This window comes from Coloeus monedula (assembly GCF_965178545.1).
Source record: "Coloeus monedula genome assembly, chromosome: 7".
Taxonomy (NCBI): Eukaryota; Metazoa; Chordata; class Aves; order Passeriformes; family Corvidae; genus Coloeus; species Coloeus monedula.
Genome location: NC_138787.1, coordinates 18,130,621 through 18,191,568, shown reverse-complemented (window position 1 = coordinate 18,191,568; position 60,948 = coordinate 18,130,621). Strand labels below are relative to the sequence as shown.

Genomic DNA, 60,948 nt, shown 5'->3' with positions numbered 1-60,948 from the left:
GTACTCTGCTGAAACAGTCCTTTTAGTGGGAGCAGGGAGGAGGACAGGGAATGCAGAGACAAAACTACTGCCCCAATCTCCTGTCCCAGAGACAGAAGCCTGAGCATCGGTGTTCTGCCACTTGTTGGAGGCATGGTCTGAGCATCACTCAGTTTTCCTCCTGTTTTGGCTAACTGTTTGGATTTGGCAGCAGATTTCTGTTGATATTTATTTGTTCATACTTGCTAGATTACTTCCTGATTTTTGTTCCCTAATTTAGTTTGCATCATCCACCTCCATTACTGCATATGACTTCTTTGTATCAAACTGAGCTCTACAGAGAAACATTCTTTTTTAATTGGGTGCTAATATATGGATTTGACCTAGCTTATCCCTAGTTTAAGCTCAGCCTTTTGCCCCATGGCTTGTGTTTTTAGCCTTCTAAGTACTGCTGGTGATGAAAGGACTCAAAGAGCACAAACCAGCTTAATTTAGACTCTTGCAATCTCTTAATACAAAGCCACTCATCTTCTCAAGACTGCTCAGAGTTTCTGTAATTTCAATGCTATTCAACTTACAGCTGTAATTAGAAATGGAGCTTTCATCAGCATTTAAAAATAAGTTCAGTTCTCTTCCACATCACTGTTTTAAGTCCTCAGTCCATTGTTCCAATGCATTTACTGGCTCTTCTGCTTTTGCTACTGCTCAAATAGCATGCTTCCACTATCATGGGAAAAAGATATTCAATGTATTCATATGAAGAATGATTCAGTAGTAAGTGTCACCAGAGGAGCTTCACATACTTTACAAACATTAATACATTTATACATCCCACGTCTTCTGTACGTAAAATATTTAAGATTTTACAGGACTGAAATTTTGTGCTATCTGTCCTTCACAGTAGAGTAAGTCATACTTGATAAAATGAGATTCTAATTCTTACTAAAGTGTGGCTAAAGAAATGAGGATCAAGAGGCACTGCAGGATAACGGAACAAGTAATTCACATATCCTTTACCTTCTCTGCAATCAACATACTGGGTATGTAATTTTATAGCATTTTCCAACACCTAAATAGTCTTTATGTGATAGAATTAAGACCAAGAAATTAATGGTTGCTTAAAGGCAAGGTGTACGTTCCAAAAAGCAGAATTTGTCTTCTGGAATTAAGACTCCCAACTAGGGATGAAGAAAAAGGCAGCTGTACCCTTTAGTTCTAACCTATTGCCCCAGACGCTTCGGGAAGCATTTCGTTGTTCTGTTTCCTTGTGTCCCTGTGCCCAAGCTAAGGGCGCAGAGGCTGAGCAGGCAGTGCCGCGCTGGGAGTTCCCGGGGGTTTGCCCTCAGGCTGGGATAACGGAGGGGACTGTCGCTCCCAGGCCGGGCTGCTCGGAGATTCCCGGCCCCGCACAGCACCGCCCGGCAGCCCCGGTGCAGCCGCGGGGCCCCGCCCCGGCCCCGGATGCAGTCGCTGGCCCGCCGGGGGCGCGGCGCCCAGTTCCTGTGCGTGCCCTCGGTCCGCCCGCCCTCCCTCCGCGACATGTCGCTGGTGGCCGAGGCCTTCGTGACTCAGCTGGCCGGTGAGGGGCGGGGGCGGGCGGGCCGCGGGGCCGCGCTCCGGGCCGCGGGGTGAGGGCGGCGGCGGCGCCGAACTGCCGCGGCCTCAGACGCTGGGGTGACCCCTCGGGATGGGGCGGGGGCGCCGCGGGGAGGGGGCTGTGGTTGGCTGAGGGCGGGCGGCGGTGCCGTACGGAGGCCGGCCCCGGAGGACAGGGACAGGTCACCCCGCACGGCTTCGCACCGAGCACAGCCGTGCGCGGCCGCCAGGTCCGCTCCGCTATGGGCTCCCTAACCCCGGCTGTGCCGGGGCGCATCGTTACTTTGATTTAATAACTTTTCTTTCTTTGAAACCACTTAACGTTCTTCAGTGATCCAAAAAACCACGTCACGTTTATAATTCTCGTAGCTGGCGTTGAGCCCCGCTGTGTGGGAGAGCTCGGTGCGGCGTGCTGCCCTGCCCGTGCCCACGGGCGCGTGCCGTGTCCTCGCGGGGAGCCTCCGAAGCGTGGCGGGACCTTTGCCTCCTGTTAGTGCTCCTGTGAGCCGCTGCAGCTGCGCCGTCTAAACCGGACGTGACCTTGAGATAGAACAGAAGTGTGCGTCACTGTGGAGTTATTTAGCAAAAAATCATAATAATATGCTCCTGAGGAAAAAGCCAAAACATGAGCCTTAGATAATGCCTGGCTAGGAAGTTCAAAACACAGTGTGTTGCATGCTTAAAATAAGTGCTTTGGTCAATTTCTCCTTTCTTCTTACTCCCTGTTCTTGAGTTTTTGCTGCTACGCAAGCTCCCAAACAATAAATACTGCAAGGGAACAGCATGTTGATTAATACTGACCTGTTGAGGAGGAAGCTGGAGTTTTGTGCCAGGAGGTGTGTCTTCTTCCAGTCAGTAGAGGCCTCAACATAAGAATTTGGTTTGGATTCTCTATTATGAATGTACCCTGACTTGTCGGTCATGTGAAGGTAGTGGATCTTTAATCTAGGTCTGTAGAGGTACCCATAGACAAGCTTGAAAGTTGTGCTGGCCTCTTGAGTTGGCAGTTGCTAATACATAGATGTTAGCACAAGCCATGCTTATGTTCTGAGGGCCAGAACCCTGCATCCTTGGGATATGGAGAATACTGTCATGATCAACATTGCTTCATGCTATTTACTTGCCTTTATGATCTCTTTAGTATATTTTATTGATGTTGTGAAAGACAAGGATAATCACATACATGAGTAGATCTTGATCTGTGCTCTGTAAACTTGTTGAATATTTTAGAGAGACAGCTTGCTAATACTCATTTTTTCTGGAATTAAAAATACAAACTCTATACTATATGTATATATGTACATTGCTCTCTTATTCAAAAAGCTGTTGTTTCACAGCTTCTTGCTAAACAAGCATATTGTTGTGGAATACAATGAGAGATCCAAATTAAGTATAGAATAAAGAAAATACATATTTGAAGAATGGAAAATAAGACGACAAAGTTTTGCAACAACTGGCTTTTCCCTTCTGTGCTGAAGTGTTCTTGTGTTCCTGGAGAAATTCTTACCTGCTCTTTGGGGTTGTTGCATCATGCTGCTTATACTAGTCTCAGACTCATGTGTTAACAATTTTACTGTTAAGGTGGTGCTTTGAGGGCATCAGAGCTGCTCAAGTACTTCTGGATCCTCCTCTGGTTTAGTAAGCTTAAAAGCAGTAGTACTTGGACTTTTACCTGTCAGTCACAGGTTAAATAATGCTCACTTTGTTTTTATAGGTAAAGTAATATGTAAGCATCTAACATAAAAATACCATCAGTACTCCTCCATTTCTGCAGAATGGAAATGGTTGGTGCTTATTTTATTAATCTTGTACTTCTTCAGGATATGCAGCTACTTACTGTTGCTCAAGGTACAGTACAAATAGTTTAAGACCTGTCCATTGAAACATTCTATAAAACAAAATTATTACTTTGTCTTTGCTTTCCCAAAAGTGAATCAGTTTCAAAAGAAGTTATCTGCCTTAAAAATAAAAGATACCTTTTCCAGTGGGTCATGACATTTCTAGCTTGTCTGTATTAAGCACCAGGTCTAGACTGGAAGTAAGTAATGGTAAAATCACTCAATTTGTTCATATGAAAGGTTTTTCAAATTAAAAGAAAGTTAACCAGGATCTTGGCAAATACCCACCACACATCTGGATTTCCTGAGATGTTAACACAGACAGAGGGAGTGTTCATTCTGGTACTAAGAAGATGTAAATATCCCCCAAATCTAGGAATATTTGTGAGGAAGAAAAATGTTGTATCTGCAAGGAAAAAATACAGTGACTATTGACTAAGATGCTATTGTTTTAATATCATCTTATCCCATATCTGTGGTTGTGAATGAGAATTTTTTCCAAGTTCCTAAAAATGAAATTTCATTGGCTTTTTGTTGGGGGTCCTATTCATGAAGATGTCACTTTGTTGTAGCAGTTGCAACAAGCTGCTGCTGTTCTTAACATGTAACAGCTATAATGCATGAGTCCTTACATACAAGTGTTTAAGACAATCAAGTCAACATAATTTGTTTTCTAGAAATGTTCTAAAAGCTGAGGGGAGGCTTTTAGTAGAGAAGGGGATCGTAATTTTCTTTTACACACCAACTTTTCGTGTATGTATTTGAATATTCCTTTTAGAGTACTACCTGTCTTCACCCTGCCTGTGTCTTGTACATTCACTTCTGATGTGCCTGTTCACTGTCTCAGCACAAACTGAAACACAGAAAACACCATCTGAATGTAAGAAAAACTTTTTTCAGTGTGAGGATGATTTAACATTGGAGCAGGTTGCTCAGTGCAGTTGTGGAGTCTCCACCCTTGGAGGAGAGTGGAGATGGGCAATCTGCTGCAGCTTACCCTGGACATCCCAGAAGTGACTTCCAACTTCTGTGCCCATCAGTTCTCACCCTACTTGCAGTGCTGCAGTAATTCAGCAGCCTCTCTGAGCAACATGCATTCACCTGAACGTGCTGGGCACAGCCTGCTGCTCTAATGCATTAATGATTAAATACAGAGTGATGACTGAATCACCTGCATGGAGTGTAGTGCTTGCACTAGTGGCATTCAGCCATTCAGAAATATAAAGAGGTTGATACTATGTCTCAAGGAATAATAAATATTTCCATAGCTTCATGAATTGCAAGCATTCATGAAAAAGAAGCATCACGGTTTAAATCATCCATTTCTAAACTGTAGAAAATATTAATTGAATAATATGGTAGAGGATTTATTTAGAGTCGCTCAGCATCAATCACATATTAACAGGATAGGAAATGAGTGTTTATACTGTAAGAAGAATTAGAGTGCCAGCTTTCAAGTGGTCTACAACATTAATCTTTCTAACTAGTAGTTTGGAGAAGCTGACTGCTCAAATAATCTCTAAAAGATTATTGAAAATATATTTAATTGATCACTAAATTACTCAATATGCTTTATTTTTTTTTTCCCCAAAATACATTAGTTTTAGGTCAGTGATCAAAGGAGAGAAAATAATATTGTTGTTTGTCCTGTGATCTCTGGAAAACAACTTCTGTGTATTGCTGTGATGTCCAAGGGTCTTAGGCTGTTTTTAATACTAAGGGAAATAAATCCAGTGTAAAAAGCAGATACCCTTCTGCCTTTAGGTATTTTACGTTCATAGTGAGTCTGCCTCCAGTGTGACATGCCAGAGGCCAAATAAATCTTTGACATGCATGTTTTATGTATTGACACAAGATTCAATTTGGCTGAGAACAAATTCATAGGGAACAAAACCTGACCACCTAAATTGTTCCCACACATAAAGACATGGTATTTAAACTGAGTACGCATTTGGTACATCAGATTGCGCATAGGTAAGTGGTAGTGCTTCCTCCATGTGTAAGATGAAAAAAATAGTTATTCTTGCTTAAAATAGGTTGTTGGCAGCAGAGACTGTTTAATCCTGCTGCAGAGGTTCTTGTAATGAAAAATTTTAGTTGATTTGAAAATACCAAATTTGTCAGGCTACATGATTTTATCTTATAGTGGTTTTAACATGTGTGCTTTTCGTTTGGTAATCAAGCTGGAAGGAATCCCTTTTAACTCTTGTTCAGTTTCAGTAAGGAAGTTTCTTATGTTTCTCCTGCCAGTTTATGCTCAGACATGTTTCATGGCTTGAGGTGGACCAATCCTTTGAGTGGATTGCTTATCCAATCTTTTTTTTAGGTCAGGGAAAACATTACTTTCACAATTATGGTAGTAGAGTACATATTTCATTTTGAAATATTGTTATTTTTTATTTTTAAGCAGCAGCATAATTACAGTTTATAATAGAGCATGCTTCTATAATTGTTTCTGTCTCTGTTAAGACTAAGCAGTCTTTCTCTAATCATAATTTTATTGTTACATGTTTTCTGCTAAAGTGATGTCTTCTCTTCTCATTCCAGAAATGAGATTGCTCTAGAAATAGTGGTAACAAAATTGGTAAACCAAAAGTAGCACCTATTTTGATATTGTCCAGTTTGAATTTCAAGTAAACTTTCATTGGCTGATGAAACCACGACAAGTGGTTTGAATGAGAGTGCTCTTTAGGAGCCTCAGCTCAATAGGTCATAGAAAAAAATAGCAAATAATTAGAATGACTTTGGAGAGGAACCAGATTTTTCTTCTCTTTCTCACTCTTTTTTTCTCTCTGGTCCTCGGATGCTCTGTTCTCTGACTGTCCTCAGGAATTAACCTGGTCTGTTCCTGTAGGTTTGGACCAGGTGAGTCACTTTTTTTTTGAAACAAGAATAAATGAAAGTGCTTGGTTGCTGTTCTTTGCTCTAGTTGAACAGGCATCACATGTTGCTACACTGCTGGGTGTTTTCAGCTGTCTGTTTTGAAAGTGAGTGAGAAACTGCAGCTGCATGCAAGCCATGGCAAGGACAGAGAGAAAGTACACACCATGCTCTCAAATTCGTTATTACCTTTAAATTCTAGTCTTCAGTTATTGAGAAGATGACATAGATATCACATGAACATGGACGTTCTAGTACAGGCTGGAAGAAGTTATATGTAGTAATAAAACCCATGAAATGCTCAGGAAGAATTGGAAACATCAAAGGAAAAAATTCCAATGATGCTGCAAAGAATGCAGGAAAAGTCTCATTGGGTAGGATGATAGCTCAACCAAAAAAATTGGTTTGTACATACTGAATTGGAAAGTAGACATGCTGAGAGATGGGACTTTTTAACAGTTCTGCCTTTTAGCTGTGGTATGATGACAGTGAAGGCAATGCAATGTTTGTAGTCCTAGCAAGAACTTTCAAAGTTCAATTGCATGTGTGTTTCTTTTTGCATTTGATTGCCATGTTGGAGAAACTTTAGATGCATCAGAGTGTTCTCACTGAAAGCCTTGGAAAAGAAATGAGGAAGACTGTGAGGGTATGATTAAGAGAACAGGGTGAATGTTTTCAGGTTTTGAAGCAGGGAGTCTGCAGTGTTTCCCAGAAGTGAGGGAGAGCATAAGAGGTGCTACGGCAAATACCATGATCTGGTTTGGGGTGACTTAAAGGCTCTGAGCCCTAAAGCAGCATCTTCCCACTTGCTAGCAGCACTTGGCTGCCTGACTGCAGCAGTGCTAACTGTCTGCATTTCTACCCTGCAGAGCTCTCCTGCCTAGACATCTCAGCTCATCTTGCACCTTTGCAAGACTGGTGCTGCTGTGCTTAGGGCTGTGGGCAGGATAGGGAATGAGACAGTGAAGGGGAGCCTTAATGAAAAGCCAGAGGGGCCGGGGCTGGGTGAGCAGGAATTGTGTGTGTGGGAAGCAGCTTTTGGAGCAGGTATGGGATAGTGATGTCCTGTCTGGTGAGACAGATGTGTTGGATCTTTGTTATGGATCAGAGCAGGGGTGCTGTGGATGAGAAAGCAGGGAACTCCTTGGGGCACTTCACAGAAGTGGTGGTCAGACTGCCTGCCAAACATCCTTAGGGGGGAGGAGGAGTTCAGACTATCACAGAAAAGAGGGGTCCTAATCTAGGAGAGCTTTCAAAGGGCTGATTTAAAGTATACAAATATAGATATCATGGCTAAGAAATGTCCCAGTTCAGTAAGGCATTAATTAATATCATGCCTCCACTGTCCTCTTCACAGCTCCTGTGCTTGAAGTTTGATTTCTTGGGTCAGGGCCAAAGAGAAGCAAGGGAGTTAAGTAGCACAAAGGGAGGGGATTGATTTAGAGATCTATAAAAAGCTAATTTTAAGATTACAGTGCTTCTTTGAGATGGAGCATTTATGCTGAATATCGGAAATAAGTAAAATAACTCCAGCTTGTCAGGACTTTATAAATAAATCTTTTGAGATCATTTAGCTGGCACACTCTCTGATTTTTCTGAAGAAATCCAGATGTTGATTTAGGAACAACTTTTATTTATGGATTTGATTTTGTTGAGATTTTTTTGGCCTCGTCTCCTGACAGGATCTCCCTCCTGTGGCCTGCCCAAGCAGCAAGAGTGCTAAGCACCCTAGAGGGTTGAGCCACAGATGCGTACACTCTTGAAAGTCAACTCAAAGACAGTAACAGAATTATGCTTAAATACATGCAATTAATAGCTCTCTTGGAGGGTGAAGAAGTAGATTATGTCATGGTAAATGGCTGCTGCAGTAATGTCACATCCTGACTCTCATAGTGGTACAGCTACAGGAAACTCCAGTTTCAGAATTGCTGCTGAGATTGAGTCTTTACATTGACTGTCTGCTCAATCGATAATTACTGAATGGTCATGTTTTATCTGGATTGTAATAGCTCTGCAGAGGAGGCCAGGGACAGATTTAAGCAAATGATGTAATTATTTGATACATGATTTAATGCATAGTGTTTAAAGAGTGTGAAAGTTGGTTTTCATTTGGCAAGGCACTATGAAACATGTTTTGGTCTTTTGTCAGCAGAGCCAGGGAGTTGCTGATGCTTTCATTTTTTCTTGGCCCTTGTTAGTTTACAGGATCAGGCAATTACATGAAATTGATGTGTACTCCGTGTGGGTAGGTTGAACTGGTGGGTCTTAAGGAAGCTAATTCACAACTTTCTCATACTTCCTTTATTGATCACTCTTAATGTATGAGATGTAGACATTTAACTGCTTTGGTTCCAAAGTGGCTGCAGCTTCACTGTATTAGTCAAAATGTACCCCTCCACTTATTTCCTGCATACAAGAAGCACATCAGTTCCTGGCATTTTCTTTTTAAACAATGTATTCCTACTTGAAAGTACCGATTTGTATTAAAAAGAGTATGAACTGCTTCTTTTTTGATGCATTTTAACATCAAGTGTCTTGTAATCCTCCTTCCTTCTGCAGTTCTGGGGAATAGCTTTCCATGTGCTTTTCTTTTGGTTGCTACATTTAGGACATTGTGGTCCCTTCCAACTCAGAATATTCTGTGATTCTTTGATATTGAGCAGCAGGTCCCCACCATATCACCAGTCTTAGGAAACCAAAAAGGGTACTTTCCCTGCTGATTGTTGTGATGTTTGCTTCATGGCATTTAGAGACTAGTAAGTAATATTGTTGGATATGGATGTTACCTGGATGTACGACTGAATTTCTTTTTAGTGTTTACTCTTGTGAAAAAGCAGTTTTGAGAATCCTCATTATATTTTAATCAAATTTGTACCTAGGGAGATGCTAAAGGAAACTATGTGAAAATAATGCGTAAATTAATCTCTCCAGCTGTAATACTGCAATACTGCAATACAGTGATTCAGATTAATGCCAAGTATTTTTGTTTGCTTGTTTTTAATAGATGATATCTTGCCTCTTGTAGTAGGCCTTTAATGCTGTGTGAACCAGACTGGTAAATACAGATGTTTTTAGCTTTCCTCTTTTTTTTATGTAAGTTTAATATCAAAGTGTTTAAGAAGATTATAACAAAAAGGAAGCTGATCCATGCAAATGTGGTGATTTTGGAGAAGGAGTGGTCTTTATTTTTATATGATCCATAAAAGCTTCATAACATTTTGTGAAATGGCTCTATCAAAGAAGGTCAAATATTCCCAGGCCAGGTCCTAGCCTCACCTACACAACAGCACACAGTGAACTGCATGGACAAGATTGTTAGTCTGCTGAGTACTGCATTTACAAAAACAGAAGATATCAAACAAAAAATTGATGGCAAACTGAGAATTTAATAAATTTCAGTTTAGAGGAGATTAGGGGCAGACATTATCTTGATTTACTTCTCACTGTATAGTAAGTGTGAAATAATCAATGAGATAATAACATTTGGTATTAATTCTTTAGCCTTGATTCTTATTAGGCATAGGCTAGTTCTATAACAGAATATTATTTCTATCTTCATTGCCTTCCAAAAATATTCTTGTCCCAGCAGAATTCTATGGTATTGCTGAGAGCTGGGAACAGCCTAATTTCAAGTTGAGTGTTTTCCTACAAAAACTTTTAACTTGTTGATGACTTAATTTCCCATGCAGGAGGGAACATCTTGATGCCTGGATCTGGAGGTCTCTGGCTTTTGTCTGTGGCTGGTATTTGAGAATGCTACAGCTTGCCAGCAAGCTAAATTAGTGGCAGACTATGGGGCAAATCGCACTGCCTACCCTACTGCTGAAACTGGCTATTCATACTAGACCAACTGAAGTGGCTAAATTGTTGTTTAGCATATTCCACAATTTAATATGCAAAGTATTTTGTGTCTTCTCATTTTCACAGTCAGAGTCTTATTTTTTAAGTAAGAGGATTAAAGGCATAACTGTAAACCATTTATTTTGTTACATCTCTTTCATCATCATCAAGCTGCTTGGGGAAGGTGGATAAAAATGTCTGTTTCCCCCATACATCCCGGCAGCACTGAGACAGGATGAAGTTTCCCAGTAATTTGGAGTGTAGAAGTTGTAATCAAATTTTATGCACTCATAAATAGATTCTGAACAGCCCAGGCAAAGAGTTGGTGGGGCTGAGGCACTGCAGAGCATCTTGGAAATGTGGTGCTTCTTCTTGAAAAGACTTCACTGGGGGAATGTTAGTGTAGCCTCTCATTCTTTGAATTAAAATTCACCAATGTGCAAGTGTAGTATATCCTGTTTTGAGAGCTTTAGTTGGAGCTGAGATGTGTAGGCCTCAGGTGAGCTGCTGATCCCCTGCTGATAGTGGAGTCCAGTGCTCTTGAGTATGTCTTCTTACAGCATGTATGCATTCTTTTCTCTTACTGTCCCAAAAGTATTTGGGTTGATAAAGTCTTATTGAAATGTCAGTCAGAAACATCTGGAAACATTGGAATCAAATTGCTGTTTGAATGTCAATCTCTGGTCTTAATGTTGCTCAAGTAAAACATTTCACCACAAAATCTGAAAAGTGCACCTAATGCTATACAGTTTTAGTGGCAAAGAATTTGATGTGACTGTCATGATTCATTCTGTTTTGGAAGTTTTTTTAAAGAGCAAAACTTATGTTTTTTCTAAGTCATTTTCTGATATGACAGGTGAAGAGTTAGGAATCTGTTTCAATAGTTACAAACCTGAGTACTTAAAACTCCACTGGGAACATGCAACATACCAGTTCACAGAATTTTCTTCTAATTTGACACCTAAGAACCCTATTACCACTTTGAAATCTTCAGCATTTTCTATGCTAAACTGTTAATAAGTAAAACAATTAGACTAACAAATACATTGAGCTTAGTGAAATTTTCATGCATTTTTAGTTATCCACAAAACCAAAGAAGATTTGGTGTAGGTTTGGTTGCTGTGTAACTTCCCCAGTTGTTGGGGTGCTGTGTCTGCTGAGTTCTCATCACCCAGGATAACAAGGCTTGTGTAGTGATGCTTTCTGTGTCCATGTCCTTTTAATTCTCATTTCCCTCTTACTTTTGAACTCATGCCCTTTTCAGACAATGTTAATGGGTGGGGGGAGGGAGGGTGCGGGGAGGGAATAATCCCACAGATTGTTTCCCATAGGCTGTTTCTTATAACTGGCATTATTGTTTTAATCAACAAGTAGTGTGGTAGAGGAGAAGTAGGGAAAGACAATAGTATGAGATTTGATTGTCGTGAACAGCAGACAATCCACATGAAAGACTAAATATTTGAATTTGTTAACCATGGGAAAAGTTTTGGTAGGGTGGGAAAACAATTTTTACTAAAGACTGCAAGCCTGAGAGACAGACCCATTGAAAATCACACAATAGTAATTCCTCTGATTATGGGGGCAGAAGGAAGAACCAAATAGTTCCTTATTCTTAAGAAATATAGAGAAGCTGTTCCTGTAAGGCATGCTTCCAGGCAGTTATTTCATCCTGTGAGCAACTAACGATAAAAATGTCTGTTGCGTAGGATCTAACACATAAATGTTGAAAGCTTCTGAAGCTGAATTGACATCACATTTGTTAATTTTCTCTTTATATACTGAGTGCCACAGTAGCCGTGGTTAGCAGAGAAATGAACATCTACAGACCAGAAGATTATAGTTGCCAAAGGATAAACTGGATTTGACTTCATTAGTGCACAAATGATAAGTTTGTGAGGAGTTATTATAGCATTAATCAACTTGATGGATTGGAAATATGACAGAACTGAAGCAGCGTGTAATATTAGTGCCTATTATTCTACAAATTATGTCTTCACCTACATTCATAAGGCAAGAGTCATTGCCGCACATTAAAGATGTTACACACTTTCTCCTCTTGTGGAGGCATGTGACAACTCCTCAGTGATTCCTCCTCCTCTCTTCCCCAGCAGCTCTCTGGTCTCCCTTAGCTGCGTGTTTTCACCTTGTAACTAATCAGAGGCAGTATGGGAGCTCATTCTTGAATTTAGCTTGTACCTTACGAACCTGGACCTCCTATGCAGCAGTGTATATTTGAACTTCTTTCTTCATCAGAAAAAAATGTTTCACACTCTAGACATCTTGGAAGAGAGAGAATGAGTAGAAATTGTAAGGTATGGGACAGATAGTGAATGGGTACTTAATTATTTGATTTCCAGAGTATTGCACAGGTATTTGTACCTCTGGTATTGCTGAACACGATCTGCATGCGATTCTGAATTCATACTGCAGAGTTTGTTTACTTTCTATGGCTATGGATAATAACATGTGAATCTTAATGTGAAACTGATAATTTAAAAATCCAGTCTGTATAGCAATAATGAAATCATTTACCTTTGATCTGCTTTGCATGCAAAGAACTGAAGCCTTTGGTTCAAGGCTTGTGAGCATGTGTCTACCTCATCCAAGCATGGGCAGAATTGTGACCTCTCTCTGGGACTGTCAGGTGCCAGGTGCAGGGTGTATTCATTAATTTTTTTACAACTGCTCAAGTTTGGCATTTAAGGTGTACACATAATGAAGGAGATTTTAATTTGGCTGTTTGTCCTTGTTTCATTTACTTGTCAAAACCACGTATTATTACACAACTCAACTATGAATGAGTGAACACAAAGGCTTTAAACTACCCTTGTCCTTTCCTTCCCTCAAGTTGGGTGCCTGCTCTTGTGTACTAGGACTGTGGGATAAAGACTTAGTATAATGACTAATAAAATTAGGGTCAGCAGATACGGTTCATGAAAATATGTATGTGATCAGTAGATTGTGGAAGTAAGATTTAAGCTGAAAAGGGCAAACAAGATACAAACAATATTCTACTTGTATTTTAGTTTGTAGCATGGATATGGCATGCCTTAGCAGCAGTGTAGTTTTGGATTCTGTGTGGCAAGAAGCTGTGTGTGTGTGTGTGTGTGTGTGTGTGTGTATTATATCTCTATATCTCCATGGCTGCATATAGCCTAGAGCCAAAATCAGACTGGAATTAGAATCTGAATTTCTTGAAAAGTACCTAGTTCTTTTGTTGGAAAATGAAAAGTTTGCTTGATTTTTGTGGTCCAGAAGTATTTCAGCCATGTTCTTGTGTAAAAAATAGGCAACTTCCAGTTTGGGCTGAAATCCAAGAATTAGTTATGAATCTGACATTTCAGTCAGAAGAGGATCAGGCAAAAAGTTTCAGTAGGAATGGGCCCATGCAATTGAAGCTCTCTGTCCCATTTTGGGCCTGTAAGAAGGATGTTTTCACTGTTTGGCTGGAGCATTTACAAGATCATTGTAACTTTGTCACTTACTTACTTCTACAAGTATCTCAGAGTCCAGAACTGATAAGTTTGCTAAAATATAGTAGTAACATTCTTAATTTCCTCATTCCATTTGCTCCTGCAAGACTTCAGAGGACTTGAAGAAATGTATATTAGATAAATTATTTTAAATGGTTAAGGTTTGTCTTGGGGTGACTTTATGATGTGTATCCCATATTGCTGCCCTATGCCCAGAAATTAATTCTTGTGCCTTTCTATGCCTATAAACTGAGACTGAGAGGGGGAAGGAAAAACTGAGCAAAACTTTTTCGAAGCAGTTTGCATCTTGTTCAAGGTCACACGGAGGTAGCGGCTCTTTTTTTTCCCAGCTGTGGCAGGGGAGGGAGGAAGCACCCATCTTGTTGCCCCCAGGTCAGTTTTTGGCCAGTTGTTCAGTTTCTTTTTCTCCGGAGAGAGACTGAGAGCTGAAGTTTTTTCCTTCCCTGGAATTTCAGATTTTCTCCCTTTTCCACTGGACTGCTTCAATATCAGAGCACATTGGGAGGACTTTCCACTGGGCACAGAGGGCCTGGCCCTGGGCCAAGCCCCAGCTCCAAGGAGACCAAAGGGAGGACTCTGACACTTTCCCAGTTTTTTTTCTCCGCAGTGAGAGATTTTATTATTTAGCATTATTTTCCTTTTCCAGTGTGTTTGGTAAATAAATAGTTTTTATCTCTTTCACTTTCCTTTGGGGAAAATTTCTTTTTCCCTGAACCTGGTGGGGGAGGGGTGGTGACCTGCCTCCTCTCAGAGGATATATTTCTAAATTTGGCCAAACCAGCACAAGGTTGTAGTACTGCAGACACTATCTTGGTCTCTTTTTATTTAAAGATGTAAATGTACTTCCACCTCAAGAATTTTCACTCCAGGGCAAAACTTTAGTGGAGGGATGTAAAACCAATAGCTGCTATGATAAAACATCAAACATTTTTTCATGGCACTTAAATGTGATTAGTTGCTTTCTCATGCCCATACTAGTATAACTCTGATAGGCTCTGTGCCTTAATGTTAGAGGCAGTGACCTTCACAAAACTGTGTACAGTGTTTTAAGCTTTACGTTCTGTGTGACTTCCATAAAAGTTAATACTTCATGAATATGCAAAAGGAATGATAGTTAGAAAACTGTGCATTTTTTTAGTTCGGGTTCTAAAGGCAAAGATGCAAAGCCTTACTTAAGTGACATATTTATGCTTGATCCACACATAGCTATTTATAGACATAATTGCTTTAAAAAAATAATTTACATGATTAGAGCATAAATTTTGCATACAAATAGCTATTTTGGGTAGAATGCAAGTTCGAACTGATATTTAAAAATAGATTTTTAATCAGACATTAACAAGGAATGTAATGAATACAAAACAATGTGATGAACTGTTACCTTAATGCTACCATTAACAGTAAATTGGTACTGATTATTATTTTTGCCTTCTCTTATATTCGAATGGTGTTATGATTGATTACATGCAATGGTTCTCAACTGGAGGATGTGATCTTTTATTTCCTTGCCACATTTTTTTTAACAACTGCTCAACTGTTTTGAACTGATGATTCAGTTTTTTGAATGCATATTGACATTCCCATTTTAGGGTTGAGCAGTACATAACTTACAGCAATAGGCAGCTCTAGTCATCCTGGTGGGCAGAGTTCCGACATGCCCTTTTATCTCTTCTTGCAACATTACATTCTAGGACTTTCATCTCTGTTATGTCCCTCTGTAAGCAGGAGAGAAGTACAGGAGAAGAGAGTGACAGTGGGACATTTTTAGGGCAGGTTAAATATTGCACCAGCATCTTTGCAGTCTAAATTCTTGCTCTGGGTAACATTTGTGTTCAGTTAGCATTTGCAAGTACATTGGCATTCAGCTTGCTTAATTAATTTCTTCTCTTTCCACAGCCGCAGAGCCTTGGCCTGAAAATGCTGCGTTGTATCAGCAACTGAAGGGTAGGTACACTGGTTTTGGCAATTAAGAATTACTTTATTTTTAGAAAACACATTAAATATGCACTAAGATAATTAACTGCAAGGAAGCACAGAAACTGTTAAAATAGTCCTTTGTGTTTTTTGTTTGGTCAGAGGTTTTAGTTATGCTTGCATCTGCCAGTATAAACTAGCTATTCATGGCCTATAAGGTCCTTGGTTTATTATTGACTCATTATATTGGCTGCTGTAGCCAGTGTAAAATGATGTGGTTGCAGGCACAGTTGGCAGATTTACTGCACCAATAGCTGAGGCAGCAGATTTTTGAAGTCTTGTGGTAAAGTGGGCTCTCAGTAAAAAGGAACTGTTAAAATGTATAGGCTAGGATGGTTCACTCTCCCTTTAGCAGCTCTTCATATATCATCAGATCACATTATGGCCCCCATTTGGGGCTCAGCAGCCTGCTACAGTTGTCAGAAGACTGCAAAGTAATGAAGACTAATAGGTAGCAGCTCTAGTCTTCTAAGCATGGAATTTTTATTGCAGTGAACTTGTCATCTTTCTTTTGTGTGACAGACCTAGACACAGTGTGCAATATTAGCTGCAAGCTGCTTTTATAGGTTTCTGAATACTTTTTAGCCAGAAGAAGTATGAAGATGCAGTTTTATTTAACTTTGATTAGAAGGAGAGTAATTGGCATAAAAGTCAGGCATTTATTTTTTTTTCTTGTAGTGTTTTTTATTGAACATTGGTGGTAATATATGATAAGTGCAATTGCATTTGCAGGAGAAAAATTCTGGTATTTTTTTTTCCTGTGTTTTAATATTCGTATCATAGATTTTCTAGTCCAGCTGCATAATAATTATATATGTGCTCCTTGTTTTATGCATAAGAAATGCAACCCAGAATGGTTTACAGTTACAGGTCAGTAGCTAAATGGGCACTGTTTTTTTGTAATTGTGTGGTTTATTTTTTTCTTCTTTTTTTTTCTTTCAACAGAGGAACAGATTTTGCTTTCTGATAATGCATCTTCCCTTGCTGTTCAGGTAAAATATAATATTTTCTAAACTAAAGATGTTAGTTCAAGTTTATTTTTTAAATTATTACCTATCTAAAGTAACTATATTTAGCTAAAATATTAATTTAAGAATTATTTCTGCCAAAATCAATTACTTACTTCCTCCATCTGATTTGCTTTACATTGTCTTTGAAGTGCCAGAGCCTAAAGGATTTGAGGATTTTGAAAGTCCTATGTGGAGTGCTGCTCCTTGTGTTCCTATTTATATTGGTCTGTGTTCAGTATCTGCTTGCCTACATACTCTGGGGACTGTGCATGGTTCATACCATTTGTCACTTGTTATGCATGTTTGTCTTGTAACATCTTGCATGATGTTTGCCAGTTATTTAATTCTCATAGCTAATACTGTCCCAGACTCCAGGCATATTTGCTTCATGCTGTGAGAATCACCTCTTTCTATGTTTCTGGTAGCTTTTTTTCAATTTCATCATGTGTACAGGCTCCAATGTGGTTTTTAGAAATAGTCCATATAATTGACAAACTTGCACCTCTAATTGACTTAATAGCACCTCTGTGGCTGTGAAGTCCATGTAATCTCCATTAACCTGTTAGGTTCAGTAACCCCAAATCTCAAGGGGATGTTTTCCCCATTAGTAGTGACGGCCTGGCTGTCAGAGTGGTGGGGAGCCGGATGTCTATAAGGTTCTTGATCTTCAAAGCAAGTTTGTGGCTGCTTTCCTTAGCAGGGAGTTGCACTTTCTCCTGCTTCTTGCTTTTTGTGTGTGGTCTAGCTCAGAGAAGCTTGAGCAGTCTTCGAGGGCTGTCCAAAGAGGTCACATCTCATTTACCAAAAATGGGACACTTGGAGATTGTAACTGATGTCACTGGTAAAAAGGTAGGGATCCTTTGATCATGGTAGTTCCAGGATCTCAACTTTTTTCCTTCCAGTCTGGCACTCTAGGAGATACCTCTAAGAGTAAATTTGATCACAGCAAGAAGATAGCTTTATCCTTTGTTGGAAAGAGGAATCATCTCTGATATGCCTAATAAATGGGGCAGTGTTTATTTGTTTGAGTAGTATGTTTTATGTTGTGCTTCCCATAATGCAAATAATTTTGTCTGTTGCTTACTTGATCTCAGTGTTCCTTTTTACCCCAGCAACTGTATTTTTGGGGGTGCTCATGAATTTTCTTCTCGTCTAACTATACATGTATGTGTGGCTTGTATTTAAAACACAACCCCCCCCCCCCAACTCACCAACAAAATAACCCTAAAATTTCCTTTTCTAATGCATCATTTTTCTTTACTGTTTGTAGTACATTGTTATCCTACACATGTCACTTAGATGATAAATTAACTATAATATATTAAAAATGCTTGTTTTTCTTCAATATTCTCTAGCTGGACAGCTGATAGTAGCCATGACTATAAATATGGCTCTGGTAGATATCTGATCTTAAACTTTATAGAACAATTCTGTATTGGGGATTTGTACTGATTTTTAAGAATCTGTGTAACATGGTTGTGACTGTGAAAGAATAACTATTCTTGGTATCTGTATCCATTTTGAAATGGTACTCGGATATGTAGTGGTCAGAGGGGTTTAAATACATCAGCGTGTTTTGCATAAGGAAATCGCCAAGTTCCTCTCTTTCAGAATTTGCTTTTTATTTTGATGAGAGCCTGTCTGTTTATTGGATTTTTTTTTTTTTTAAGGGGGTGGTGAGAGTTGGGGGATGTGTGTCTTTCTCAAAGGAAAGTTTGGGAATGAGGGATAGGAGGAGAAACAGGAGCTGGTACCTGGGACTTTTTTCCTACTACTATTACTCTTTTTCCCCCTGTTACTGATTTGGCACATGAATTTTGCCAGAGCAGGTACATAGCTTGTTTGTCCTTGTTGAACTTTCATGTGGTAAAAACATCAGAAATTTGAGTCAAAAGAACTTGTGGAATCAGCCACCATCAAATCTTTAAGAGACACGGGTAACAGCAAGGCTTGGAATGTGCTGCAGCCAGTCTTTCAGGTATTTTATAAAATCTCCTTGTAGCCCCTCTTTGTAAAGCTGCTCTCAGATAGGTCTCAGAGGGAGGTACATGCTGGTATCTACACATAAAATAATGGATACAATCCAATGCCACAGTAAGTAATTAGTCAGAGTAAAACTCCGCTGTTTTCAAGTTGCCAACCCTGCAACATGGAAAGCATTTCACGTACTTCTTGTCAATGGAGCAGATGAAGCAGACAGCAGAGCAAGATACTCTTACTGCAGATGTAATTAATGAGTAGAGAGGGCTGCAGGTTGAATATAGGAAGCTGGTTGAGTCTTGCTGTTTTAATAATGATTGGGCTTACAACTTCTCATTGTGCAATAAAATCTACATGTAATAGCTACACGTCAGATGAGAGAAGGGGTGACAGTCTTCTGGGAATTGCTAAGTAACTGTGCTGGTGCCTTCAGTAGTTAAAAACCAACCAAACACAAAAATCCTTCTCATCTTGTGGAACTTCTCTGTTGATTCTGGTAGGGTTGTTTATTTTTGTTTGTTTGTTTGTTTTTTAATTCATTTTCTGCTCATTGTTTATTTTGGAAACAGACTAATTTAGCAATTTCTTTGTCTTTTACTGGGTTCAGATTCTTTGTATTTTCTGAAAATACAACATCAAGTGAGCAAGTGCATTATCTCTGGTACATCTTGGTATTTGCACTCCTTGTTTGTTAACTTGAAGTAGTGTGTTATAGAGCCAAGTCCACTTGATCTCGGGCTGCAAAGCCTTGATATTGAAAGAAATTTTATTTTCACTGCAAATGAATTAAAATCAAGGGAAAATAATCAGTAATGATTATCCAGCTATTGGAAAGAGATTGTAACAGAATGAAGGCTCTGTTCTTGTGAGACACTCATCCCTCTTCCCATCAAGGTTAATGAAAACACACCTCCTGGGTAACATGACTCATGGTTGAAACCATTGTCCATGTATTTATTGTGCAGCTACCATTATACGGCATTCCTGCTAATCAGGCTTAGCTCAGGAAAAAAAGCCACCAAACCCAATACACAAATACATCTCAATAATAAAACAACACCACAACTTCAAGGAGGGAAAAATGGAGTTTAAAGTAGATTAAAACTGAACTACTGTATGAGAGTGTATTTCAGTCTGAAGCAGAGGGCCTGTCCAGGCTCTGTCTCCTTATTGATGCCTGGTGCAGGTAAAGCCATTTTGTTTAGCGCCTGGGTGCAAGTAGTGTGGCTGAGTAGAAGGGAGGGGGTTAATACAGCTGCACTCTGCCAGGCCTCTTGCCTCAAATGGCAGCTCAAAGCATCTCTTGCACTGTTCCAACTTGTCAGGAAGAGGAATGTGGATGTTGAGACTGCCTCTTTTATTACAGGTTCTTCTGGAATCTTTATGCAGGTAGTCTCATAGTCTTGCTCAAAATTGGCTGTCTAAAATACTCAAAATTCTGGAAATTCTGACAGCTGTCCTGAGATTAGAGAGCCTGCAGCACATTTTGTTAAGATATGTATTAATTGCTTGTGCAGTTGATGTCCTTGTAAGTGGTCTTAATATATTCCAGGCAAATGCTTTTAGAATTGTCTGTTTTTAGTCCTGAATGACAGAATGAAGTTTGGGCAATTTAAAATTGCGTTACACAGACCAATTGGTTATTTACTTCAACAAGTAATCAAATGAATGTGTAAATCATACATGATTAATTGCCCTTGACAGATTTGTGATTTTTTTGTCTGTGTGTGTGTGTGTGTGTATGAATTGTGGTTTGGTTTTTCTCTAGACAAAACATTAGCAGAAATTTGAACTTGTTGCTGAGTCTTAAACAAAGGCTTGGTACTGAAATGAAAATCTGCCAATCCCTTTTTTTTAAAGAAATAAAAGCTGGAATTCTTCATGATGAGAAATGCAGTATCAACATAATCAATCTAGCAGCATAGTGTTGTTGCTGAAAACATGCTTAAATCCCAAGCTGTACAGGTACTGTTTGTGAGTGAAACATCTTTCATGTAGTTCTAAGATGAAATTACCTCTGAATGAATAGAATCTTCATTTATCTTCAAAACCTCTGTGCTACCAGTGAATCCACTCTTTCCACATTCTACAACAAGAATTACATTATATCATTAGAGCAGTGCCATGATGCAGTATAAAATAGATTGTTTTGGAGAATGAACGTGGCTTTGCTATAAATTACATTCACAGGTACAGAGGAATTTGTTATTTTGTTTAAAATAGTCACAAATATAATTAAGATCTTAATTTATGTTAAACTACACATGTGGCCATTACCATAACTGGATTAGGAATTTAATCTGTCACTCAAGCAATGATACCGAACAGTTTTCATTTATAACCTTAGACACACTATTTCAGTTAAAGGGACTGCAGCTGTTTGATATGAAAACTGAATTATTCTGTAGATTTGTTCATGGGTTTTAATTTTAAAATGTGTTCCTGCAATAAAGTAGAGGGTAACTCTTCAGTTGTCATCACATGCTGTCCATTGTATGCTCATGAAATAACATGAAAATGAAAACAGAAAACGCATTTCACTCTTCCTCCTAACAGTATTGTGTGAGTGCCTTTAGAAGTGCTGCTGAATAAGAGATGGCTTGGAATGGCTCGTTCTTTATTAAAAACTAATCATGAATATATCTTCTTCAAATGAAGCCTGGTCTGTGCCATCTGAAAATAGTGTTCCTCATGTGGGGACATAAATTGTGAACTATTTGAGTCTTGGCATAAGTAATTTCATTCTTGCCTCTGATCTCAGAAACTGCAATCTGGATGTGATTTACTTCAAGTTGTAACTCATTTTTAATGAGTGTATGTGTTTGCTCATATGTGTTTTTCTGGGAGGGAACTGTAGGGGAAGGGGAGAGCATTGTGATGGAGCTCTGACAGGGTGATTTGCTGCCTGATACGTGTCGTGTGTCCAGCTGATGGTGTCCAAACAGCCCTTCCTTAGCTGGGCAGGGCAAAGAGGAAGGGAGAGCAAGAGTAAAAATCACACCTAAACCAATTACCTCTAGGAATAAATACAAAACTCCTCCCTCCCTGCTCCTATGCCTTCCTATTGTATTTCATGCACAGTCACTTTCCATACTTGTCATCCCAGGAAGACACATAGTGGCACCCCTTTCTTGCATTGTTCTGAGGGTGGCAGCAGCAGCAGCGGAGATGAGAATGTCAGTCACGTGTGAGAAGAGGAGGGAGGGGAGGGAGCAGGAAGGGAGGGGTGGGGTGAGTTGTCCTGTGCCTGGCTGTGGTTTCTGAGCCCTGGGCTTTTGAACTGTGCCAAATCAGCACAAAAGTCATTGTTCTGATTACTTTTTTACATAATTGAAATCCAACATCCTACTTACATTTTGAATTTTAAATTGGATGGGCTATAAGAAAAAGCAAGCCTTACATGGATTGTGTCCTTTAAGCAATGCTGTTGTAAATATACTCCATAATTCTGGCAGGAGGTGTCACCTGCCATGACTGAAATGAATGATAGGCATAAGATATTTGATTAATTTTGTAACAAGTGTCACCTCAAAGCTTCCTATCAGCCCTGTTCACATAGTACCAGTACTTTGTTCTCTCACAGCAAAACCACAAACTTCCCTCTTCCACCTGACTTTTAAAACAGAGTGGCTCATGCTGTTCTCTGTGAGCAGAAGGCAGTGCAATACAAACCATAGTCCTTTGTGGATCAGTGTGCAATGGGGCAGGAAAGGCACTGAGAGGCTTCTCCATACTTTTCTTCAATTTGTTGTCCACAACTCTTTCTTCCCTACTCTGTAACAGTAAATATTGGGATGGTAGGGAAGGACATAAATAATTAGTCTGGTTGCATCTCTTTGCCTCCCTCTTATCCTTTTCTCCTCATGGATATGCAGAAACCTCCATCTCTGTCTACATCAAAGTCTCCCATTAAAAACCGGGTGCACAGGGGCAGTAGCAGCACTGTAGACTCAATGGTTTCAGTCTGGAAAAAGGGAGGTATCATTGCTAAAAGTGTATTTTTCACATTTCTTCCTTCCCTTTTTGGGTGCCAGGTAATGTGACAGGTAGAGAGGCTGGAAGAGTGTGAGAGAGGAGACTGTTAGCCTGCAGGAAAGAGGCAGAGAGCATGTGTAGGAGAGAAGCTGACAGATCCTATTAAACCAAATTTTTATTTTTTAATGCCTTTATCTGTTTCTTACATTAAACTCATCCAAAGAAAGGACACACTTTGTTCCAGAAATAACTGTACATATGTGTTTGTAGCAGACATATTAACCATAAGCTGCTAAGCTGGACAGTTTTCCTGACATCTGCCTCAGCCATTGACCAGTGTCAATACTGCACAAGAAATATGACCCCAGTTTTTAAAATTACCATAATGCAAATAATCAGTAGAATATATGGATAAAGGAGGCACTCTTGCTCATACCAGGGGAATAAACTCAGTTATTTCCTATCTGAATTTAATTATTCTTGTTTTATGCTGCATTAACTAGTATAAGCCATGAAATTATTCATTGCTTTTAAAAGCCTGAGAATGTTAGTTTGATGTCCTTCAGTTGTAGTGAGTTCTATATATTTGTGGTCTAAGGAAGTTTCCTTTATTTGTGTAAGTTTGCTGGGCAGTCACCTTGTGATCTTCTGTAATATGGGCAAGGGTAAGTAAGAGTGTTAATTGCTCCTCTCAAAGTTAACTCTTTGAATAGGTGTTAAGCATAAAACCTGACCCCCCCAATTTACCCTTTCCAGCAGGAATTCAGTTCTGTTACCCTGCTCGGAGTCTGTTTGGAAGAGTCGTTTTCAATGGATCAGTAAACTTTTTCAGTGAACATCTTTACAGTTACTTTGGACCAGAAAATTTTAGATGAAGAAATGTGTATTAGTTTTGCTACAGACATGAGAGCTAATTTTTTTCTCCTCTTCTGAAGAATTGCTGCTGCTGTAGTATTATTGGGTGAGAATCCTGGTTGAGGAGGATCCAGGCTGAGGCCTATAGTAGTCAGCCTCTTAGTTCTTTGGTAATACACTTTTTTTTTTTTTTTCCAGAGGAGAAGAGAGCTGGAAATTAAATGCTGTTATTTGGAATTACAGGCATCTTTACAAGGTAGAACAGGCTGTGCTTAGTTAAATGTCTTGTTTCTAGTTTTGCTGTTAGTGCCTTGCTTGCCATTTTTAGGTGAATTTTCACAAGGGTGTCATTAACTAGCTTGTGTGTTATTGGAATTCAGTTGGCCCCTTTCAGTCCTTTTTTAAGTTGATCAGCCAAATTTATGATGTTAACAATAATCTCTGATGTACTAGAATAAGCCTGGGCCCTTGATCTCTCAGACTGCTCAGCTTTTGATGCTGTGTCTTTGAAGGGGTGTTGATATCTTCATAAATCTCAGCAAAACTGCACTGGGGTGGTTTCAGCCTTCCATCTCTTGCCCAAAAGCACTTAGAGGAGCTGAGCACACTCCCATTTGCTCACAGGAAAATATTTCTCTCACAAGAAAAGCAGGGGTAACTTGCCTGCTCAAACTGTGTATGTGAGAAGGGAAACAAGATGTTCTGAGCTGAAGTAATCAGTGTCCCATGGCATCTTTTATCAGAGTTGGAAGCCATGGTGGTCTGATACCATCTGCACACCAAATGTGCTGGTTCTTGACATTCTGCATGAGTGGTCAAAAAGGGAACAAATCCTCCCTTGATCACTGGGCTAAAGCATGTAATGAGATAAAGACTCAGAGAAATTGCTGCTTTGTCCTATATTCTCTCTCTAGGATTTCTTTGATCTGTTGCAATTTCAACTATTTTTGTAATAGTTCATGCCACTTAAGGTCTAACATCACTTCTTTTCTAATGTCTAGCATATCTAGTTGAGTGCATCAGAAAAAATGTTGAGATTTTCTGGCAGTGGATATTTATAGGAATGCATTGGTCATGATCCTTGTCCATGTTTTTTTCTAAAAGAAACCATAATTTCCATAAATATGGAATGCATTCACTTGAAAAGTCAAAACCACCTCTGTTGTTAATGCTAATAATTTCCAAAGCATGTCAGTTACATCAATGAAAGAATGTAAGTACTCATACTAATGCAAATTGCAGGGCTTATTTCTTAGGCTGAGCCCTCCTAGTTTGGGATAGTACTGTCTTCTTAGTTACTGATTCACATGAGTTTTTTAGTTGACTTGAAGGGTGTCCAGTGGACTATTAGTTTAAGCTGAAGCAAGAAGTAGATACTGACCTACTTCTCTAGTTAATGATTAGTTAAGCAGTGTAGATCCAATAAGGATTAAATTTGTCTTATATTGTGGACCTTTCCTTCATTTTGCTGCAGAACGTTGTGTAAGGAGCACTTAAAATTGAACAGGTCATGCTGTGGATACAAGTTACAGCTCATAATAGACAGACATACTGGTCTTTTTGTTCCCTGGGCTTCTATCTTTTAAAAGATGTAATAGCAGGGTTTTTTAAAAAATTCTTTTCTTAGGTTGATTGTACTTTATATTAGGTTATACTATTAATATTACATACTGTATTACATATTTAGGTTTATTTCATCACTCATCTTAAAGCCAATCCTAAATATAGACAAAGACTGAAGTGGAACAGGTCTTGGCATGGGGATGCTGAAGGGGGTTGCTGGAAGAAGCCTTGTATAGGTGCTAAAGGGGCAGCTCCAGTAGTCAGTGGTCACTGTTTCAGAGCCTCGCAGGAAGACTGATGTGCTAAATGCAGAACTGGATGGGTTTTAAGCCTATCATTCTTCAGTTAGTCTCCCATTTAATGAAGCATTCATCAGGACTGAAGATGACTATTCTGAGGAAGTTTTCTCAGGTTTTTGGTTTGGTGTTTACTTTAGGGTCTTACTAATTTTTTTTTTCTTTTTGGTTTTTTTAACTGAGGGTAGAGTGAATGATTTCTAACATTACTAGAATCTGTGCTCTTATTATGAAGTGTAGCAAACATTTTTATGTCATTAATATTTATTTCCACAATAGAGCTCAAATCTAGTTCATCCTTATCTCTTCTCTTTTCTTTACAAAGTTCAAAAAGGCACATGGACCCAGTGTATTTGCATTTTTGAAATTACAAAATGTCAGCATATTCTCAAGGTCCCTTTGTACTAGGCCAGAGACTGAGGTGAAATTTCCCTTCCAGGTAATAAGAGTTGATATTCCTTGCTCTGTGGATGTTTATTGAGCAGAAGGGGAGAAAGAAAGGTCAGATGTGATGAAAACTAGTGTAAACTCTTTAAACTGAAAAGATTTTCAGAGGCACAGACTATTTTTTGTAGAAACCTTGTGCTACATAGGAGCCTGTGTACAGTGCAGTATACAGTAGGCAATAATCTGAAGCAACTTGTGTAACCTAAGTATTCTGTGCAAGCATGTCCTATTTTTGATACGCTGATACGAAAAAGTAAAAATAGTTCTCTGATTCACCTCATTTTCCTTAAATGTGTCTCTGCACTTGTAGCTTTTCACTTATTCATGTGTTGCCCTAACTCCAGTGCAATTCAGACTTTCTTTTTCTTCTAGACTTGCAGTCTGAATAGTACATGGCAGTTACAAAATTCATCTCTGCAGAATTGCAGAGTTAATTTAATGCCTTACTGTGAAAGAAATTAATTCAGTAAGCCTAGACCAGTGATGAAATTCTTTGGACCTGTTGTTTGGTGCCATTTGTTCCACTGCAGCACAGTACTGTTGAGAATATGGTGTTAGCTGCTGGTAGAGCTTTCAGAAGAATGAGGTCTGTGTACCAGTTGAGTTGGTATATATTTTTGGTGTCCAGCAGTGGCATAGGAGCATGTATGTGATCTAAACCAAAGTCTGCGTTCTTGTCTCTTAACTGTTTCCAAAGAAGTTACATATAAAGCCCCAGTTTGGGCAGAAAACATGATACATATAACAGCAGCTGGAGCAGCATGGACATTGCCAGGTCCTGCAGGGCCAGCAGGCAAAGGAACAGATCTAGGACTGAGACAGAACAATGCCTAAATTACTTACATTAATGAAGAATTAGTCCCTTGGGTATTCTTACTGTTTGCATGGAGTTTGTGGTGCCAAGATAGCAAGATCCCCAATTTTTGATGTATTCTGATGGGAGCACAGACTTGGTAAGTGATATGCTGTCAAACACGGCCAGTGCTTTGTATTTTGTGTGATGGCTGCATCCTTAAGCAGTAATAGAGGTTCTATTTGGGATGAAACACTCTGGAGACCAATTTATTGCTAGATAGTGCAGGACCTGAAGTATTTGACTTATGTTGACCATGACTACTACCCTCTCCTTATATAGCTGTCTATGTCTCTGTACGTATGTGTATTGGCTTCCTAGCAGAGCTTTAAGTTAGTTGCGCTGAGGAAGTCAAAAGATGTAGAAATCCACATTTCTGATATATTTTGTAGAGCCTTCACAGTTCTGAGGTGGGCTCTTGTCAGCTGTAATGAGTGTCTTGTGTAGCAGTTTGTGACCATAGTTTCTGTCTTTAAATTGAGATTGGGATTCGAGTCAGGTCATCTAAACATGCAGGAGCCAAGTATCGTAATGGACTATGCAGTTCTTCACTTTGGTGGGAAAAGGACCAAAGTTTTTGGCTTTTTTTCCCTGGATGGGTTAGAGTTTGGAAATAAGCCTTGAAGAGCACAGGTGAGAGGAGAGGAGCTGTTGAGGTTATTTTTGTTTCCTTGATGAAGCCACAAAGTTAGGAACAGGGCTGATGATAGTGTTAGTTCATGACTTAAGGTCTCATTTGGTGCAGAGATGAGCAAATCTTAAGGTCAAGGTTTAGGTTTGTGATTAGAGTCTGAGCAGCTAAAGATGTGAGAGTGCAGTTCACTTCCAGATCCTGCAATCTGAAGAGCAAGGAGGAGGTTTGTGTAGAAAGTGCTGTGTTACAACAGCATTTTTCTTCATGGTGGGAGCCTTGTTGCTGTAGGCTTTTTTTACCTCAAGTCATGTTGTTTAAATAGGCAATAGATTAATTTTGGAGTCTGGAGTTGTGATCTGTCTAATTGCAGAGACAAAATGAATGATAGGACTTTGCTGAGCTGTGAGAGTCTCTAGAGATTAAGAGATTCCTTATTTGCCATGTTCTGTCCAAACTGCAAATACTTCTCTTGACATTTTGGTATTTCAACAGAAACAGCCTATGGATTTTGTGGTAGTGGCAGGTGCTGACAGAAATTGTTAGCCTACTGAGAGTGCTTTGAATCGAAGCACAGAGATAGAAGGAAACAGTAAATTGATCACTTATGCTCTCCATGAATCCCATAAATTAAAAATAATACTTTGTCCCAAACCAGATTTGTGCTCTGACTGTATCATGAAGCAAAACTTCTGGCAGCTGTTGTAATTGTAATACGGGAAGGTGCCATATGTGTTTGCCATGTTACACAACATGAACTTGAGTAGCCAGCTTTAGCCAGAAGAAATGAGTACTGTGGTTTTCAAAAGGGGCAAAATGTCACTTGATTTTGTACAGCCACAGCACTAATTGTGTCTGAAAGATACTGACTGCTTCTTTGCCCATCTTGAAAAAAACAGTAAAAATAGATGAAACTGCATTAGAAGAATTCCAGTCAGTGACTGAATGATAAACAGTTGTCTAATGAAGTTAAAATCCCTTTGTTTTTCTTTTGCTTACGCTTCTTTCTTCCTAAAAACAGTATGCAAGGAACTATACTTCCTAAGTGTGTGCTAGGAACTAGCTAACACAGTCAAATGTATTGAGAACACCACATTTGTTTGCCACTGGTGTATTAATGCTTTTCAAATGCAACTCTTTGTTTCCAGGCCTTTTTGCAAATGTGCAATCTGCCAATCCGGGTGATTTGCAGGGCAAATGCCGAGTACATGTCCCCATCTGGTAAGTGTGGCCTTCATTTAGATTACTGCGTTATACCTCCATTTTGATACCATGGCAACTATGCCTTGTCTTGCTGATAACAGTCGGGCAGTGCTGCTGTGTGTGGGTTGCCTTTCCCCCTCCTCTCCAGTGCAGTTTCTCCTCTGCAAACAATCAAAGCAATGAAATGCAAAGGAACATTGGCACAATGTGTAACAGTACTGTATAAAGTGTTCAGACAGTTCAGTGCCTGGTGGAAACCTCTCAAATGTCCTAAAGCAGAAAGACATGTGTCCAAAAGTGGCTTTATTCTGCAGCCAGGGAATATCCCAGGAAATGCTGTTATATTTTCCTATTACTGGAGTGAAACAATACCAGAGAAAGGTTCTCTTTTGCTACCCTGTATGGGAGTTGATTGCCAGGATGTTGATATAGGAGACCAAAGGGTGCAGTCACTATTAAGGGTGACAGGTGATTTTAAATCAGATCCATGAGACTGCCTGGAAAAAAATCCAAACCAACCACCAAAAAGTTAAGTATTAGAAGGGTACACAGCCTGTTTTTGTTGGAGGTGACTGCTTAAAAATGCCCAGACGCCAGCTGCAAAGCTTGCCTAAAAATCAGAAAGAATTACAGAGTGCAGGGTGCAGAAGTCCGGCGATCCTCTCACTCTGTCCCAGATTTCTGTTGTGTGAGGAGGTCCATATTTACTGATTACCTGGTGGCCATATGGAAGTGCCTGTCAGTATATGTCTGCCAACTATATGGGTTCTAGTGCTGCTACTGATATTTTTTCTTAAAGCGGTGAAATGAGGCTATATTAAAACCCAGCAAAATATGCAGGTATATGAATTATTTGTTAGTAAATAGAACTTTGAAATGCTGAATCCAGGCACACAGGAGCATCTTGCAGGTGCAGGACTAAGACTGGTGATAGTTACGTGGTATGGCTTCTCTGCCACTCACACCGCATGTCCACACTTGCTGGCATCTAATGTTGTAATTTAGGTCTGAACACTTCCTTCTTCTTCTAAAAACGAAGAGCACAAGAGGGAAAATGATACTGCTTCAATTTTAAATGTAGGCAGAATTACTTGTATTCTTTTTGCCCTTACTCCTGGAGTCCTTTACTATTTTTACTCACTTTTACTCACTTACCTCGTTTCTTTTCTTTATATTGATTTATGATAATTCAGAGAAGGTTTGCATTTGTTCCCTTCTCTCTCCCCACCACCCTCTGTCTTGTTACTACAATACACTTCTCCTTTTACAGGCAAAGTACCCTTTATTCATGTGGGAAATCAAGTAGTATCTGAACTTGGGCCCATAGTCCAGTTTGTAAAAGCCAAGGTAATAGTACATTGTTTTCATTAATTAGTGAGTGTTAATCCTGCTTAGCATTGTGCTGATTTAGTGTGCTTTTCTGGAATGTTACTGAATTTGTTAAAACAGTGTAGGAATATGTTGCTGTTGTCTCCAGGGATGGTGAAAATCATGACACGGAATTCCAGGATAAAAGGGGATTATTTCATTAATTGTCACCTCGTTTATATAACTTGGTTCACAATAGAGAAATGACATTATTGGCTGCTTGACCATACACCTCCCAGAGTGATTGACTGAATGCTACGATGCCTATTTCAAAATATTTTCTTCAGTGAACCAAAACAAGACCGTGCAGGTGCAAGATAGAGAGTTAGTTTACAAAATCGTCTTTCACTATTTCTCAGCTAAAGCATGAGAAAGGAAAACTTCACAAAATGCTTCAGCAGCTGGAAAATTCCTCTGCTCCTGCTTTTTAGCATCCACAGGAATATAGTGCTGTTTTAAAAGAAAGGTATAGTTTTATACGAACAGCAGTTTGTGAGGTGAAAATGTTTCTCTTTGTCATTTCCTCTAATTCTGCAAGTAAATTCTGTGCGGGATAGCTGCATACCAGTGCCAATTTCTGAGACTGTTTTTCTAGATGCTTTGTCTCTGGGTCTCAGAGGTCTTAAACCCAGAACTGACTGTTTTAAATCCTGAAGTGTCAGATACCATTCAAATTTGCCTATATTCTCCCACTCCCCCAGCCTTCCCCTCTGTTTTAAAAAATGCCATGTTTTCACTGAGAAGTTGAATCTGTATCACAGATGTAAATTTGTGTTTACTTCTTGCCATAGAGATACACTAACCAGGAGGCTGTGAGCTTAAAGTGTGTTCATCCATAACTGCTATTAAATTTCTTGTAGATTATCTTAGATTTCTTACAGATTAGATTAGTTACATGATGATGATTTGGTTTTAATCCTAAAGGATACTGTATGTAAAAATTGAGTATGTAATTTGTTACTGAACTATGTAAGAGATTAGGATCTGAGCCAAAGCTCATTGACTTTAAGGGTCCTTGGGTCATATGTTGCTGAATATTCCAATATCTGTTCTTATGTGTGTCTTTTTTTTTTTCCCCATTAGGGCCATTCTCTTAGTGATGGACTGGATGAAGTCCAAAAAGCTGAGATGAAAGCCTACATGGAATTGGTCAATAATATGCTCCTGACAGCAGAGGTACAGCAAACCCTAGTTTGAGGAGTTCCATGCACTTACATAAGTGGCTGTAGGCAAGAAAGCTTTAGGATTTTTCCCCATAGTGGAAATACTGCTGTTCTTAGATTAGGTTGTCAACTTTTGAGGTGAAAGGAGACAGGCATAAATTCTCTTACACTGTGGATTGCTTGCTGACGTGTTCCTGTAGCCATGTGTGATTCCCCTCACCTATCTGAAGTGTGTCACACAGCTGTAGAAGTAACTGACCAGAAAATGCTGGTGGTTCCTGGGGTCCTACCCCACCCCCTGGCTGGCCAGGCACCCCGCTGTCACTGTCCCCATGTGCACGCTGTGTGTGATGGGAGGCTGGGACCCTCTGGTGCGTGTCTGGCCAGTTCAGGTAGTGCAGTCCCAGCATGGGAGCAGTGTTGGAAGCACTGGGAAGATGCAGGTGACTGAGGAGCTGAGGGCTGGTCACCTCTGCCTTGAGTTGGGTGTGGTGTGGGCAAGAGGAGCAGGCTTTTAGTCTCAGCATAGTTTTGGTGCTGGTGAAGTAAGGACTAGCAACTGGGCTTTTGCCTTCCAGTTTTAATTTCTTTTGTACGTCAAAGGTCTAAGAGAAGAAATGAAATGGAAATTTTAATCTAATTTAGAAAAGAAAATTCTGCAGTGAAAAATGATTGTCTCTGTATTCTCCTTTATTAGGAAGTTTTAGTAAGTGTTCTTTCTTTTCCTAGCTCTATCTTCAGTGGTGTGATGATGTTACAGTAGAGGAGGTGAGTGGTTCCACAGCATTTATCTTAATTAAAATTTAATGAGAAAACACTTTTGCTCACAACTGCAAGTCCCTACTCATAAATGAAACATGGGGGTTTATACCATTAATGATAAAGTCTTTTCACTTTAATTTCACTTGCATACACATTTTAGGGAAGCTGTGTTACTGGAGGGAGCTGGCTGCAGAATAGATACAGGCTTTGTATATGTTTCTGAAATAATAGCTTTCAACAGTTATGCTGCAAATTACGGATTCTGTGCAAATAGTTACAGCATACACACAACTGCCTTTCTCTTCTGTGGCTCCCTTTCTGAGAGGAATGTTTAAATATTAGCTGTTTTGTTCAAGAGATATCTGTGTTTTCTTGTGTTATAACACAGTACCTTTCTGTTTTTAAACAAAGATTACTCACCCAAGGTACGGCTCTCCTTATCCGTGGCCTCTTAACCGCATTTTGTCCTATCAGAAGCAGTGGGAGGTTAGGCGAAAGATGAAAGCCATTGGATGGGCTGGAAAGACACTTGAACAGGTCAGTATGAAAAGTGAACCTGATTTCTTTGCCCTGTTTTCCTTTTCCTTTCCTTTTCCTTTCCTTTTCCTTTCCTTTTCCTTTCCTTTCTTTTGTAATAGGCTTTGGAGAGTAGCACGTTCCTGAAACAGATGTAGTAAAATGTATGTTCTGTTCTTAAAACATTATCCGGACTGAGGTATTTGCCTTTGGCAGCAATAAATCTTAAAATTATGTGCAACCTGATGGGGTGGGAGGAAGGCTGTTTTGCTATGAGTGAACAACTCTGTCAGTGTTAGTTTAGGCCGTAGTCCTGAAAATAGGTTGTAAGTTCTGTGCCCTGCTTCCTGTATGATGCTAATAGGCACTCTGTGGGATTGTGACAGCTTGTGAGGTTTAAGTCAGCACCTTTCATTAAGCTTAGTTATAAATGTTATGGGAAGCACTTAATCAGAATTGCCTTACATCAAATGTTAGATTAAGTAACACTTAGCTACCTGCCCACTGTGTAGGTTTGACTGACTTTAACAGCTTTTGATATTCCAGCATGTTATATTCCTTGTTCCCACTGTCGGTGCAAATAGAAGAAGGAGGTTATTTCTTGCAATGGTGTTTTTTCCTGACAAAATGGATCTTTCTTTCTTGTGTGTTTTGATAGGTGCTTGAAGATGTAGATCAGTGCTGTCATGCTCTCTCCCAGAGATTAGGAACACAACCATATTTCTTCAATAAGCAGTAAGTTACTCTTCATTGAAATACTGCATCCAGCAATATGAGAAATAGATATATACCCACATACATACAAATGTGTATATATAAAACTCCTGTTTTATTTTAATGCAGTGTGATTAGTTGCAAAAATACAAATGTGTGACTGGAATCTAAACATGAAATTTAAAGATTTTAAAGGGAAAGCTTCTGTAAGTTTGTTGCATTTATGATTTAGTTTTGCTCTTGCTTATCTTCTCTACAGATTCTACCACAACTTATGTAGGCTACAAATGTACATTTTTATACAGTTAGTTTCTTATTAAAAGTGATACTCTTAGAGCTTTACTTGAATTTCTTGGCTAACATTCTCTACTAGAGGAGTGAATGTGTGTCATGCCAACCTGATCAGGACAGCTTGTCTTAACAGCAGGAGCAGTTCTGAATGAGCTGAATTAGCATGAGGGTGCCTGTGAGTTCTAGGAACTGGGGGAGAAGCTAGCTGGTCCACAAAGAGCTAGATGCAAAGTTAAAACCAAGATTCACATTGCCAGAAGAGAAAAAGGAAATGATCTGACCTCCATGGAATGTCCTCTGCTCTCACCAGTTTCTTTCAATTGCAATGTGCTCTTTAACATTTTTTTTCTCTCCAATAATTCAATATTTTTGAAATGTTACAGACTTAAATAACCTCACATTAGCTCTCTCTTGTCTCCTGTGCATAGATCAGTGTAGAAATGCTCAGGTCTGGATTTCAGTTTACTACATTTGGACAGGGAGATGTCTTCAAATGGCAGCATTTGGTTACTTTTCTGCATTGTGTCTTTGCCCCTTAATGCATCCCAAGTTGAGACTAGTTGGGTAGTGTTAATTCAGAGGACACAGAAATATGCCTTATAGAAGATGATTTTAAATTGCATCTTCTCCTGTGATTATTAAGCATAGTATCTCTTAAATTTCCTTTCTGTATTTCTAAAGAATTCTAACTTGGGGATTTTATGTTGGTTGGTTGTTAACCAGGCTTTTTTTGGTACAGTTTCAACCTTTAAACTTTTTAGCTCTGTGAAATATTGCTAAGTATGTGGTTTTAGTCCATTATTTTTCAGTCTTTGACTTCTGGGAGTCTTTGGGAGTTAAATAAGAAAAGCAGCCTGTTGCTGACAGATTAAAGTTTGTTATGCAGGGGTCCGTATCTCCACTGGAGAGTGCTTAGTGATCCACAAATAAAAAGGCAAAAAATTTTACCAGTTAGGAAAGCTTCATGCTGCATACCTTGAACACTAGTAAAGGGGGACTCTGAAGTTATTAATATATTTGAAAAAAAAAAAATTTGCACGTGGACTACTTACATACATGGACTACTTAAAGGTCCAAGGTGACAATTCAGCAGGGTCATACCTAAAATAAGGTAGGACTGAAAACATTCCCAAAATATCTGTTTTCTTCTGTGTAGTCCCCTTTCAGAAAACAGATGTTTCCAGCTGCTGCCATCATGGAATTCCCTTCCTTGTTGGTTGAATAGTTTCCAGCTGTTGCAGAGCACAAAAAAACGAATGAGAGTCTTAAGCTTCCACTCTTCTTTTTTTTTCCCTTGTGAGATAATAGTTGGGTTTTTTTAATAGACATCTGCAGAAGAAAAAGAAGAGCCCCAAAACACCTGATAAGCATTTGCCCTTGTTACAGGACTAAAACGTGGAGTATGGTTTGAAACTAGATCAATAACTCTGTCTGATCTAAGAGATGTTATTTCTACATTTCCAGGCTCCCTAAAGCTAGGAAAATGCCATACTGAGAACAAGCAGGGTTCTTAATATACCCAATACACAGATTTCATGCATTTGGTTTAGTGTTGCTTGATTTCATGCTAGTTCTTAGACTGCATGGCTATCTACAGGTTACTCTGAACAGCAGGGTTTTTCTTGATCAGGACTTGCCTTCCAAAATACCCATCTTTTTTTCTGTTTGCTTTTACAGACCAACTGAATTAGATGCTCTGGTGTTTGGACATCTGTTCACAATCCTTACTACTCAGCTAATCACTGATGAACTCTCTGAAAAAGTGAAGAACTACAGTAATCTCACAGCATTCTGTCGGCGAATAGAGCAGCAGTACTTTGAGGGTCATGAGAAAGACAGCTCTACAGCTGCAGCCCGATCTTCCAAGAGGTCCTTGCTGAGATAAGCATGGTGCTTGGTGTGGATCATGTTGCAGTTTTGGGTTTATCATTGTTCAATAAATTGATTTTGAGAATGGAAATGTGTGTTAGCTCTTTGAAGCTGCCAAATCATTCTGGAGCAAGAAAGAATGTTAAATACAGTTTTTGTGTTGTAGAATACACTGTGCACATTTAATCTGAAATGTCTGTATGAGCATTTCCACTTTAATAGCCGGTATGCCACTTACTGTAAAGTGACCTTGGAAAAATATTGTATCTGTTTCAAAAAAATAAAACACTGAAAGTTTATTTCTGATCTTTCTAAATGCCTTTTTTACTCAATTCAATGTCTGTGTGGTTCACGAGTGGGATCCTTTTGCCAGGACGCTTGGAAGAAAGTTGTAAATTAGTTAGAATGATTAGGCTGGGAATGAAAGGACTCATTAGAGATCTTAAAGTTTGTCTGCCTCAGCTAAAACTTATTCAGAAATGTCTTGGAGCTCTGTAGCACACAACTAGTGATCTTATTCAGTCAATTCCTATTTTTGTGTCAAAGTAGCTTCTGGCTGTCAGTGCTTCATCTTGTGTGTGCTGTGCCTCTGCTTTTATTTCTCATTCACCTTTGGTTTTTTGATTATAATTTTTTTCTTTCTGTAATTTCCCAGTTTTAATCCCCAGCCTGTCCTGCTATTTATTTAAGAAATTAATTTGCCAGGTGTCTGCCTCCCTGTTTCCACTTCCATTATGTTAACATTGCTTCTGAACTTTGATGTACCAGATGTGGTTCTCATAGAAAAAGGACTTACTATGAGCCTGTAGCTGGCATGTCTCCATCCTGCCTCTGTGTTATCATTGGTACATGTAGCCACAATGGTACAGAAGTACACAAAGAAATATCATTGTGGTGCTCCAAAAACCCTGGCAGCATTGAACTTTTCAAGGGAGAATTCTTGTGTGTAGGCAAGGACTGATCTGGCTAGTATTATTTCAAGTGCATTAAGTGGTACTGCTCTGCTCTGTTAGTTGTACTTGATGCTTTTTCAAAAGCACCAGCAACTCCAGGAACATGCTGGTGGCAAAAACAAACCTTGTGCATGCAGGAAGTCATGGGCACGAGTGGGAACCAGGTCAGGCTGTTTGGCTGGTTGGAACCATTGTGTTCTTACTTTGAAATATGTTCTTTTGACTATATGCTTCAGTGTCAAAGCATTTAATGGCTTGAACTGGTTATACAATGGTCATGGGGTTTTGGCTGCCATTTCCTTCTCTCTTAAAAAGCGAGCTGAAAGCAGCTGCATGCCTTGGACTGGCTGGGTCTCCCAGGACAGGTTCCTGAACCACTCCTGCTTACTCATTTCTTTTGCTGGGGGCCACTCTTGCCAGCTGGACTGGAAAACGGAGCTGAATTTGTACTGCCTGTTTTTTGAGATAACAGTTCTAAGTCCTACTGCAGTCAAATCCACTAAGTATCAGTATGTAAGGCCATCTTGGTCTTTCATTAAACCACTCTTGCCAGAAGAGGTCAATTGCCCTTGTCCTGCATTTCAGTCTTAAAATTTCATGTCTCTACATTGAATACCTTTATAAACTAAACCCCATCAGCTCCTGACTGCTTAGTGACCAGTTCCACTATCAAAGCAGTTGGTAGCTGAGAACCCAGACAGTTCTTTCAAACTTGCTTTTCTGCATTAATTCAACTCCTGAAAAAAAAAACTGGAAAAGAATTTTTTTGTTCGTTTTTTTTTAAGTTTGGAGAGAACACTGTGATACATGCTACTTTGAGCACTCACAGACTAAAGTTAGCGTGCCATGGGGATGGGGAAATCCTGTGTGAACACTCAAGTATCTAAGTCCAGAGTAATTAAACTGGTCTTTTACCCTTCTGCTATTTGCAAAGCACCAATCATGAGGAAAGATTTTAAGCTAGCTTCTGTTGTTTTAGCAATCTTGCTACCAGTAGACTCAACTACAGGAGTAATTTACTTAATGGATTGCTAAACCTACCTATTAATTTTTATGCAGTCTGAAAATGTGCAAGTGGGCACGTGTTCCTCCTCTTTCAAGGCTGCAGTGGCCATTAGCCACCTTGTAACCTAATTTCAGCAATTGCTTTGAAACAGCATTGAATGAAACTTTTTATATTCTGGCAAGGTGAGGCAGAGGAAGCTCTGGTAATACAACACCTTGAATACTGAACAGCAAGTTATTGCAAATTTTGTGCAGTAACATACAACGGGCTTTATAACTTCAGAGTAGTAAAATCCCCACAGAGTGATTGATATGCATATGCTTTGAATGTCTCATTAGAAAATAAATGCTGTGGAAGTGGTTGGGCAAAAGATACTGATCTCTTGCAAACAAAGTTTGTGTAAATCCACCTGAGGTACTCAGACTCCACTTAAGGATACAGAGACAGGCAAATCACATTGAGTTTTCAATATTGAAGTGAGAGGACAAGCAGAGGCTGAGCTCTCAAGTTACACTGAAGTTTCTGAAAGTTTAACCACCCCTCATTCCTTGTGTGTGACTTTGATAATTTCATTTAAATGGAAAAGAGCATCCCTTACTTCCTTGACTGAGAAGGATTCTTTCTGTATGGCATGTTCGCTACAGGGCTGGTTTGTCGTTCAGGCTGCACCTCATTCTAGGTGATACCTAAACTTAGAAGGAAAGATCTTGGCTTTGCTACCAGTGTTGAAAATAGCTATTAAAATCCTAGCCAAAATACATACTTTGTACTTCATAAATACAAGAAAACATTATGCTTTTTTAAGTGACATTGGTAGCATGACAAGTGCTGTGGAGCAGACTGGGCTGAGCTCCAAGGACCAACGCTCGCTTGGCAAGCCGTGCTTTAACTCAGTGAAGCTGCAGTTTTTTACACTGATTGCTCCTGAAACGCTGTGCACAGTTCAGGAAAAAGAATGAGAAGTTTTAACACCAGCAATAAAACAAATTAAGGGTGGAAAAAAAACCCCAGACCAACCCAAACATGATAGCCTTTGTAGCAAGGGGATTGAGCAAGGACACTGACCTGCCTTCTCCAAGGTGATGTAGCGAGGGCTTTCTGCTGGTCTGAGTGGCCCTCTAGCAGACAAGGTTGTGCATGTGCAGTCTGTGAGAATTTTAGCCTTGGGTTGTGGGTGTTTCTAGAAGATCTCCCATGACTGAAGCACAACTGCTGCACGAGAGACAGGAATCAGGCCAGGAAGGCTGTGGTTTATTTCACATAGCGGAACAGTGGCGATGATGATTTTCTTTCTAGCTTTTCAGGCTCAAACCCACAAAGTTCCTACAGGCTGAGTGAAGAGAGATAGCTAGAACTTCTAAAGTTTCCCCAAATTAAGACAAAATTTAGGTTTCTAACAGAAAGAATGTCAGGAGCACCATGGATTATCATACACTTTCTGAATATGCCCCACCAGGAAATGCAGGAATTACTCAACCAAAACAGCACACAAAGTCACAAAAGTTCTCAGAGCTACAAGTGGATAGACATACCTGAGTTTGAGTTTGATTACGAATCACTTGCCTATTGTGGTTTGCTTCTCACAGTCTTTTTGTTCCACAAGTTAATAGCTCCATAGGTGGGTGCTCTAGTTAGAAAGTAGCAGATACTTTCTTCACCTGATGGAGCTAGAAGAATTGGGAAAATCCTGGTGAAACCAGGACTGCTACTCCATTCCTCACATGCTTCTTTGGGATTGTGGAATGGACTAATCTTGCTCAGCACAGTTACCTGCTCATGCCCTTGCTGGATTTTGGTGTCTGCTCCTATCAGAAATATGCATGGTGCCAGTTCCAGATGTGAAGGTCTCGTTTGCCTGACCAGCACAGCACTGTACACACAGCTGAACTGTAGATCCTGTGTGCCCTATGCCACTGCAAGTATGGCACAGGAAAAGGAGCAGCCACCCATCTCCACCACATGCTGTGGCAAACCAGATGGTGATTTGAGAGTGGCCAGGATCTCAGCCACAGGCTAATTTATAGTATTGGATCATTGTTTCCAGCTGACAGTCCATCCTGATCTTCTGGTTTTCCTGTCCCTCTCTGAAGCAAGTTCTCCTTGACTGGGTAGCCTCTTAATGCTGCCTTTTATGATGTGATGAGATTTCAAGAAAGACATGTGAAGGGGCTTTGGTGGGAGCAGCTTTGGTAGGATCTATCACTTTTCTTATATCAGTTATTAAAATTTTAGTATTGCATGGTGTTAACAAGATATTAATCTGCTGTTTTCTCTGCCTTTTGTTTTATTTCTCCTTTTCCTCCCCAGGGAAAGAAAAATAACCTGGCAATCTCCTGCTTCTCAAATATACTTAAAGCTCAGTGTAGTGGAAAAAAAGAGGCTATAGCATAGCCTCATGGAGAATACTGCTGAGCTGCACTTAATGATGCCTCTTAGGATCAGCTGTGCTGCTAGAAAGCACTTCATTTCCTGTGGCTTTCTTTCTTTATAAGCAGAGTGCAGCTCCAATGGCTCTCACAACAATTAGCACCCACTTGTTCTGCAGGTTTGAAGTTTTTTGCATTAGTCAGGTTGAGAAATTCATGGTATTAATCATGACTGAAGTTGTTATTTATCACCTGCTGGGTGAGAAATAATAATTTTGGCACTGCTGGGGCAGCAGGCCAGAAGTACCAAATTAAGTAAAACATCTAAACACCAGCAAGGATCATTTCTCTGATTAATGAATTGTTACAAAGAAAAACTGCTACTCGTTATCTGATCTTAGGATAAAAGTAGGAGTAGGAAGTAGAAAGCATTAGCAAAGTCAGGCTCTAGCCTGATGCAGTTTGAAACTTCCTGGCTGATCTCTCTTCTGTCGTTCTCTGACTAACACACACTCATCTGCTTCACAGGTTTGCTCACATCCGCAGTGCCAACTTTGTCAAAAACCAGCATTTGGCAGGGAGCTTGAGGCCCGTTGTGTAACTGCCTTGAAAGAAATGAAAGACTTTAAGTTTCTAGGGCTTGTCTAGGCTGGAAGGTTTTGCCATGGGAGCTACCAGCCTGGCAAAATACCATTGTGTGAAGGCAATAACAGGCGTGCAGGAAACAAAATTGGTGACCTCAGTAGAGTGAAGTTCACACCCAGGTAACTGTATCCATACTGGGGCCCTTAGGCACCTATGGGACTAAAAGGGCCCACAAATTACAGCTGCCTGAGCAGATGTATCCCACATGTATCTCACATACAAAAAGGGTTGGCCTACACAGAAGTGGCTGCATTGAAATGAGGTCTGTGTGTGCTGCTGCAATGCAAAGCCACCAAATCACCATGACACCTGTCCCCTCCCTGACACCCCATTGCAGGGAGCTCAGGGGCTACTGTGTAGCAGTGCCCACAGAAGTGCTAATTCCTGAGTTCTTAAATGAGATGTAAAAATTGAGTGTTAGCCTTGACTATGGTCAAAGAACTCAGCCTGGGAGAGAAGCACCACCTCTGAAAACCCTGAATGCTGATTATTTGCTTGTTGAGACTTACAAGAAAAAGTTTGAACAGTGAGAGCTTTAGAGACCCCTTTCGGCTCCAAGGAATTCATTATCTAGAAAGAAAGGACAGGCTTCTTTCAGGAAGAGTATCAACCGTTCCCATTTATTGCTGCGGACCTCAAATTTGGTGCTAGTTGAGAAAAAGAACTTCACAGTGTTGACACAGATGGACTACCATCCATGCTACACATGACATCTGTGGCAGCCAAAGTAACTCCTGTCTACAAGCTGGTGTGCTCAGGAGCTGACTTGAAACAATAAGCTGACATGGGAGGTCAACATGAACTCGCCCCTCTCCTGACAGTAGCCCTGGGTTGACAGTACTCGGTTGACAGTAACCCAGTTTGTCAATAAACACGGTTTTTGTAAGTAAGCTTTGTGTCACATTGATGTTTTCTCATCTAGATTTTTTTATGCCTAAAAGTTTATTCTGCATTTAAGAAGAAAATTAGAGATCTTAGGCATGTAGGGCATGATGGTCACCTTCCCTACAAGCACTGCTCAAATCATCAGTCTTCCAGTCTGTAGTCTCAGTTCACATAGAAAGATTTGAAATAAGAATGAAAAGGATGATCATTCACAGAAAACATAAGCAGCAGCAAAGGGCTTGTTGCAAACAAAAGACAATTTTCTGAGGCTAAGCAGGAAGTCACCTGCATGTATCTGAATGAACCTTGTTGTAGGTACCATGGGGAGGAATGAGCGCAGCTTAGCCATGACAAATTCTGTAGAGCTGCAAAGAAGACCAATCATCACCCAGCTGGTCTGGTCAGACTATGGCATCACCCAGTCCCCAGACCATCTACCTCTTCCAAGGTTATCTTCTCTCTGGATGAATTTACCCTTTCTATCACTCCTTGCTGCCAAAAATTTGTCAACAGCAACTCCACCTCCCTGGTCATACATCTCAGGTTTTCCCTGCTGTGATCTCATGCCTGGTGACATCTCTTTTGACTTTTGGCTACAAAATACAATTTTGTCCAGGTTTCTTGACTTTGAAGGCATCTGTTTCTGGTTACACCATTCTCTCACTGCTGAGATCAACAGTTTTTTCACCAATGCACAGGATTTTTGCATGAGATTATCTTGTGGAAATGATCCTTTGTCTCTCAGTTGTTATCACACGACTGTTAGATTAAGAGCTAGCCACTTTCTGTTCTTGTCAAGACAGTGAAAACTTCTCTTTAGGTCCACTGCTGTTTCTAACTTAATTTCTGTAAATTCCTCCCTAAAATTCCTCTGCAGTTTTTACTGGCTCCTTTCCTCATAAGTGTGTAGCACCTTGATCTATGATGCCTCCTAGCTAAGAAGTATATAACAGAGATTACTGACTATCACCATGATCTCTTTCATTTTCAGCCTGAAGTCTGTGTTGTGGCATGTTTATGAAGTTGATGAAGATCAGTAGTTTGGGGGCATTATGGGAAGGGTAAGTTTTTATCTACTTAAATAAACTTTTCAGCATATTTTGTCAAAGGTTATAACATTTTGCAAAAGACAGGTTGGCTTCTGCATGTGTGTAAAAACCAAAGGGCTGACCATGGCTTGTGTATTACACACAAGTGTGAGTGCAAAGGTCTTGCTGTTATGCCAAAGCACATTTGAGGCAAAGCCCAAAACCACTGCTGTGGAAAAAGCTGCCCATCACCTGATGGAAATGCTTTTGACACACACAGGACAGCTCCTGCAGATCTGTTTCTATGGAGGCACTTTCATTTGGTTCAGTGCATCTTCCTGGGGCCCTTCCTGCTGCCCCTTCTCTCTGATATCCTTTCATGATTCCCCTGCCCTTTCTGATGCTTCAGGGTCTTCCTGCACTGAGAAAAGAAAGGGGCCCGCTCCTGGGTAAGGTTTTCACATCTGTGGACTTGATTCCTCCCTCTGCTTCAAAAGAGATTCCATGTGCCAGTAAAAGCTCTTTAGCGCGACTGGAGAAACGAGCATGCTTTCAAGGATTCGTTTAGGCAAAGAGAGTCATCCTACAAGCTTGCATCCTTGTGCTCTGTGTATCCATAGTGAGTCCAAAAGCTGCTGCCACAGGAAACACATTGTGTTTCCAAAATATTAAAATGCCTAAAATTTGCTTTCTAACTCAATAATCACAAACAGTTCCAATAACAATGTAACTGGTGTTAACTGGGATTTTTTAAAAGATTGACAAAATTCAACATCGGAAAAATGGGAAGTCAGATTAAAACTCATACAGATAATGCAGTTCTCTCAAATTTCATTGGCATTTGTGTCTTATAACACAAAAAAGTTATCAATGTAGTCATAAACTCTGATTTACTGAGAAGCAGGCTGGGAAAAGCTTGGAAGGGGAAGGAGCAGATTCTTCACTTCTGAGGGGTTAAAAGCTCAAAATGCTTAAATGAGGCTTCCAAAAGAGGGAAAACTAGCAGCAGTAAAAGAATGGAGTTCCCTTCCAGTCCTTAGCTCAGTGAGTTTGTCAGTGCATTGTCCTCCTCACCGCAGGGATTTGGAGCCATCTCTTGCACTGAAGCCAAGAGAAACTATTTGATGCATCTTATTTGAAATGCCACTGATCTGCAATGAAACGAGTGATTTCTAGCTGAAGATTATAAAATAACTTGGTGAATTTAACCAAGTAGATGAGTCACACAGAAAAACCTGCCCAACATACGAGTAAGTCAAGCCACAGCAGTTGCAAGTAATTTGTCCCAAATGTGAGCAGGGCAAAATCTAGAGCAGGAGGCTGAAGGCTGGTTTCCCAGCTCCACGCTCCAACCACCACACTGCACTCTTTGCTGCTTTTTTAACCACAACAGCCTCTGAAAATCACCCTTCAAAGGCATTTTTTGGTAGTAATAAATGAACCATCAAAACCTAAACAAAGAACCCAGCAGCTGAGATGATGCAACTTAACAAACAGAAATTACTAAGATTGCCTTGTCCTCTGCTTATTTCCAGAAGAATAAAGCCCAGGTCATTTATAAAGCCTTCCCCCTTCCCCTCTCCTTTACAGCCCCTTGGGAGTCACCCAGGAGACAGCACCACCTTCTTCTGCTTCCCCATGTTTAAAATATATTCATTCCAGTTTTCAAATTGCTATTTTGTAGTGCTAAATCTCTACCCACACTAATTTCTCCAGGTCAGAATCTGACCCTGATTTGAACAAAATCTGGAGTCAAATATTCACACCAGAATGCTTTTGCCTTGCTGCATGTCAGATGCCATCTCCCTGCAAATGTTTCACACACCTTGGAGTGCAGCTTGTGGAACTGATGAGGTGAAGAGCACTGCAGAGCAGCTCTGTGCTGGTAATCACAGGACTGAAGAAACACATACATCATCTGCCACATAGGTTGGCATTTCAAGTAAAAAACCTTCACAATGTGTAAGATGTTGGACAAATGATGGCCATATGCATGTTTGTCTCTGTGCAGATGTCTTTGCATTCTCAGCTAGGAAAGAGCTGAGGTAGGCTTTTTTGTGCGACAGTTTAATATTAGTGACACAGTTTATGTCCTCTGCAAAAACAATAATGGAGGATAAGGTGACATAAATTATTTGCAAATCGTTTGACATATGCAGGGCATTGTCCTTGCAATAATCACCATCAGTCTGTCAGTTTAAGATATGAACCATGCCACTGCCATTTTATATCATTGTGTTAAGCTTTCACATGTTGTAATTTTACAGATTTGTTCTTTGGAGAACACTGCAACACAAATCAAATTGTATTATGTTTAGTTCTATGCTGTGTGGAGCACCTCCCTGCAATTAGGGGCGGGGGGAGATGAGGAGCAAGCAAACAGTCCTAGATAAGAGGCAGCTCCTCAAAAGTTCGGATATTTCCTAGATACCATTACTCAACTTTCATGGTCATTATTCAAAGCAAGAAGAATTATTTAAATTCATGCTAACATGAGTTGCTGGCTGCATGAACAAAGTGAGCACTGGAAAGCACCATACTGACAGATTAATTTAAAACACCCTTGTCTGTTTTGTTTTGCTGTAACAGTCCAGCACAACATTTGATTCTTATGAATAATGTGGGCTTTTCTAAAGTAAATAAAATGATTTTGACTCACAGAAGATCCCTTTGAGACCCAGGAGGTACCTGTAGTATTAACTTTGCTTTCCACAGATGTGCAGAATGGTTCTGGAATAGCAATGAACTCAGCATTGTCTCTTTCATTCCTGGCAAATTAATTCCTGTGGTATAGTTTAGAAAAAGGCCTAAAGCTGACCACTTATTTTTAGTCTTTTGTTTTTTAAATCTGAAGCACAGATTACTGTGGGAGCTCACAAGTGTATTCTAAACATATTCAGTGCCAGACACCTTCGATTAACCATTTGCGAACTGTAAGTGTGCTTAATTGGTAAAGGAGTCAGTAGGAAATACTGTAATATACATTCTGGAGTACCACATTTCAGTGACTTTTTACTATATTTTGAATAGAGAAATGTGATTTGTTTTCCCCTGGGAAAATTCCCCACATTCAGTTGTCAGCAGAACAGAATCTTTCTGCTTCCAGTGAGCCCTTAAAGCAGAAAGATTTATTGCACTTACACCCTTGAAAGAACATATCTTTTTCTTTGAAGGCAGCCATTATCACCATCCCATTTTATATCTTTTCTGATAAGTGCAGGCAGTAAAGCAGATAAACTCCTTGCATACCAATTAAAGACACATGCACACTAAGACACTGTATACTATCAGAGATGCTCAGAGTAATATTCTTTCTAGCACAGTAGATATATCTACGGAGTTTGACTTTTATTATTCTCAGCTTTACACCTCTGACATTTCTAGAACCATGGAGGAAATTAATGAATTCTCACTCAAGGCTCCATTGTCTAATCTTGCCCTAGTGCTCATGAATTATGGAAAATGACATATCAACTGATGACGCACAACAGGCTATTTTAAAACTACCCTTTTTAACATAACCTGGACCATGAAAGGTTCATCACTGAATTTCATGCAGTCACCTGACAAAATATTGGTCTCATGTTAATTGATACCTTAATTGATACCTTGCCTCACTTCCTAGCATCCAAAACATTGTGGTCAGTTTTATGCACAAAACATAACACAGCCAAACCACGGAACTTCAGGAAACCTCCTTTTTATTTTTTCTAACTCTCAGATAGGATGCTGAACCTGCAGCCTTAACTCTTGGCAACCTGCCTTGGAGTTTTCTGTTCTGAGATCTCCGTGGAGAAACAAGGGTTCAGTAACATTTTAAAGTTCTCAAGCACAACATCCTCCACCCATCTATGTAACTGCTGCTTCTTCTAGTGCCTTTTTCCAGGAACAGAAAAAAGCCTCTGCTCCCCCGGAGCAGTGAGACCCAGGGGATTTGTGTGAGGAGACTCTCCCCCCAGCTGAGACCACTGAAACCACCAAGTAAGGACTGGGAGCAGCTGCCAGCCCCAGGGCTGGCTGGTAACGTTGCACTCGGCAGTCAGAAGCCACCCTGCCCGTGATGCCCTTGGCTAGGACATGTCCCACAGTTCTCTGTCCCAGTTGGGGTAGGACCCGCTCCGCTGGGTTTCTTTCAAAGCAACTAAAAGCAGCCAGACGTTTCCACAGGCAGACAACGCCAGCAGTGCCAGTTTGCCCGGAGGAGTGGTTTGGGCAGCCCTGCAGGATCGGACAGCCACCCAGCCCCGCGCTCCTCCTGCAGCTGGGCCTGCAGCGGGCTCGAGGCTGCTCCCCAAGCACCGCACAACCAAGGAGCCCCACACACTCAGCTTCTTTCTCCTTCTGTGCTTCAATTTAAAACTATAGATTTACTCGGGACAATTTTGTTGGATAGAAAATTATCTGTCTGCATGATTACCTGTGAACTTATTTTTACCTCTCCAAGAATCTCACCCAGGGTTTTCCCTGAAGAACAGTGTCTCAGCGCATCAATGTGCACAATGGCTAGATACCAGTTTTCTGTCAGGGTTCCCTTTAGATAAGAAACTATGGAAAGCAATACATCTCATTCAAAAGATCTGAAAGAGCTAAAGATACAGAAAGCACTAATCAGTAATTAATACAAATAAAAGAAACAATCTTTCATGTAGGTGGTAATAATAACACTCTGGAGTTTGTTCTAATCCATCTTTTTGTCAAATGAAGCACCAGGGAATTTGTCTGCAACAATCAGTATTTTCAGAGCTTCTGCTTTGATTTGCAATATGGGGTTTAAGTCCTGTGTTAACACAGGGCTCAGAATAAATAATCAAAGAGAATGGGTTTAAAATCAATAATCAGGGCTTTAATACACAGAGAAATTCTCCTATACTTTTATACCCTGCTTACAAGTCAATTTTCCAAATTAACAAGCCCTCTTTTCACGTTGCATAGGAATTGCAAAAGCGTGACAATATCCCATTGCACAAATCCTGACAGTGCCCTTTCTTCCATATTAAACCACTGGGAACAGCTGGAATAAGGGGCTTCTACCCTTTCTCTCCAGAGAAACAGTGTCTTCCAGAACATCAGGCAGTCTTGAAATTCTTTAAATAGCCCTGTATTCGTTATATTTAATGACAATTACACAAGTGACTTCTTGACTGCAAATATGATTCATTACTCTGCAGCAGAAGTAATACCTCTATTAGACTATGCATTGAGCTAACCCAAAATAGCTGCTGAAGAATAGATTTTACTGAACTACTCCATGGATAGATTTTAAAAAATATTATAATCTTATGTAAAAAGAACAGATTATCCTGCCATGTAATTATTTAGCACTACGCCTAAATCTTCAGGTAAACTAAATTTCAAATGTTGAGAGCCATAAACAATAAGGAGTTTTTAGGAACAATTTGTCTGGAACTTGCCAGGAGTTATAAAGCCCTATTTTAAATAAAACACTTTGCATTCAATATTTGGTCACCCTTCAGCTCCATTATTGCAATCATTCTTCAAGTTAAAAACCAAAAAAAAAAAAAGAGACAGAGAGAAAAAGAGAAATTTAAAAGCAATTTGTTCTTCTGGGTAAATTGAGTTGGAATCAGGTATTTTCTACCTTGCTAGACCTGAGGACACAGCTCCAGCTCCCTCCCCAGCCTGGAGTAATGCAGAAAGTTTAACCCTGCTGAGGACAGCACGATCCCAGGGTCTGCAAGCCCATCTTTAGCAGAATGGTGCTGCCCTGCTATTGATTTTGATGCCTACACAGTGCCAAACATAAGGGCTTCAGTGCAAGGTTTCCTTTCCAAGAAGCCTGGAAATGATCTCAAAAGATGTGCCTTCCCTACATGGAGACATCCCTATTTCACTCGTGCACTATCACTGTCGTCCTAGGAATGGATTGCTCACAGGCCTGCACTCAGCTTCTTCAGGTCTTCCTCAGCATTCCAAGCAGACGTTCAAAGCAGGATGTTTGACACAGCCAGATCCATGCCCTTGCTCTCAGGGCAGACAGGAAGTGAAGATTAGGGAAAAATCGGAGTCTCACTCCCTCCTTGTCACTGATGCCAGCTCTGGTTTATCTGTGAACTTCAGAGAGCCCAAAGTTTCATCTGTATTGTTCAGGATTTCTGCAAGCAAGGCAGCCAGGTATGCTCTAGGGGGAAATACAACCATGCCAGCTTTCAAAAGAAGCCGCAAAAATACCCCACCGCCTTCCCCCAGATGATATTAAACACATGTGCAGTGATCTTTCAGTTTCTCTTTTATTCCTTTTCATAGCAGTTGCTCTGTGCAACCTTCCAGACAACAGCTGCTGCCAAAGAGGAAGGCTGGGACGCCTGAGCTGTACTCACTATGAAATTATCCAGGTGGGTGCTCTCAGCTCAGCTTTAAAATGTTTACAATTTTTTCAGCTTCCTGTCCAAGTGTTGTCCCTGTTAGCTTGATTAGAGCAACAGCAACTTAAACCAAACCTCACAACACACAACGGCTGTTGCCACTGCCGAAAAACCTCACTGAGGCAGTCTCAGAGTAATCCCAGTGCCCCAGCTCACTGTGCATCTCTCTGTTCTAGCTTGTAAAATGGCATTCAACAATCCTGGTATCTAATATAAAACCCATCATAAGTAATAATTAAGGATTAAATCAGATTACTTCCAGGCTTGTTTGCCCTTGATAATAATACAATTAATTCTCCAGAGGGAAAAATAAGACAATCTTAGGAAAACAAAGCACAAATAAAGTCCATAAAATGCAGAGGAAATATTTCCAATATTAATTTTGTAATATGGAGTATTCATTTTGCAATATAGTGGTGACATAAAATATGCAGCAGCAACAAACAGAGGAAAGCTGATGGACTGCCAAAGCTGTTTCTCCTTAAAATGCACATTTCTCCAGAGCAGTTGGGCTTGGTGCTGAGATGAGACTGCCTACACAGACATTTTCAAAGGGCTCTTTCAAGGATGATGTGCCACTCTCAGCTCTGACGTGTGATCAAAATTAAGAAAACCACGAAAACCCGGCCAGGCTGTGGCACAGCCTTAGAGAAGAGGGCCATAAGAGATATGTTTGAGGTCTCATGGGGTGTTACCATGCCTGCTGCCTTCATGTCAGCTCTGTTTATAGACAGCAATGTGCTGGTGGCAGGCAGGGATGGCCGTGTGATTTGAGAGCAGTGAGGCACTGGAAGAGTGTGCCCAAAGAAATTGTGGATGCCCCATTCCTGGAAGTGTTCAAGGCCAGGTTGGATGGGGCTTTGAGCAACCTGGTCTAGTGGAAGGTGCCCCTGCCTGTGGCGGGGGGTTGAAACTGGATGATCTTTAAGGTTCCTTCCAACTCAAGCCATCGTGTGATACACTTCCGGCAAAATGATTCTGCCCATGAGTTATCATGGACTCCGAGTAAAGGAAGATGTGCTACTGAGTTGGGGTGACTTTCAAGGGAGCTGAGAGGACAGCAATCTCCACAAGAGCTGCAAAGGACAGATTCATTTGACTGATTGCATGATGTTTGAATTAATGGCCAGGAAAAGAGCTGTTCTGGTGCCCTTGCTCACAGGCTGCTTCAGGGAACTGTAGCTGTGCTGTCTGCTTGAGTGTGCAGCAAAAACAATGCACTCCTCGACATGCAGCCAGCAAGGCAGGAGCACAGCTGGTGTAGCAAACCTTTCCTGGATCAATTTTACAAGGCTGAGTACCTGATACATAATGAATGTTCAATAGGCTCAAGTACAAATACTTTGCAAGGAGCAGGCTGTTAGTCAAACCAACGCTGCTCTAACTTTTGAAACATTTTGTTTATTGGCAAGGCAGGCAGCAGAGACAAAGCAAAGCAGGGCACAGTATGAATCTCAGCACCAAGCAACTTTGGCTCCTGTCTTTGTGTCTCTTGGTTTTTGAGGCTGGGAAAAACTCACTAATTAAATCCTTGTAGCTCCTGGGAGGAAAGGGGTGGGGAACGATTGCTATTATATAGCAGTGGTCCAGCATGTGTTTGACATGTGGGAAAACCTGGTTCAAGCCCTTGGTGCTGAGGGGCACTGTTTTGGGGGGTGTGTGTGTGTCAATTCTTGAGAAAATACTGTCATGCTATTCTTGGTGCATGTAAGAAATCTGGCTTCTTTCAGGTTTTCAGTAACCGTACAAAACTGAAACAAGTTCCACAGCTAAAATTAAATTCACAAGCTGTAGCAAGCTTGCAGGCTGGAACAAACTTGCAAGCAACAACCTGCTTCCAACATCCCATTTGAATGTAATGCTTACATTTCTAAGCATTTCAGGATCACAACGGGCTTCTAGTTAAATGGAACTAGCTCCACACTAGAATCTGCTCTACATGCCTCACATGATCTCTCTCCAGGTTTGCTTTTGTGGCAGACTTCTCTGCTTTTGAGACATTTCCACTAGTAAGTGAAAAAAAGTCTCAGAAAAGACAAAACAAAGGCAAGAAAAATTACAAGCCAGCCCAGTCCTGGTTTCCAATTTCTGACCCCAGTGGTCACCTCCTACCAGCAGTTCTGAAGCTGTGACTGTTGGTCCTTCTTTGCTTCAGCTACCTGGAAATTCAGATTGCAAACTCCTTGGTCACACATCTCTTAAGAAATTTTCCCTAGAGTATAAATGCACTTCCACATTTCCCCATGAAGAAACACAGCTACTTAACCAATAAAGGAAACTCCTCATTGAGATCTTGTTTACAGGAGTTCAGTCTATAGTCTTCGTAAGAGGATATGTGAGAGCTGATACAGATACATACACTGAGGAACCAAATCATGTTCTATTTCTGTGTGATCAAGATAACCTGTATTAAACTGTTAGCAGTCATTTAAATATTTAACGATCGCACAAAGTAGTAGATCGCACAAAGAATAAGAAAAGATGAAGTTTAATCAGATGGCTCAGTTGTACTGAATGTATCTGTGGTGTTTCTCATTATATGTGAATGGAAAAGCATTTAGTTACTAAAAAATTTCTCACTTACAGTCATCATAGGCATCACAGCCTTAGGAGTCAGTGATTTGCATGGCCCAAACCATTTGATAATCTGTTCGGCTGTGGAACACGCAGAGAATCTCAACTGCCAAGCAGTTTCTCGAGCCCATGGGATATACCTTGTTGTTATGGATAGTTCCAGAAATAGCACCTGCATATATAATGTTAAAGCAATTGTTTTGCTTATATTTGAGGGAATTCAAGTGAACTTGACTAAGGTACTCCTTGGATGTCTAGTCAAATTTGGAAAAATGTTCAAAGTACACTTTTCAAAATCACCTTTAAGTTCCATGGAAGTTACTTAAAATAAGGCATAAACCACTGCTACAGCGGGGATTACTGTAACACATATATCAAACCAGGAGTCCCGTGGAAAGGAAATATCTATGGACAGATTCTTGATAGCTGTTTCAGGGAGATGTTTATTTCCCCAGCCACGTGGCCAGGGCTCTGCCGAGGAACTGCTCAATCCCAGGACCCGAGGGTCCTTGCCCACACGGGGGAACACAAAACAACCCATGGGGAACGAGGCTGAGCAGGGGCAGTGAAACCCCGTGTCTGTCCCCCCAGGGCCCCTCTCCCAGGGCTACATGGCAGGGGGGGAGACCCCAACACACCACAGTGCTCTGCTAGTTGGCGGTGATACATATGCACAATTTTGAGTACTATTTATACAGGACTAAACCATAAGCAGTATGATAACATGCTCATCATTTATGAGAATAAAAATTATTAAAAATCCCCATATTACTGTAACAAATGCAACTGTTTCTTAAAACATACACCTCTCTAAATAATTTATAGCTTGTATAAAATGCAGCTACACCACAGGGACTGGGTCCCATGGCCACTGTGCAGGAGATGCTCACTTGTGTCCTGGAGATGAGGTTTTTGCCAGGCTCTGTGAGTGACTAGTGGAGTGGCACCTGCAGAGATTGCACTACTACAGAGTGCTGAAGCTCCAAGCTCAAATAAACTAGTTTATTGGTAAAAAAAATGGGTTTTACTGGTTTACTTGGAGTTTGTGTTTACCCTGCTTGTTGGAGGGTTGGCTGATTGTGATAGATTTTTTTCACAAGAATAGGAACAGACACAGTAGCAGAATAGCGGCACAAGTACCCTCAAAACTTCCCTGGGACAATGCATGGAAAAGTTTTTCAGCATCTGTTTAATTTTTTTTTAACAGAAACAAACCAACCCATTTTTCTCTTAACTTCTTATCAGAAATGGTTAAACGTTTTTATTTAAGAAAATAATTTTAAGCCACAGCAAATCCCAGCCATTCTGATTACGATTTTAGAAGACTATAAGCAGTTCAAAAAATGCTTTCATAATTACAAATCAGGGTTGGTTTTAACCCTTCCAACACCTATATGAGAAAAGCAGAAATAAGATGATATATCTTTGTCTATTAGAAACAGTATCAAAATGCTCTGATTTCACTAAGCTTATTTCTGAAATATCCCTTCTTATGAACTTCCTAAAAGAATCCAGAACTATTTAACACATTAGGAAATACTTCATAAGAAACCTTCTCTGCTTTTATAGTGTGGCTTTATTGAGACTTACCAAGCACTTCTGGCACGCTTATTCATGGGTCAAAGTTACTCAAATCAAATTAAAGAGAGTTTGTGTGTACACGCATATTTGTACACAGACTCAGAGGAGTCCACACAGGTGTAATAGACTGGAATAGCAAGAAGAAAACACAATGAACTCTCTTCAGATGGAAGACATAAATATAATTGGAAGGAATTGCAAATACGTAATGTGCTACAAAAGGTATTTCCCACTGTGCTGATTCATTCTCATTAAATGGTAAAATTAGCTTTGATATTACTACTCAAAACCGGTGTGATATTATAGCTAAGTGCTACTTCACCACTAATATGTTATTATAAAATGAACTTTTACTGGAATATTCAAACAATCTATTGGAATAAGTGCATATTGATTTTGTTTTTCCATGAACACAAATGCCTTCCTAGCAAGTGGGAACATCATGTTACAGTGAAGAAATATTTAAAACTCTTCATTTACAACCCCACGTATCTAAACAGCCAGCATTAGGACATGGAATTTATTTTCTCTGTGACAATTTAAGCCTTTCCCCCACCCCTTTTTATGTGTCATGGCTCCAGGGCTCTTCACAGCAAGGCCCTGCAGAGTCAGAAACAAATCATCGTTTGCAGTCAGCATATTCAGAGGTCTTGTTCCTATTAACTCTGGCTTAAGAGCAGGGTCCAACTCCAGAGCTGTGTTTTGATCCTCTTTCAGCTGGTACTCCAAGACCATCTGAGAGTCCCTGCAATCACTGTATACCCCCTGATTTACACTGTTAATGTCCATAATGACACAGAGCTGGTGCTGACCCGCTCTTCATTCCCAGACACCCTTATTACATGCTCCCCTGGCTACAAAAAAAATTCCTGCATACTTTAAAGCAATCTAGGGCTGATTTATTCAGTGCACCTGCATGAGACTTGAGGGAACACGCTGCACCGCCCAGTGCCTCCCAGGCGCGCGCATTCCCTCTCAGACTTCTTGGTCATGACCCTGATCCTCCTCTCAGCTCTGCATTGCATATCTGAAATGCTTCTCAGGAAAACATGTCCAAAGGGTGTTGGTTGAGCAGTGGGGAGATGGGGGCAGGACGCCTGTGCTGGGTCTGGTGACATCTGCTGCCGTTTGCATTGCCTGACCCCTTGGTGTGCTTTCCTGGCCATGGGAAGTGCCTCATGGCTTTCACAGCACATCAGAAGATGGAAATTGTCATGCATGTTCATGGAGAAGGCATGAAACTGGAAGTTTTGGAGAGAAGCGGGAGCATGGTAGGCATTACTGTTTTCTGAAATGAAAGCTGGTCTTTCCATGATTTCAAAAAAGTAGAAGTGCCCTGGAAATCTTACAAGTCCAGCATCTGGATCTTCCTTTCCTACATTAGGACTTTTGTCTGGATGAGTCAGAGAGGAATTCCCCTTGAGTTACACAGAAAACCAGATAAAATGAGAGGCCAGTGATCTCCCTGTACAGACAGCACTTCAGCTAATGTGCACATGCACAAGGGCATCGCTCCAACAAAGGAAGCAAGAGGCCTTCTTTGGACAGCCTAGATTAGTTTGAGGACTAATCATGGAGTGTTTGCTCCACAAGGCTGTGTATATTTCAGGCACTGTTCTCCTCTCCAACTCTTTAAACAGGGAAACACTTATTTCCGAAGATTCCAGGCTCGAGTTTGGTCTCCTTCTGACACTTCAAATCCTCTCAATGTGCCTGCTGCTGCTAAGCTACATGGTGGCATGAGGTAATTTATTTGGGATCAGGGTTAAAGTGTTAACGAGAATACCATATTTTTCTGAAGCTTTGCAGAATGGAGAGCAGCATTCTCAGCTGAGAGAAAGAAAAAAACAAATTCTCAGCACATACCGGAGCCAAGAAGCATATGGAGCCATTTTAGTCCATGGTTGCATAGCTACTTCTCAGGTTTCAGTGGAGTAAACCTGAAGGGCAGTTTGAATCCTAACACATGTGCAGGAAGTCCCTGCATTCAGGATTACTATAAAAGTAGGTTAATTGGAGCCCTTCTCCAGTGAGGTGCTGAGAGCCATCAGCTCCACTTGGAGTTTAGAGCACTGGTATGTTTAGCACCTTAAAGGACTGGGCTTCTAAATGTTTCTTCTGCTGATAGCACACTTGCTAGGAGGATTGATTTGACAAGGGTAGCAATGTATGGCCACTAAATTGTTTGCAGATTTGACCTATCTGTCCATAATAAGAAATAATATCTGAAGTGCCATAACTCTGTCAAACATTTCAAACGAATACTTGTTTAAAGACTGAATGCATTATGTAATCTCATAATGTCAGATTAGGACATAAAACTATGGAACATGACACAGAGCAGCATTACAAGACATACTATGTCAGAAATGGTGCAAACAATTTCTTCTGGACTTCTCACATGTTATCAGTTTGAGAAGTGACTATGATGCATTTCAAATTTCTTCTGGCAGCTGGAGACAAAATGATGTGGCAAAAAAATGACTAGAAATATCATCCAGGGGCTCTTGAAAAATAATTTTTCTATAGTAAAACAGTACAGACCTGCAGATTTTGTCCTTATGTGAGAGAGCTTATGGGGAAAATGGGAAGAGAGAAAGAAGAGTAGAACGATCAAAATCAAGGAAAAGTAACAGAGCTTAGTCCTGTGTGCCATTAACTGAATCATAGTTCCCAGCTAACAGCCCCAAAACAATTCCTAACAAACTAAATGTAAAAATCTGTTACCTATAACCAGGACAAGGGCTTAAGAGTTACCTAATGTTTATGCCTGTGATTTCATAAACACCACTTTTCTCCTTTTGGATTTATTTTTATTATATGCTATTTGCCTGGGTATGAGACTACCTAGGCAAGATAAATATCTTTCACTTTGAAAGATGTATTTGATTTCTTTTAAGTATAAAGCACTTTGGAATTTGGGGAAATAGAAAAGCAAAATAAATTCCCACAAACTAAATCTAAAACCAAGACAGGTATAAAAAAAACCAGAGCTGAGAGGAGAAAAAGAAATAAACCAGCAATGAAATAAACAGTGATGGTTTTTTATGAGAGTCATAATAAAGAAAAATTATTTTAACTTTCCTTAAGTGACAACTAGTAGAAAAATAGATAGCAGTTTAAAAAGTAACACTGAGCATGCTAGGCTGGTGAACATCAGCTGGAGTTGCTTTTTCCTGTGATTTTCCTTTAATGTTTAATCTTAGTAATTTTTATGACTTACTCAATTCAAAGTATGTATAAATGTATAGATGTATATAAAAGTATATATGAATGTTATATGCAGCATTTTTGTGAATTGAAATTTAATCAAGCAGAAGCATATGGTGGGCACCTTCAGCAACATCTGTCTTGGCCAGTGTGGAATAACAGAGCCCACAAATCAGTCTTGTGATTGAAAAAGTCATGATTTTCATTCTCACATCCCACCTCCACCAACATGCACTGCTGAGAACAGAAGAGGGGTTACAATGAAGCTGTACCAGGGTTCAGATCAGCTTCTGCTCAGCTCTTGTTTTCCCTCTGCAAAACAGCGTGTGGAGAAGGGACTATGGCCCTCCAAAAGACCTCAGAAATGAAGAGTTCAGGCCTGTCAAAGCAGCACCAATGCAGCACTCTCTCGGGTGTGACACCTTTTCTTGAAGGAGATTGGGGTACAGCAGGAAAGTGGTACCCAGATACAGCCTCTCAGGTCCTGCCATGATGCTGTGCCTTGGGGAAAGGGTGACAGAAGATGGATGCCAAGATACGGCTCTGACGGGGACCAGCTGAGCAGACTCCGGGTTTTTGTCTTGCTTGCCTTGGCACAGCTAGCGCCAAGCTGGTCCTGTGCCTCGGGAGCCAGAGTTTTAGTGAGAAATGTGCAAGTGCTGCTCTGCTTGGCACAGCGGATTTTGAATGAGTTTGTCTCCCTCTGTGAGCCACGTGGACATGTGAAGCATGGGTGCACATCACACTTGTGTGAGAGCTGTGAGCTCTCTGTGCTTCCCTACTCAGCACGGGTTTCAGCCCCTGGCTGCCCTTGCCCCAGCAGGCTGTCGAGCTGTGCCCTGGCTCTTTGCACAGGCGGCATCTCACAGGCTGCGCTTTGCTTCTGCCACAGGACAAGCTGTTGACAGCATCACTGCAAGCCTGGGACCCACATTTCTCTCAAGGGACAGGTGATGCCTCCCACCTTCCCCTCTCTGTGTCTCTCCATGCAGGAACTGTGCAGAGCAGGGCTGTTGGGAAGCTGGGACCAAGCTATGCCGAGCAGCCTTAGCTTTGGTAGCAGCCTGTGCAGGACGTGCTGCTCACCACAAACGTCGGTGGTCGGTGACGACTCCCCATGGATGGCTGCTCTCTGAAACCTGTCAGCCAGCACCTCCACATTAGCAGATGCTCACTGGGTCAGTATTATGTTGCATTAGATGTAATAATGCTTTGTTCACTCCTTTTTCTTGCTAATAACTAGCTGCTTACTTACATCCCTTCTGGTCAGCCCTGTCTGTCAAATGACATGTCTGTCAAAATACACATTATTCAAAATGGACCTGTTGCCAGCTCTGTGAGGCTGGGGGATGGGCTCCTGTATCATATCACTCTTCCCTTCCATACATCTCAATTTCCTGCTTTCTGCATGATTAATGCACATTTGCTTCCCTCTACATAATGTAGACAGCAAAGAATGAATTATGCTGCTTCATTACATTAACAGGTAACATGTCTTTCCATACCTATATACACTAATCACTGCTTTCTTGTGCCTTGTGCTTGTAAATGAGCTAGATTGAAAGAGTAAGCACAGAATAATGGCATGTTATGCTCCTGTAATGTAATAGAAATCAGAGAGGGACAAGAAGGCATTTCTCCTACTACAGAGTTAGTTTAGTAAATTTTCATAATTTTAAAGTCACAACTATCCTCATAACACCTACATTCGACCTTTGATATTGAGCTTGAGTAGTTTTTACTAAGTTCAAGAAAAAGAAGATTTCCTTTGTTGCAGTTGATAGAAAATGGGCATAAGGGACTGAAAACAACTAATCTATACATCAGAAATGTAGACTACAAGATATTGTTTACAGATGGTTAATCTCTGCCAAAACTTAATACTAAATAAATAAGCCAATATTGGCACTCTCCCCAGTATTGTATCTGTAAATAACAATATTATGTGGACTTGAACACATTAGTAGCTTGAAAACAGAGAGCAATAGCTGATGCTATAAAATACACAGAATCAATCCTGTTTGGACATTTATTGTATTAATACTATTTTCAATTTATTTACCAGCAAAGTGCTTTTATTACTGACTACTGACTACGTATGAATGAGAATGTATGTGGGTGTTGTACACTCAAACATGTGCATATTAGCTGTTCTGCCTGGTTCAAAAATTCCCTAAGAGGACAGCAATATCATATCACACCTAGCAGCAGCAGCATATAGTATACCATACAGGCACAACACAAGAGAATACTGATGCCACAGATCCAGTCAGAATTTAGCTACAAGCATTATTAACCAAACACAATTTGATTGGAAAAATTAGCACTATCAGCTGATCCTTGAGAAATGCTTTGGGATCTTTAACCAGAAGTAAGAAACCAGCTGTTGGTAGTTGTTTGTCTTTTTTTCCTCTCTTACTTTAAAGAGCCTCCAGAAGCTTATGTAGAAAGAAAATCAATTAAATAAAAATGGACAATGATAAAGAAGTCAAGGGAGCAATTTTAAAATCAATACATTTCTTCAAAAGAAGCTCTCAAGGTGGTTGCAGAATATGGAACATAAGCTTGACATAGCAAGCAGACACAATGTCAAGAACCAAAGGAAGTTCCCAAAATAGTTCCATGTTTATCAGAAAGGATGGCATGGAAAGATTTGTAATAACCCAAGGTCAATCAAACCCAATCGTCTATTGCCTGCCCTGAATGCTGGAGGACAGGTAATGAAGTTTCAGACACTAGGCCATGTCTTTAAGTGGACAATGTTCATGTTTGAAGAGCCCAGCACCTCAAGAGCCAGCCAAGAATGAACTTCTGTGGTAGCAAACATCAGCAGAAATGTCACCAACTTCTGCTCTAAATACAAGACATAATTCTTCAATTTTCAAATAAACACGTCACAGACATAATCCCCCCCACAAACCCTACATTTAAACAATAAAACTCTGCCAAAGTAAAATGTTCCATTATTCATGCAATTTTCTCTCCAAGGAAAGGATTGAAGGAAGGACAGACCACATGTGAAATGTTAGTCATTAGTCATCAATGTTAGTTAGTGGTTTGATGCACTTTTGGGTGGTTCTCAGTGAGGCAAGGACAGTACAAGAGCTTATATGGACTAGTGGAGAAATCAAGGAATAAAAACCTTCAACAAAAAAATGAACTTCACCTTACTGCTTGCTTACAAACTTATGGGCAACTTTATGAAACCATCAGAGATAAAAATCACTTAAATAATCATAAAATATAGTGATGTCAAACTATTTCACATGAAAAATAATTGACAGGAAAGGGTCTTAAAAATGAATAGTGAATTGATACAGCTAGCTGTGTTTTAGAGCTGCTTCTAAATTTGAAAACCATAAAACTCAGTCCAGAAAATATCTTGACCTCTTTTGATGTGTCAGATTAAGGCAGAATTAAATGTGACACAAGTAGTAAGGCAGAGTATTTAGGTTAAAAATTCTTAGCCATATTCACTTTTCAATTCAAAAGCATTTTTGTTTTATTGCAAGTTCATGATTCTGAACACATAGTCAAAAAGAGGACTTTAAAGAAATTACTTTTTTTTTTTTTGGTGCAAAACATCTGTGTGGTGATATACCACGACAGGCGTGAGGCGTGCAAACACAACTCAGAGCAACTGGCACTTCTGTCAGCACTGAAAGCACTGATGTAATTTAGTATTTGTGGTAAGCCCCAAATATTCCTCTTGCAGCACAACATTTGTTGCCTACTTCCTTTGGAATTTCTGAGCAGGAATCAAGTTCAGCTATATCATGTTCTATTTCTTCCCCTAAACAAGGTTTTCTTTTATGAATTCTTCAGTATCAAATGCTCACAAGTTCACATATGTACTTAAATATTTGGAAGTCCTACCTCTTCCCAAAACCAGACTTGTTGACTTTTCCTTTAGCTATGACTGTTTGCAGATTTCTCATCCATGTTTATGTTGATGAAACAAAACACTGTTTTAATCTTCCCCTTAGCCAATACAGTATTTTCTTTAATTTAGTCACAAACAAATTGTAATGACATTTTTAAAATTAAATTTTTATTTATTTGTAAAGCGTACCTCTAGATCATTAACACTGAATCTTTAATACAGTCACTGTGCTTTTAGAAATTGACATCTCACCAACATAACATGTTTTTCCACAGGTAGTGGCCAAATTGTATGGTCATGACAGAGAGCATAGGTGATACCGTATGTCCAGCTCTCCTGTGGTTCATTCTCTGGGGTGCTCGGTAAGTGCTACTGCATAGGCATCAATAAGCACATTAATCTGGCAGCATCATTACCAGCAAAACTTAAAAACAGACCTGACTTCCTCTACAGCAGCTCACTGAACAGTGATTTACTGCTGCTGCTGCCTGTAGGAACACACAGAGCTCACAGTCACAGCCAGTGCAGCCTCCCTGCTCATCGCTCCTCTTCTGCCCACGCTGCTCCCTTTAGGGATGGAGCAAAGGACAATCCACCTGCTAATGTGCCATATACTGTCTGTTTTAAAATAAAGATTAGCAGCATGGGGGCCATGCCAAGTGAAGCCCCACACGAGTACCTGCAAGGACTCTCTGCCTTGAAGAAGTAACTGCCTGGGAAAAAAACAGTCTCACTGTCCTGGAGATCAAACAAAATAAAAAATTTAAATCACGGATTAGTGTGTCCTCTATCTCCATGTGTCAAAGCTGCCAAATTCATTGGCAGCCACCAAAGGTCTTGCTCAGCCAGTGAGCTCTGCAGGCAGATGTGGGGCAAAGCTGAGGCGACTCTTTGGGATAATCTCTTGTCTATAACTTTGATAGTAATTACACACTTGGAAGTATAATGAGTATATCAGATACAACCTCATAAGGTACAGGAAGACTTTACTGGCTGCTTGTCAGCTGAAGTCCTATCAGGACTTCAGTTCACAACACTAAATCTCCAAAAATATTTTCCATAAAATACAATGATTTCTGAAGTTAATTTTGTATAAAGTCCTCTCTTTTTTACAGCTGCTGTCTGAATGTGAGATGTTTGTGATCTGATCATGCCAGCAGTGATGTCTGGGATCAGCAAAACTCTAACAGAAACACACAGAACTTAAAAAAGAAAAAAAAAAACAAAAAACCCACCCCCAAAGACCAAATGAGTGTTATAGTTCAACATTTACATTTCAACATATACACTGCAGATATTTGAAAGTAATATTCCCTCACCCTTTGCATATACACCTC

The 60,948-nt window shown here is 40.2% G+C and overlaps 1 protein-coding gene across 2 annotated transcripts; it reads left to right on the top strand.

Moving 5' to 3' along the window:
- Positions 1–1,438: 1,438 nt before the first annotated feature.
- On the top strand, positions 1,439–35,396 carry MTX2 (metaxin 2). 2 transcript variants are annotated; one of them, XM_082284624.1, is made up of 11 exons: positions 1,487–1,558; positions 6,243–6,278; positions 15,524–15,571; positions 16,547–16,593; positions 28,360–28,432; positions 29,685–29,761; positions 30,866–30,958; positions 31,675–31,713; positions 32,119–32,244; positions 32,882–32,958; positions 34,906–35,396. In XM_082284624.1, exons 1-11 carry the CDS (start codon positions 1,519–1,521, stop codon positions 35,111–35,113), a joined length of 864 nt encoding a protein of 287 aa, XP_082140750.1. In that variant the 5' UTR covers positions 1,487–1,518; the 3' UTR covers positions 35,114–35,396. The 2 variants fall into 2 exon arrangements, with proteins under 2 accessions (XP_082140751.1, XP_082140750.1); XM_082284625.1 differs by lacking the exon at positions 6,243–6,278 and having other exon boundaries at positions 1,439–1,558.
- The last annotated feature ends 25,552 nt before the right edge of the window (positions 35,397–60,948 follow it).

Bases quoted from the DNA above. Each gene is read 5' to 3' on its own strand.
- MTX2 (XM_082284625.1), top strand. From the start codon at position 1,441: ATGCAGTCGCTGGCCCGCCGGGGGCGCGGCGCCCAGTTCCTGTGCGTG. The intron at 30,959-31,674 runs GTACAGCAAACC...TTCTTTTCCTAG, and splicing joins ATATGCTCCTGACAGCAGAG to CTCTATCTTCAGTGGTGTGA. The intron at 31,714-32,118 runs GTGAGTGGTTCC...TTTTAAACAAAG, and splicing joins ATGATGTTACAGTAGAGGAG to ATTACTCACCCAAGGTACGG.